We start from the raw sequence: 72,089 nt of genomic DNA, 5'->3' as shown, positions 1-72,089 counted from the left end.
GGTTAGGTTAGGTTGGGTTAGGTATTGTGAGGAAAGCACGTTTTGTATATATTTTTGCAATGTCAAATTCTTTAATTTCGGTGATGGTTAGGTTTAGATGGGTGAGGTTTGGTAGGATAAGAACTTTTTGTGGAAATTTTGGCAATGTCGAATTCTCTGACTTCGGTGATGGTAAGGTTAGGTTGGGTTAGGTATTGTGAGGTAGGCACGTTTTGTGGATATTTTATCAATGTCCATTTCTTTGATTTCGGTGATGGTTAGGTTCAGATGGGTGAGGTTTGGTAGGATAAGCACTTTTTGTGGATATTTTGGCAATGTCGAATTCTCTGACTTCGGTGATGGTAAGGTTAGGTTAGGTTAGGTATTGTGAAGTAAGCACGTTTTGTGGATATTTTATCAATGTCCAATTCTTTGATTTCGGTGATGGTTAGGTTCAGATGGGTGAGGTTTGGTAGGATAAGCACTTTTTGTGGATATTTTGGCAATGTCGAATTCTCTGACTTCGGTGATGGTAAGGTTAGGTTAGGTTAGGTATTGTGAAGTAAGCACGTTTTGTGGATATTTTATCAATGTCCAATTCTTTGATTTCGGTGATGGTTAGGTTAAGATGGGTGAGGTTTGGTAGGATAAGAACTTTTTGTGGAAATTTTGGCAATGTCGAATTCTCTGACTTCGGTGATGGTAAGGTTAGGTTAGGTTAGGTATTGTGAAGTAAGCACGTTTTGTGGATATTTTATTAATGTCTTATTCTTTGATTTCGGTGATGGTTAGGTTCAGATGGGTGAGGTTTGGTAGGATAAGCACTTTTTGTGGATATTTTGGCAATGTCGAATTTTCTGACTTCGGTGATGGTTAGGTTAGGTTGGGTTAGGTATTTTGAGGTAAGCACGTTTTGTGGATAATGTCGCAATGTCCAATTCTTTGATTTCGGTGATGGTTAGGTTCAGAAGGGTGAGGTTTGGTAGGATAAGAACTTTTTGTGGATATTTTGGCAATGTCGAATTTTCTGATTTCGGTGATGGGTAGGTTAGGTTGGGTTAGGTATTGTGAGGGAAGCACGTTTTGTGGATAGTTTCGCAATGTCAAATTCTTTGATTTCGGTGATGGTTAGGTTCAGATGGGTGAGGTTTGGTAGGATAAGAACTTTTTGTGGAAATTTTGGCAATGTCGAATTCTCTGACTTCGGTGATGGTTAGGTTAGGTTGGGTTAGGTATTGTGAGGTAAGCACGATTTGTGGATATTTTCGCAATGTCCAATTCTTTGATTTCGGTGATGGTTAAGTTCAGATGGGTGAGGTTTGGTAGGATAAGAACTTTTTCTGGATATTTTGGCAATGTCGAATTTTCTGATTTCGGTGATGGGTAGGTTAGGTTGGGTTAGGTATTGTGAGGTAAGCACAATTTGTGGATATTGTCGCAATGTCCAATTCTTTGATTTCGGTGATGGTTAGGTTCAGATGGGTGAGGTTTGGTAGGATAAGCACTTTTTGTGGATATTTGGCAATGTCGAATTTTCTGACTTCGGTGATGGTTAGGTTAGGTTGGGTTAGGTATTGTGAGGTAAGCACGTTTTGTGGATATTTTCGCAATGTCCAATTCTTTGATTTCGGTGATGGTTAGGTTCAGATGGGTGAGGTTTGGTAGGATAAGCACTTTTTGTGAATATTTTGGCAATGTCGAATTCTCTGACTTCGGTGATGGTTAGGTTAGGTTGGGTTAGGTATTGTGAGGTGAGCACGATTTGTGGATATTTTCGCAATGTCCAATTCTTTGATTTCGGTGATGGTTAAGTTCAGATGGGTGAGGTTTGGTAGGATAAGAACTTTTTGTGGATATTTTGGCAATGTCGAATTCTCTGATTTCGGTGATGGTTAGGTTAGGTTGGGTTAGGTATTGTGAGGTAAGCACGTCTTGTGGATATTTTTGCAATGTCCAATTCTTTGATTTCGGTGATGGTTAGGGTCAGATGGGTGAGGTTTGGTAGGATAAGCACTTTTTGTGGATATTTTGGCAATGTCGAATTTTCTAACTTCGGTGATTGTTAGGTTAGGTTGGGTTAGGTATTGTGAGGAAAGCACGTTTTGTATATATTTTTGCAATGTCAAATTCTTTAATTTCGGTGATGGTTAGGTTTAGATGGGTGAGGTTTGGTAGGATAAGAACTTTTTGTGGAAATTTTGGCAATGTCGAATTCTCTGACTTCGGTGATGGTAAGGTTAGGTTGGGTTAGGTATTGTGAGGTAGGCACGTTTTGTGGATATTTTTTTATTGTCCAATTCTTTGATTTCGGTGATGGTTAGGTTCAGATGGGTGAGGTTTGGTAGGATAAGCACTTTTTGTGGATATTTTGGCAATGTCGAATTTTCTGACTTCGGTGATGGTTAGGTTAGGTTATGTTAGGTATTGTGAGGAAGGCACGTTTTGTGGATATTTTTTTATTGTCCAATTCTTTGATTTCGGTGATGGTTAGGTTCAGATGGGTGAGGTTTGGTAGGATAAGCACTTTTTGTGGATATTTTGGCAATGTCGAATTTTCTGACTTCGGTGATGGTTAGGTTAGGTTGGGTTAGGTAATGTGAGGGAAGCACGTTTTGTGGATAGTTTCGCAATGTCAAATTCTTTGATTTCGGTGATGGTTAGGTTCAGATGGGTGAGGTTTTGTAGGATAAAAACTTTTTGTGGAAATTTTGGCAATGTCGAATTCTCTGACTTCGGTGATGGTTAGGTTAGGTTGGGTTAGGTATTGTGAGGGAAGCACGTTTTGTGGATAGTTTCGCAATGTCAAATTCTTTGATTTCGGTGATGGTTAGGTTCAGATGGGTGAGGTTTGGTAGGATAAGCACTTTTTGTGGATATTTTGGCAATGTCGAATTTTCTGACTTCGGTGATGGTTAGGTTAGGTTGGGTTAGGTAATGTGAGGGAAGCACGTTTTGTGGATAGTTTCGAAATGTCAAATTCTTTGATTTCGGTGATGGTTAGGTTCAGATGGGTGAGGTTTGGTAGGATAAAAACTTTTTGTGGAAATTTTGGCAATGTCGAATTCTCTGACTTCGGTGATGGTTAGCTTAGGTTGGGTTAGGTATTGTGAGGTAAGCACGTTTTGTGGATATTTTATCAATGTCTAATTCTTTGATTTCGGTGATGGTTAGGTTCAGATGGGTGAGGTTTGGTAGGATAAGCACTTTTTGTGGATATTTTGGCAATGTCGAATTTTCTGACTTCGGTGATGGTAAGGTTAGGTTGGGTTAGGTATTTTGAGGTAAGCACGTTTTGTGGATATTGTCGCAATGTCCAATTCTTTGATTTCGGTGATGGTTAGGTTCAGAAGGGTGAGGTTTGGTAGGATAAGAACTTTTTGTGGATATTTTGGCAATGTCGAATTTTCTGATTTCGGTGATGGGTAGGTTAGGTTGGGTTAGGTATTGTGAGGGAAGCACGTTTTGTGGATAGTTTCGCAATGTCAAATTCTTTGATTTCGGTGATGGTTAGGTTCAGATGGGTGAGGTTTGGTAGGATAAGAACTTTTTGTGGAAATTTTGGCAATGTCGAATTCTCTGACTTCGGTGATGGTTAGGTTAGGTTGGGTTAGGTATTGTGAGGTGAGCACGATTTGTGGATATTTTCGCAATGTCCAATTCTTTGATTTCGGTGATGGTTAAGTTCAGATGGGTGAGGTTTGGTAGGATAAGAACTTTTTCTGGATATTTTGGCAATGTCGAATTTTCTGATTTCGGTGATGGGTAGGTTAGGTTGGGTTAGGTATTGTGAGGTAAGCACGTTTTGTGGATATTGTCGCAATGTCCAATTCTTTGATTTCGGTGATGGTTAGGTTCAGATGGGTGAGGTTTGGTAGGATAAGCACTTTTTGTGGATATTTTGGCAATGTCGAATTTTCTGACTTCGGTGATGGTTAGGTTAGGTTGGGTTAGGTATTGTGAGGTAAGCACGTTTTGTGGATATTTTCGCAATGTCCAATTCTTTGATTTCGGTGATGGTTAGGTTCAGATGGGTGAGGTTTGGTAGGATAAGCACTTTTTGTGAATATTTTGGCAATGTCGAATTCTCTGACTTCGGTGATGGTTAGGTTAGGTTGGGTTAGGTATTGTGAGGTGAGCACGATTTGTGGATATTTTCGCAATGTCCAATTCTTTGATTTCGGTGATGGTTAAGTTCAGATGGGTGAGGTTTGGTAGGATAAGAACTTTTTGTGGATATTTTGGCAATGTCGAATTTTCTGATTTGGGTGATGGGTAGGTTAGGTTGGGTTAGGTATTGTGAGGTAAGCACGTTTTGTGGATATTGTCGCAATGTCAAATTCTTTAATTTCGGTGATGGTTAGGTTAAGATGGGTGAGGTTTGGTAGGATAAGAACTTTTTGTGGAAATTTTGGCAATGTCGAATTCTCTGACTTCGGTGATGGTAAGGTTAGGTTGGATAAAATATGGTGAGGTAAGCATGTCTTGTGGATATTTTGGCAAAGTCCAATTCTTTGATTTCGGTAATGGTTAGGTTCAGAAGGGTGAGGTTTGGTAGGATAAGAACTTTTTGTGGATATTTTGGCAATGTCGAATTCTCTGATTTCGGTGATGGTTAGGTTAGGTTGGATTAGGTATTGTGAGGTAAGCACGTCTTGTGGATATTTTGGCAATGTCCAATTCTTTGATTTCGGTGATGGTTAGGTTCAGATGGGTGAGGTTTGGTAGGATGAGCACTTTTTGTGGATATTTTGGCAATGTCGAATTTTCTGACTTCGGTGATGGTTAGGTTAGGTTGGGTTTGGTATTATGAGGTAAGCACGTTTTGTATATATTTTTGCAATGTCATATTCTTTAATTTCGGTGATGGTTAGGTTTAGATGGGTGAGGTTTGGTAGGATAAGAACTTTTTGTGGAAATTTTGGCAATGTCGAATTCTCTGACTTTGGTGATGGTTAGGTTAAGTTGGGTTAGGTATTGTGAGGTAGGCACGTTTTGTGGATATTTGATGAATGTCCAATTCTTTGATTTCGGTGATGGTTAGGTTCAGATGGGTGAGGTTTGGTAGGATAAGCACTTTTTGTGGATATTTTGGCAATGTCGAATTTTCTGACTTCGGTGATGGTTAGGTTAGGTTGGGTTAGGTATTGTGAGGGAAGCACGTTTTGTGGATAGTTTCGCAATGTCAAATTTCCTGATTTCGGTGATGGTTAGGTTCAGATGGGTGAGGTTTGGTAGGATAAGAACTTTTTGTGGAAATTTTGGCAATGTCGAATTCTCTGACTTCGGTGATGGTTAGGTTAGGTTGGGTTAGGTATTGTGAGGTGAGCACGATTTGTGGATATTTTCGCAATGTCCAATTCTTTGATTTCGGTGATGGTTAAGTTCAGATGGGTGAGGTTTGTAAGTCGGAATATATCGTATTGGGCCTGCCACGTCTGGCTACGAATCTTCTTAAACAATTTAAGAAATTTGAACTCGTTAAGTCTCCGACAAGTTCCAAGTGAACTGCCTTACTGGAAAAACACACAAAGACACAAACGTAACCCTTAATTATCTTAGAATTCTTATTGCAACCACTCTTCACAGGAAAAGGTCCTGCGAAGTCTATCCCCACATGACTGAAAGGAAAATTCGCAGTGGTACGTTCAAGCGGGAGTAATCCCATTAATCTATTGTGTGACAGTGGTTTATTTCTGAAACAAATGACACATGAACGCACCACTCCTTTGACAGTATTATGTCCGGCCAATGGCCAATAGGTCTGCCGCAATAACGACAGTAAGGCTTGAGTACCCAAGTGAATATATTTCAAGTGCGCATCTCGGACAATCATGTGTGTAAGTTTATGCTTATTTGACAAGATAATGGGTGACGTTGATAGAGTTGTTCCCAGAGGAAGTCTACTTCCAACACAAATTAAATTCTCGTGGAATAGAGGGGACAATTTAGCTAATTTACTGCTACTGGGAATTGGATGTCCCTTGCTCAGCAAACGATATTCCAATGGAAATGATTCCATTTGCGATAACCTTATCAAATTATTTAAAGCATCTTTTAATTCTAAAGCGGACGGTTCGTTATTTTCTTTAACGTTTAATTGTTTATTCCTTAGTGGCCGACGAACATATGATAAAACTCGAAGGAGTCTTGGAAGATGAGAATATTTATCTATCCAATTATTTTCCCTCACAAGGGTAGCGTTAGTGACTACCCTTCTCTCTGGAAGATCTATTGTGATCTCAGGAGGTCTTCGAGGCCATCGTGATTCGTCTAATTTCAACCAACTAGGGCCGTCCCACCATAACGAATTATGATTTAATTCTGATGGTTGAGTCCCTCGAGAAATTAAATCTGCTGGATTGTCTGTAGAGGAGACATGGTACCACTCAATGGGTTGAGATATTGATTGGATTTCGGCCACTCGATTGGCAACGAAGGTGGTCCATTTACATGACTCTCCTCTAATCCAATGCAATGCGACGGTTGAATCCGTCCAATAATATTTTTCATTAATATGAATTGTTAATTGGTCTATTGTTGACTTCATTAACTTTGATAATAACATAGCGGAGCACAGCTCTAAACGCGGAATAGTTACCAAACTGAGCGGAGCGACTCTCGAACGAGAACACACAAGATGACATTTGGAATTTCCCAATTGATCAGTACATTTTACATAAATACAAGCACCATAAGCTTTCTCGGATGCGTCACAAAATCCGTGTGCCTGTATATTAATGACATTATTTAGTATTATCAATCTAGGAATTTTATAAAGTTTCATGACTGTATTGGATAATTGACAATCTTTCCATTTTTTGAAGATTGTCTGAGGAATGAATTCATCCCAACCAATGGTTTGTTGCCAGACAGATTGCATTAATATCTTATAATTAATTAACAATGGAGATAATAGTCCTAATGGGTCGAAGATCTGACTAATTACTGATAAAAAGTTTCTTTTTGTTATATTTTCAGTCTCGACTTCGGTTTGAACCTTAAATACAAAAACGTCTTCCCGCGGTTTCCAAAATAAACCTAAAGTTTTGTGTGATTCGTTAGAGAAGTTAAAATCTGAACAATCGTCAGCTTTAACATCCGTGATTATATCGGAGTTGTTCGATGTCCATTTGCTTAAGGGCATACCGGCTGATAATAATATGGTTTCCAGTTGAACCTTTAATAATTTACCAGCTTCAATAGTATTAGTTCCCGTGAGCAAATCATCAACATAAAAATCACGTTCGATCACTTTACTAGCGATGGGATATTTGTTTCTATTCTCCTCTGCTAACTGATTTAGACATCTAGTAGCTAAAAATGGGGCTGAAGCAGTTCCGAATGTTACTGTATTAAGCTTGTAATGCTTGAATTTACTCTGGGGATCTGTTCGCCAAATGATTCGTTGTACATTTTTATTTTTCTTTGCTATTTGAATCTGTCGGTACATCTGCTTAATATCCGCAGTAATCACGTATTTATGGAGTCGAAAGTTGAGTAGTAAACTTAACAAATCTGATTGGACACTAGGTCCCACCATCAAAATATTATTTAGTGAGATATTAGACGTTGTCTTTGCGGACGCATCAAAAACTACACGATATTTAGTGGTAAGGCTAGACTCCTTAACCACGACGTGATGAGGTAAATAACAATGAACCTCATGTGCCTCCGGAGGTTCACACTCTGACATATGTCCTAAATTTATGTACTCTTCTAAAACTTTATTGTATTCCATTTTTAAATTATTATTGGCTAAAAAACGTCTTTCCAAAGTTTTGTGTCTTTTCTCCGCAATGTGCAATGAACTTCCTAATACTACCGGGGAATTTTTATATGGTAAAGCTACACAAAATCTACCGTTTTTATCTCGTGATGTGTGTGCTTGGAAATGTTCCTCACATCTTTTCTCCTCAAGAGATTGATGTTTTACCATAGGAACCTGGTCGATCATCCAAAAGTTTTGAATGTGACTGTCTAATTGACTTAAGCCTATGTGGCTCTTCCCTGGAGCATTATTTACTTCGGGATATGGACCAACTATTGTCCATCCGAATTCGGTATCCTTTAAGATAGGCATACCTTTTCCTAACTGGATGGTTCCTGCTTTCATAGCATGAACGCAAATCTCGGCGCCGAGCAATAAATCGATTGGCGTCGGTTTATTCCAAAGGGGATCTGATAACTTGATTCCCGCTGGTATTGAAATTAACTGTTGATCCAGTTTCACAGTTGGAATTTCGCCAGTAATTTCTGGTAATACCAAACACAACACTTTGGTTGAGTAATTAGTGGTTGAAGACCTTATGGTCACCTTGGTGATGTGACGAATGCTACTTTCTTGATTAGCGATACCTACAATTTTTTGAGAGATTTTCTCTAACTTGAAGTTATTCTTCTTAGCGAAAGATGTGGTAACATAGTTGACTTGTGAGCCGGAATCTAATAATGTGCGACCCTTAACGACCGTTCCATTGGACGTTATAATGTCTACTTGTACCGTCGGTAAAATTATCTCCCTTTGAGAGAAATGAGTAGAATGAGCATTAATTGACTTCCTTCCCGTATTATTGGAACTAAATGTATCGTCCTGATGCAACAAAGTGTGATGGTTTTGTTTGCACCTTAAGCAATTATAGTTAGACTTGCAATTTGTTATCTTATGCGATGAATTTAAACATTTAAAACACATGTTATTAGATTTAACGAATTCATTTCTTTCCATACTGGATTTTGCTTTGAATTTATCACATTTGCCTATGAAATGATTATTTCGACAGAATGCGCATGCGTTTACCTTACTTGATGGGTTTTTGTTCGCGACATGAGTTCTCATGATTCTTTGACGACTATGAGGGAATTCCTTCACCGTAGTTACAGATGCAGTAGATTGTAATACATTACATCTATTCTGCAAGAATGTCTCTAAACTTTCATATGGTGGCATTTCTCTGCTAACCAGCGATATTTCCCAGTCTCTTACTATATTAAAAGGTAATTTCCTTAGAACTAAACATGTTACCCATGGATCTAAAATTTCTCTCGCGTAACCCAACGATTCAATGTTTTTAATACACACTGTTACCTGATTCAATAGATTTCTCAATTCGATATGTGATTCTCTTGTGATTAATTTTAAGTCACAAAGTGAATTAATCCTAGTTTTGAGATTAAGTCTTGGTAAATTATATTGCTTGTCTAAAATACTCCAAGCTATTTCGTAATTGTCTGAGCTAATATCTAAACCTGATACAGCTGCCAAAGCGGGACCGATTAAGGATTGATGCAAATATTGCAATTTCGTGACATTCGAATATTCCGTTTTGTTTCCTATTATATTCTTAAAAGCTTGTTGAAACGATTGCCATTCAGATGGATCTCCCTGAAATGTGGGAATGGTTAACGTCGGTAACTTATCTCTAGCAAATTTAATTGTTGCTTGCTCTACCTTTAGTTTACTATCTTGAAAGGATTGGCAATCTAATGCTGCTTTAAGATTTTTAACTGTTATTGTAATTGCATCGTACTCTTCGTCTATTTTGGCCGCTTTCGGTATGTCTGTAAGGTTATCTAAATACTCGTAATGGAGTTTTCGGACATAATCGTATGCTTCTTTAATGGTTTGATACTGTCCTTCATCTAATTCGGAGGATTTATCTATTTTTCCTTTTAGTCTTTGTACCGCGCCTGAATACCTTAATTCTATTGACGTCATTATGACTTCTACTTTATTTTCCTTCGCTAATATTTCTATCGATTGAGTCTGACTTCGAGTCTGATGTATTCTAGAGCTTGACCTGTCTCTAATAGGTTCTACGTCCCTAGTTGGATTTCGACCTTTATGCGACTTGGAAGTCGAAGCTTCTATTTCCTCGTTTTCAGCACTTGACATTTGTTTCAGAAAGTTGCACTATTTCGTCTCATAAATACAGTTGTTCTCTACTATAGCTGTCAATTGAACTATTCGTAGAGATAAGGTAATAATATTCAATGATTAACCGTGAATCTTAATATTCTACTTTAACTATTATCACCAGAATCTATCCAACATATTTTGGAAGAAATTACAACCCTAAATTGGTGGGTGCTTGATTTAAACCACTTTGGGGCTACAAGTCTTGTGATTTATTTTAAATCACCACTGTTTCATCACACATTATGAAACAAAGAGATCTACCGATGTATGAATATGCCGGTATGTACTTGATTTAATCCACTTTGGGGCTACAAGTGTAATTCCACATTTATCGTGGAAGGGGGGGGGGGGGAGGGTGTTTCTACACACATTAAGAAACAAAGATCTACCGATATGCATATACCGGTATGTACTTGGTTTAAGCCACTTTGGGGCTACAAGTATAATTCCACATTTATCGTGGAAGGGGGGGGGGGGAGGGTGTTTCTACACACATTAAGAAACAAAGATCTACCGCTATGAATATACCGGTATGTACTTGGTTTAAGCCACTTTGGGGCTACAAGTATAATTCCACATTTATCGTGGAAGGGGGGGGGGGGAGGGTGTTTCTACACACATTAAGAAACAAAGATCTACCGATATGAATATACCGGTATGTACTTGATTTAATCCACTTTGGGGCTACAAGTATAATTCTCCACGTGCTTTGCTAATTTTACACTACATCTGATTTTACACTTTTAATACGAAATTCGATGCGACCGATGAAACATTCCTTCGTAGCGCGATATTATTTTATACAATCGCGTTAATTAATTGTTATACTTTAAAACATATTTTAAAACTGACCTACCCACATGATTGCCTTTTGAACAGATTGCCTGAGATTGAATACATTCACTTACTTGAATATCCTTTACGATGTTTATGTGATCGTTCCGATAATTTTGGATTACCTCTGTGTCCCATGCGTCTTTGTAGGTTATGTTTTTATTTATATATTTTCTGCGTCAATCACGCGGTCATGTACCTCTGTACATCAATCAATATATTGCTGAAATAGAAGCAAACATGTTATTAGTATTGGAAAGGTATGGATAGTAACAAAGGAACGATACCGATTTCTTAATTGACATCCATTTTTTCTCGACCACGTTTTTTCCTATTGGTTTGTCCGTTTGGTGTTGTGGCCTAGGTTACTGGTGTCCGGTTCGAAGTGACCATCATGGAAAAGACTTCGATAATGGTTTGATGTAGTTTATTGAAATGTAAAATTTGCACGTGGTGGTTCAGCGGAGCGTACGGAACACAAGTTGTCCGTACGCCGTCTGCTCGAACTCTGTCGACCGTCGCGTATTTCCGCTTGGGCCGACACTAATGCCAACTCGTCAATAATGCCAATCGACAATCAGTTAATAAGACTGTTTGCCACACGTCATTACAAAAGTCGGAACAGTTAGGTTCAGATGGGTGAGGTTTGGTAGGATAAGCACTTTTTGTGGATATTTTGGCAATGTCGAATTTTCTGACTTCGGTGATGGTTAGGTTAGGTTGGGTTAGGTAATGTGAGGGAAGCACGTTTTGTGGATAGTTTCGAAATGTCAAATTCTTTGATTTCGGTGATGGTTAGGTTCAGATGGGTGAGGTTTGGTAGGATAAAAACTTTTTGTGGAAATTTTGGCAATGTCGAATTCTCTGACTTCGGTGATGGTTAGCTTAGGTTGGGTTAGGTATTGTGAGGTAAGCACGTTTTGTGGATATTTTATCAATGTCTAATTCTTTGATTTCGGTGATGGTTAGGTTCAGATGGGTGAGGTTTGGTAGGATAAGCACTTTTTGTGGATATTTTGGCAATGTCGAATTTTCTGACTTCGGTGATGGTTAGGTTAGGTTGGGTTAGGTGTTTTGAGGTAAGCACGTTTTGTGGATATTGTCGCAATGTCCAATTCTTTGATTTCGGTGATGGTTAGGTTCAGAAGGGTGAGGTTTGGTAGGATAAGAACTTTTTGTGGATATTTTGGCAATGTCGAATTTTCTGATTTCGGTGATGGGTAGGTTAGGTTGGGTTAGGTATTGTGAGGGAAGCACGTTTTGTGGATAGTTTCGCAATGTCAAATTCTTTGATTTCGGTGATGGTTAGGTTCAGATGGGTGAGGTTTGGTAGGATAAGAACTTTTTGTGGAAATTTTGGCAATGTCGAATTCTTTGACTTCGGTGATGGTTAGGTTAGGTTGGGTTAGGTATTGTGAGGTGAGCACGATTTGTGGATATTTTCGCAATGTCCAATTCTTTGATTTCGGTGATGGTTAAGTTCAGATGGGTGAGGTTTGGTAGGATAAGAACTTTTTCTGGATATTTTGGCAATGTCGAATTTTCTGATTTCGGTGATGGGTAGGTTAGGTTGAGTTAGGTATTGTGAGGTAAGCACGTTTTGTGGATATTGTCGCAATGTCCAATTCTTTGATTTCGGTGATGGTTAGGTTCAGATGGGTGAGGTTTGGTAGAATAAGCACTTTTTGTGGATATTTTGGCAATGTCGAATTTTCTGACTTCGGTGATGGTTAGGTTAGGTTGGGTTAGGTATTGTGAGGTAAGCACGTTTTGTGGATATTTTCGCAATGTCCAATTCTTTGATTTCGGTGATGGTTAGGTTCAGATGGGTGAGGTTTGGTAGGATAAGCACTTTTTGTGAATATTTTGGCAATGTCGAATTCTCTGACTTCGGTGATGGTTAGGTTAGGTTGGGTTAGGTATTGTGAGGTGAGCACGATTTGTGGATATTTTCGCAATGTCCAATTCTTTGATTTCGGTGATGGTTAAGTTCAGATGGGTGAGGTTTGGTAGGATAAGAACTTTTTGTGGATATTTTGGCAATGTCGAATTTTCTGATTTCGGTGATGGGTAGGTTAGGTTGGGTTAGGTATTGTGAGGTAAGCACGTTTTGTGGATATTGTCGCAATGTCAAATTCTTTAATTTCGGTGATGGTTAGGTTAAGATGGGTGAGGTTTGGTAGGATAAGAACTTTTTGTGGAAATTTTGGCAATGTCGAATTCTCTGACTTCGGTGATGGTAAGGTTAGGTTGGATAAAATATGGTGAGGTAAGCATGTCTTGTGGATATTTTGGCAAAGTCCAATTCTTCGATTTCGGTAATGGTTAGGTTCAGAAGGGTGAGGTTTGGTAGGATAAGAACTTTTTGTGGATATTTTGGCAATGTCGAATTCTCTGATTTCGGTGATGGTTAGGTTAGGTTGGATTAGGTATTGTGAGGTAAGCACGTCTTGTGGATATTTTGGCAATGTCCAATTCTTTGATTTCGGTGATGGTTAGGTTCAGATGGGTGAGGTTTGGTAGGATGAGCACTTTTTGTGGATATTTTGGCAATGTCGAATTTTCTGACTTCGGTGATGGTTAGGTTAGGTTGGGTTTGGTATTGTGAGGTAAGCACGTTTTGTATATATTTTTGCAATGTCAAATTCTTTATTTTCGGTGATGGTTAGGTTTAGATGGGTGAGGTTTGGTAGGATAAGAACTTTTTGTGGAAATTTTGGCAATGTCGAATTCTCTGACTTTGGTGATGGTTAGGTTAAGTTGGGTTAGGTATTGTGAGGTAGGCACGTTTTGTGGATATTTTTTTATTGTCCAATTCTTTGATTTCGGTGATGGTTAGGTTCAGATGGGTGAGGTTTGGTAGGATAAACACTTTTTGTGGATATTTTGGCAATGTCGAATTTTCTGACTTCGGTGATGGTTAAGTTAGGTTGGGTTAGGTATTTTGAGGTAAGCACGTTTTGTGGATATTGTCGCAATGTCCAATTCTTTGATTTCGGTGATGGTTAGGTTCAGAAGGGTGAGGTTTGGTAGGATAAGAACTTTTTGTGGATATTTTGGCAATGTCGGATTCTCTGACTTCGGTGATGGTAAGGTTAGGTTGGGTTAGGTATTGTGAGGTAAGCACGTTTTGTGGATATTTTATCAATGTCCAATTCTTTGATTTCGGTGATGGTTAGGTTCAGATGGGTGAGGTTTGGTAGGATAAGCACTTTTTGTGGATATTTTGGCAATGTCGAATTTTCTGACTTCGGTGATGGTTAGGTTAGGTTGGGTTAGGTATTGTGAGGGAAGCACGTTTTGTGGATAGTTTCGCAATGTCAAATTCATTGATTTCGGTGATGGTTAAGTTCAGATGGTTGAGGTTTGGTAGGATAAGAACTTTTTGTGGATATTTTGGCAATGTCGAATTTTCTGATTTCGGTGATGGGTAGGTTAAGTTGGGTTAGGTATTGTGAGGTAAGCACGTTTTGTGGATATTGTCGCAATGTCCAATTCTTTGATTTCGGTGATGGTTAGGTTCAGATGGGTGAGGTTTGGTAGGATAAGCACTTTTTGTGGATATTTTGGCAATGTCGAATTTTCTGACTTCGGTGATGGTTAGGTTAGGTTAGGTTAGGTATTGTGAGGTAAGCACGTTTTGTGGATATTTTCGCAATGTCCAATTCTTTGATTTCGGTGATGGTTAGGTTCAGAAGGGTGAGGTTTGGTAGGATAAGAACTTTTTGTGGATATTTTGGCAATGTCGAATTCTCTGACTTCGGTGATGGTAAGGTTAGGTTGGGTTAGGTATTGTGAGGTAAGCACGTTTTGTGGATATTTTATCAATGTCCAATTCTTTGATTTCGGTGATGGTTAGGTTCAGATGGGTGAGGTTTGGTAGGAAAAGCACTTTTTGTGGATATTTTGGCAATGTCGAATTTTCTGATTTCGGTGATGGGTAGGTTAGGTTGGGTTAGGTAATGTGAGGTAAGCACGTTTTGTGGATATTGTCGCAATGTCCAATTCTTTGATTTCGGTGATGGTTAGGTTCAGAAGGGTGAGGTTTGGTAGGATAAGAACTTTTTGTGGATATTTTGGCAATGTCGAATTCTGTGACTTCGGTGATGGTTAGGTTAGGTTGGGTTAGGTATTGTGAGGTAGGCACGTTGTGTGGATATTTTTTTATTGTCCAATTCTTTGATTTCGGTGATGGTTAGGTTCAGATGGGTGAGGTTTGGTAGGATAAGCACTTTTTGTGGATATTGTGGCAATGTCGAATTTTCTGATTTCGGTGATGGTAAGGTTAGGTTGGGTTAGGTATTGTGAGGCAAGCACGTTTTGTGGATATTTTTTTAATGTCCAATTCTTTGATTTCGGTGATGGTTAGGTTCAGATGGGTGAGGTTTGGTAGGATAAGCACTTTTTGTGGATATTTTGGCAATGTCGAATTTTCTGACTTCGGTGATGGTTAGGTTAGGTTGGGATAGGTATTGTGAGGGAAGCACGTTTTGTGGATATTTTCGCAATGTCAAATTCTTTAATTTCGGTGATGGTTAGGTTCAGATGGCTGAGGTTTGGTAGGATAAGAACTTTTTGTGGAAATTTTGGCAATGTCGAATTCTCTGACTTCGGTGATGGTAAGGTTAGGTTAGGTAAGGTATTGTGAAGTAAGCACGTTTTGTGGATATTTTATCAATGTCCAATTCTTTGATTTCGGTGATGGTTAGGTTCAGATGGGTGAGGTTTGGTAGGATAAGCACTTTTTGTGGATATTTTGGCAATGTCGAATTTTCTAACTTCGGTGATGGTTAGGTTAGGTTGGGTTAGGTATTGTGAGGTAAGCACGTTTTGTAGATATTTTCGCAATGTCAAATTCTTTAATTTCGGTGATAGTTAGGTTCAGATGGGTGAGGTTTGGTAGGATAAGAACTTTTTGTGGAAATTTTGGCAATGTCGAATTCTCTGACTTCGGTGATAATAAGGTTAGGTTGGATAAAATATGGTGAGGTAAGCATGTCTTGTGGATATTTTGGCAAAGTCCAATTCTTCGATTTCGGTGATGGTTAGGTTCAGAAGGGTGAGGTTTGGTAGGATAAGAATTTTTTGTGGATATTTTGGCAAAGTCGAATTCTCTGATTTCGGTGATGGTAAGGTTAGGTTGGGTTAGGTATTGTTAGGTAAACACGTCTTGTGGATATTTTGGCAATGTCCAATTCTTTGATTTCGGTGATGGTTAGGTTCAGATGGGTGAGGTTTGGTAGGATAAGCACTTTTTGTGGATATTTTGGCAATGTCGAATTTTCTGACTTCGGTGATGGTTAGGTTAGGTTGGGTTAGGTATTGTGAGGGAGGCACGTTTTGTGGATATTTTTTTATTGTCCAATTCTTTGATTTCGGTGATGGTTAGGTTCAGATGGGTGAGGTTTGGTAGGATAAGCACTTTTTGTGGATATTTTGGCAATGTCGAATTTTCTGACTTCGGTGATGGTTAGGTTAGGTTGGGTTAGGTAATGTGAGGGAAGCACGTTTTTTGGATAGTTTCGCAATGTCAAATTCTTTGTTTTCGGTGATGGTTAGGTTCAGATGGGTGAGGTTTGGTAGGATAAAAACTTTTTGTGGAAATTTTGGCAATGTCGAATTCTCTGACTTCGGTGATGGTTAGGTTAGGTTGGGTTAGGTATTGTGAGGTGAGCACGATTTGTGGATATTTTTGCAATGTCCAATTCTTTGATTTCGGTGATGGTTAAGTTCAGATGGGTGAGGTTTGGTAGGATAAGAACTTTTTGTGGATATTTTGGCAATGTCGAATTTTCTGATTTCGGTGATGGGTAGGTTAGGTTGGGTTAGGTATTGTAAGGTAAGCACGTTTTGTGGATATTTTCGCAATGTCCAATTCTTTGATTTCGGTGATGGTTAGGTTCAGAGGGGTGAGGTTTGGTAGGATAAGAACTTTTTGTGGATATTTTGGCAATGTCGAACTCTCTGACTTCGGTGATGGTAAGGTAAGGTTGGGTTAGGTATTGTGAGGTAAGCACGTTTTGTGGATATTTTATCAATGTCCAATTCTTTGATTTCGGTGATGGTTAGGTTCAGATGGGTGAGGTTTGGTAGGATAAGCACTTTTTGTGGATATTGTGGCAATGTCGAATTTTCTGATTTCGGTGATGGTAAGGTTAGGTTGGGTTAGGTATTGTGAGGCAAGCACGTTTTGTGGATATTTTTTTAATGTCCAATTCTTTGATTTCGGTGATGGTTAGGTTCAGATGGGTGAGGTTTGGTAGGATAAGCACTTTTTGTGGATATTTTGGCAATGTCGAAATTTTCTGACTTCGGTGATGGTTAGGTTAGGTTGGGTTAGGTATTGTGAGGGAAGCACGTTTTGTGGATATTTTCGCAATGTCAAATTCTTTAATTTCGGTGATGGTTAGGTTCAGATGGCTGAGGTTTGGTAGGATAAGAACTTTTTGTGGATATTTTGGCAATGTCGAACTCTCTGACTTCGGTGATGGTAAGGTAAGGTTGGGTTAGGTATTGTGAGGTAAGCACGTTTTGTGGATATTTTATCAATGTCCAATTCTTTGATTTCGGTGATGGTTAGGTTCAGATGGGTGAGGTTTGGTAGGATAAGCACTTTTTGTGGATATTGTGGCAATGTCGAATTTTCTGATTTCGGTGATGGTTAGGTTAGGTTGGGTTAGGTATTGTGAGGAAGGCACGTTTTGTGGATATTTTTTTATTGTCCAATTCTTTGATTTCGGTGATGGTTAGGTTCAGATGGGTGAGGTTTGGTAGGATAAGCACTTTTTGTGGATATTTTGGCAATGTCGAATTTTCTGACTTCGGTGATGGTTAGGTTAGGTTGGGTTAGGTATTGTGAGGAAGGCACGTTTTGTGGATATTTTTTTATTGTCCAATTCTTTGATTTCGGTGATGGTTAGGTTCAGATGGGTGAGGTTTGGTAGGATAAGCACTTTTTGTGGATATTTTGGCAATGTTGAATTTTCTGATTTCGGTGATGGATAGGTTAGGTTGGGTTAGGTATTGTGAGGTAAACACGTTTTGTGGATATTTTTTTAATGTCCAATTCTTTGATTTCGGTGATAATAAGGTTCAGATGGGTGAGGTTTGGTAGGATAAGCACTTTTTGTGGATATTTTGGCAATGTCGAATTTTCTGACTTCGGTGATGGTTAGGTTAGGTTGGGTTAGGTATTGTGAGGAAAGCACGTTTTGTGGATATTTTCGCAATGTCCAATTCTTTGATTTCGGTGATGGTTAGGTTCAGATGGGTGAGGTTTGGTAGGATAAGCACTTTTTGTGGATATTTTGGCAATGTCGAATTTTTTGACTTCGGTGATGGTTAGGTTAGGTTGGGTTAGGTATTGTGAGGGAAGCACGTTTTGTGGATATTTTCGCAATGTCAAATTCTTTGATTTCGGTGATGGTTAGGTTCAGATGGGTGAGGTTTGGTAGGATAAGAACTTTTTGTGGAAATTTTGGCAATGTCGAATTCTCTGACTTCGGTGATGGTTAGGTTAGGTTGGGTTAGGTATTGTGAGGTAAGCACGTCTTGTAGATATTTTGGCAATGTCTAATTCTTTGATTTCGGTGATGGTTAGGTTCAGAAGGGTGAGGTTTGGTAGGATAAGAACTTTTTGTGGATATTTTGGCAATGTCGAATTCTCTGACTTCGGTGATGGAAAGGTTAGGTTAGGTTAGGTATTGTGAAGTAAGCACGTTTTATGGATATTTACTCAATGTCCAATTCTTTGATTTCGGTGATGGTTAGGTTCAGATGGGTTAGGTTTGGTAGGATAAGCACTTTTTGTGGATATTTTTGCAATGTCGAATTTTTTAACTTCGGTGATGGTTAGGTTAGGTTGGGTTAGGTATTGTGAGGTAAGCACGTTTTGTGGATATTTTCGCAATGTCAAATTCTTTAATTTCGGTGATGGTTAGGTTAAGATGGGTGAGGTTTGGTAGGATAAGAACTTTTTGTGGAAATTTTGGCAATGTCGAATTCTCTGACTTCGGTGATAATAAGGTTAGGTTGGATAAAATATGGTGAGGTAAGCATGTCTTGTGGATATTTTGGCAAAGTCCAATTCTTCGATTTCGGTGATGGTTAGGTTCAGAAGGGTGAGGTTTGGTAGGATAAGAACTTTTTGTGGATATTTTGGCAATGTCGAATTCTCTGATTTCGGTGATGGTAAGGTTAGGTTGGGTTAGGTAGTGTTAGGTAAGCACGTCTTGTGGATATTTTGGCAATGTCCAATTCTTTGATTTCGGTGATGGTTAGGTTCAGATGGGTGAGTTTTGGTAGGATAAGCACTTTTTGTGGATATTTTGGCAATGTCGAATTTTCTGACTTCGGTGATGGTAAGGTTAGGTTGATTTAGGTATTGTGAGGAAGGCACGTTTTGTGGATATTTTTTTTTTGTCCAATTCTTTGATTTCGGTGATGGTTAGGTTCAGAAGGGTGAGGTTTGGTAGGATAAGAACTTTTTGTGGATATTTTGGCAATGTCGAACTCTCTGACTTCGGTGATGGAAAGGTAAGGTTGGGTTAGGTATTGTGAGGTAAGCACGTTTTGTGGATATTTAATCAATGTCCAATTCTTTGATTTCGGTGATGGTTAGGTTCAGATGGGTGAGGTTTGGTAGGATAAGCACTTTTTGTGGATATTTTGGCAATGTCGAATTTTCTGATTTCGGTGATGGTTAGGTTAGGTTGGGTTAGGTATTGTGAGGCAAGCACGTTTTGTGGATATTTTTTTAATGTCCAATTCTTTGATTTCGGTGATGGTTAGGTTCAGATGGGTGAGGTTTGGTAGGATAAGCACTTTTTGTGGATATTTTGGCAATGTCGAATTTTCTGACTTCGGTGATGGTTAGGTTAGGTTGGGTTAGGTATTGTGAGGGAAGCACGTTTTGTGGATATTTTCGCAATGTCAAATTCTTTGATTTCGGTGATGGTTAGGTTCAGATGGGTGAGGTTTGGTAGGATAAAAACTTTTTGTGGAAATTTTGGCAATGTCGAATTCTCTGACTTCGGTGATGGTTAGGTTAGGTTGGGTTAGGTATTGTGAGGTGAGCACGATTTGTGGATATTTTCGCAATGTCAAATTCTTTGATTTCGGTGATGGTTAAGTTCAGATGGGTGAGGTTTGGTAGGATAAGAACTTTTTGTGGATATTTTGGCAATGTCGAATTTTCTGATTTCGGTGATGGGTAGGTTAGGTTGGGTAGGTATTGTGAGGTAAGCACGTTTTGTGGATATTTTCGCAATGTCAAATTCTTTAATTTCGGTGATGGTTAGGTTCAGATGGCTGAGGTTTGGTAGGATAAGAACTTTTTGTGGAAATTTTGGCAATGTCGAATTCTCTGACTTCGGTGATGGTAAGGTTAGGTTAGGTAAGGTATTGTGAAGTAAGCACGTTTTGTGGATATTTTATCAATGTCCAATTCTTTGATTTCGGTGATGGTTAGGTTCAGATGGGTGAGGTTTGGTAGGATAAGCACTTTTTGTGGATATTTTGGCAATGTCGAATTTTCTAATTTCGGTGATGGTTAGGTTAGGTTGGGTTAGGTATTGTGAGGTAAGCACGTTTTGTAGATATTTTCGCAATGTCAAATTCTTTAATTTCGGTGATGGTTAGGTTCAGATGGGTGAGGTTTGGTAGGATAAGAACTTTTTGTGGAAATTTTGGCAATGTCGAATTCTCTGACTTCGGTGATAATAAGGTTAGGTTGGATAAAATATGGTGAGGTAAGCATGTCTTGTGGATATTTTGGCAAAGTCCAATTCTTCGATTTCGGTGATGGTTAGGTTCAGAAGGGTGAGGTTTGGTAGGATAAGAATTTTTTGTGGATATTTTGGCAATGTCGAATTCTCTGATTTCGGTGATGGTTAGGTTAGGTTGGGTTAGGTATTGTTAGGTAAGCACGTCTTGTGGATATTTTGGCAATGTCCAATTCTTTGATTTCGGTGATGGTTAGGTTCAGATGGGTGAGGTTTGGTAGGATAAAAACTTTTTGTGGAAATTTTGGCAATGTCGAATTCTCTGACTTCGGTGATGGTTAGGTTAGGTTGGGTTAGGTATTGTGAGGTGAGCACGATTTGTGGATATTTTCGCAATGTCAAATTCTTTGATTTCGGTGATGGTTAAGTTCAGATGGGTGAGGTTTGGTAGGATAAGAACTTTTTGTGGATATTTTGGCAATGTCGAATTTTCTGATTTCGGTGATGGGTAGGTTAGGTTGGGTAGGTATTGTGAGGTAAGCACGTTTTGTGGATATTTTCGCAATGTCAAATTCTTTAATTTCGGTGATGGTTAGGTTCAGATGGCTGAGGTTTGGTAGGATAAGAACTTTTTGTGGAAATTTTGGCAATGTCGAATTCTCTGACTTCGGTGATGGTAAGGTTAGGTTAGGTAAGGTATTGTGAAGTAAGCACGTTTTGTGGATATTTGATCAATGTCCAATTCTTTGATTTCGGTGATGGTTAGGTTCAGATGGGTGAGGTTTGGTAGGATAAGCACTTTTTGTGGATATTTTGGCAATGTCGAATTTTCTAATTTCGGTGATGGTTAGGTTAGGTTGGGTTAGGTATTGTGAGGTAAGCACGTTTTGTAGATATTTTCGCAATGTCAAATTCTTTAATTTCGGTGATGGTTAGGTTCAGATGGGTGAGGTTTGGTAGGATAAGAACTTTTTGTGGAAATTTTGGCAATGTCGAATTCTCTGACTTCGGTGATAATAAGGTTAGGTTGGATAAAATATGGTGAGGTAAGCATGTCTTGTGGATATTTTGGCAAAGTCCAATTCTTCGATTTCGGTGATGGTTAGGTTCAGAAGGGTGAGGTTTGGTAGGATAAGAATTTTTTGTGGATATTTTGGCAATGTCGAATTCTCTGATTTCGGTGATGGTTAGGTTAGGTTGGGTTAGGTATTGTTAGGTAAACACGTCTTGTGGATATTTTGGCAATGTCCAATTCTTTGATTTCGGTGATGGTTAGGTTCAGATGGGTGAGGTTTGGTAGGATAAAAACTTTTTGTGGAAATTTTGGCAATGTCGAATTCTCTGACTTCGGTGATGGTTAGGTTAGGTTGGGTTAGGTATTGTGAGGTGAGCACGATTTGTGGATATTTTCGCAATGTCAAATTCTTTGATTTCGGTGATGGTTAAGTTCAGATGGGTGAGGTTTGGTAGGATAAGAACTTTTTGTGGATATTTTGGCAATGTCGAATTTTCTGATTTCGGTGATGGGTAGGTTAGGTTGGGTAGGTATTGTGAGGTAAGCACGTTTTGTGGATATTTTCGCAATGTCAAATTCTTTAATTTCGGTGATGGTTAGGTTCAGATGGCTGAGGTTTGGTAGGATAAGAACTTTTTGTGGAAATTTTGGCAATGTCGAATTCTCTGACTTCGGTGATGGTAAGGTTAGGTTAGGTAAGGTATTGTGAAGTAAGCACGTTTTGTGGATATTTTATCAATGTCCAATTCTTTGATTTCGGTGATGGTTAGGTTCAGATGGGTGAGGTTTGGTAGGATAAGCACTTTTTGTGGATATTTTGGCAATGTCGAATTTTCTAATTTCGGTGATGGTTAGGTTAGGTTGGGTTAGGTATTGTGAGGTAAGCACGTTTTGTAGATATTTTCGCAATGTCAAATTCTTTAATTTCGGTGATGGTTAGGTTCAGATGGGTGAGGTTTGGTAGGATAAGAACTTTTTGTGGAAATTTTGGCAATGTCGAATTCTCTGACTTCGGTGATAATAAGGTTAGGTTGGATAAAATATGGTGAGGTAAGCATGTCTTGTGGATATTTTGGCAAAGTCCAATTCTTCGATTTCGGTGATGGTTAGGTTCAGAAGGGTGAGGTTTGGTAGGATAAGAATTTTTTGTGGATATTTTGGCAATGTCGAATTCTCTGATTTCGGTGATGGTTAGGTTAGGTTGGGTTAGGTATTGTTAGGTAAGCACGTCTTGTGGATATTTTGGCAATGTCCAATTCTTTGATTTCGGTGATGGTTAGGTTCAGATGGGTGAGGTTTGGTAGGATAAGCACTTTTTGTGGATATTTTGGCAATGTCGAATTTTCTGACTTCGGTGATGGTTAGGTTAGGTTGGGTTAGGTAATGTGAGGGAAGCACGTTTTGTGGATAGTTTCGCAATGTCAAATTCTTTGATTTCGGTGATGGTTAGGTTCAGATGGGTGAGGTTTGGTAGGATAAAAACTTTTTGTGGAAATTTTGGCAATGTCGAATTCTCTGACTTCGGTGATGGTTAGCTTAGGTTGGGTTAGGTATTGTGAGGTAAGCACGTTTTGTGGATATTTTATCAATGTCCAATTCTTTGATTTCGGTGATGGTTAGGTTCAGATGGGTGAGGTTTGGTAGGATAAGCACTTTTTGTGGATATTTTGGCAATGTCGAATTTTCTGATTTCGGTGATGGTTAGGTTAGGTTGGGTTAGGTATTGTGAGGCAAGCACGTTTTGTGGATATTTTTTTAATGTCCAATTCTTTGATTTCGGTGATGGTTAGGTTCAGATGGGTGAGGTTTGGTAGGATAAGCACTTTTTGTGGATATTTTGGCAATGTCGAATTTTCTGACTTCGGTGATGGTTAGGTTAGGTTGGGTTAGGTATTGTGAGGGAAGCACGTTTTGTGGATATTTTCGCAATGTCAAATTCTTTGATTTCGGTGATGGTTAGGTTCAGATGGGTGAGGTTTGGTAGGATAAAAACTTTTTGTGGAAATTTTGGCAATGTCGAATTCTCTGACTTCGGTGATGGTTAGGTTAGGTTGGGTTAGGTATTGTGAGGTGAGCACGATTTGTGGATATTTTCGCAATGTCAAATTCTTTGATTTCGGTGATGGTTAGGTTCAGATGGGTGAGGTTTGGTAGGATAAGCACTTTTTGTGGATATTTTGGCAATGTCGAATTTTCTGATTTCGGTGATGGTTAGGTTAGGTTGGGTTAGGTATTGTGAGGCAAGCACGTTTTGTGGATATTTTTTTAATGTCTAATTCTTTGATTTCGGTGATGGTTAGGTTCAGATGGGTGAGGTTTGGTAGGATAAGCACTTTTTGTGGATATTTTGGCAATGTCGAATTTTCTGACTTCGGTGATGGTTAGGTTAGGTTGGGTTAGGTATTGTGAGGGAAGCACGTTTTGTGGATATTTTCGCAATGTCAAATTCTTTGATTTCGGTGATGGTTAGGTTCAGATGGGTGAGGTTTGGTAGGATAAAAACTTTTTGTGGAAATTTTGGCAATGTCGAATTCTCTGACTTCGGTGATGGTTAGGTTAGGTTGGGTTAGGTATTGTGAGGTGAGCACGTTTTGTGGATATTTTCGCAATGTCCAATTCTTTGATTTCGGTGATGGTTAGGTTCAGATGGGTGAGGTTTGGTAGGATAAGAACTTTTTGTGGAAATTTTGGCAATGTCGAATTCTCTGACTTCGGTGATAATAAGGTTAGGTTGGATAAAATATGGTGAGGTAAGCATGTCTTGTGGATATTTTGGCAAAGTCCAATTCTTCGATTTCGGTGATGGTTAGGTTCAGAAGGGTGAGGTTTGGTAGGATAAGAATTTTTTGTGGATATTTTGGCAATGTCGAATTCTCTGATTTCGGTGATGGTAAGGTTAGGTTGGGTTAGGTATTGTTAGGTAAGCACGTCTTGTGGATATTTTGGCAATGTCCAATTCTTTGATTTCGGTGATGGTTAGGTTCAGATGGGTGAGGTTTGGTAGGATAAGCACTTTTTGTGGATATTTTGGCAATGTCGAATTTTCTGACTTCGGTGATGGTTAGGTTAGGTTGGGTTAGGTATTGTGAGGAAGGCACGTTTTGTGGATATTTTTTTATAGTCCAATTCTTTGATTTCGGTGATGGTTAGGTTCAGATGGGTGAGGTTTGGTAGGATAAGCACTTTTTGTGGATATTTTGGCAATGTCGAATTTTCTGACTTCGGTGATGGTTAGGTTAGGTTGGGTTAGGTAATGTGAGGGAAGCACGTTTTGTGGATAGTTTCGCAATGTCAAATTCTTTGATTTCGGTGATGGTTAGGTTCAGATGGGTGAGGTTTGGTAGGATAAAAACTTTTTGTGGAAATTTTGGCAATGTCGAATTCTCTGACTTCGGTGATGGTTAGCTTAGGTTGGGTTAGGTATTGTGAGGTAAGCACATTTTGTGGATATTTTATCAATGTCCAATTCTTTGATTTCGGTGATGGTTAGGTTCAGATGGGTGAGGTTTGGTAGGATAAGCACTTTTTGTGGATATTTTGGCAATGTCGAATTTTCTGATTTCGGTGATGGATAGGTTAGGTTGGGTTAGGTATTGTGAGGTAAACACGTTTTGTGGATATTTTTTTGATGTCCAATTCTTTGATTTCGGTGATGGTTAGGTTCAGATGGGTGAGGTTTGGTAGGATAAGCACTTTTTGTGGATATTTTGGCAATGTCGAATTTTCTGACTTCGGTGATGGTTAGGTTAGGTTGGGTTAGGTATTGTGAGGAAAGCACGTTTTGTGGATATTTTCGCAATGTCCAATTCTTTGATTTCGGTGATGGTTAGGTTCAGATGGGTGAGGTTTGGTAGGATAAGAACTTTTTGTGGAAATTTTGGCAATGTCGAATTCTCTGACTTCGGTGATGGTTAGGTTAGGTTGGGTTAGGTATTGTGAGGTAATTACGTCTTGTAGATATTTTGGCAATGTCTAATTCTTTGATTTCAGTGATGGTTAGGTTCAGAAGGGTGAGGTTTGGTAGGATAAGAACTTTTTGTGGATATTTTGGCAATGTCGAATTCTCTGACTTCGGTGATGGTAAGGTTAGGTTAGGTTAGGTATTGTGAAGTAAGCACGTTTTTTGGATATTTACTCAATGTCCAATTCTTTTATTTCGGTGATGGTTAGGTTCAGATGGGTGAGGTTTGGTAGGATAAGCACTTTTTGTGGATATTTTGGCAATGTCGAATTCTCTGATTTCTGTGATGGTTAGGTTAGGTTGGGTTAGGTATTGTTAGGAAAGCACGTCTTGTGGATATTTTGGCAATGTCCAATTCTTTGATTTCGGTGATGGTTAGGTTCAGATGGGTGAGGTTTGGTAGGATAAGCACTTTTTGTGGATATTTTGGCAATGTCAAATTTTTTGACTTCGGTGATGGTTAGGTTAGGTTGGGTTAGGTATTGTGAGGGAAGCACGTTTTGTGGATATTTTCGCAATGTCGAATTCTTTGATTTCGGTGATGGTTAGGTTCAGATGGGTGAGGTTTGGAAGGATAAGAACTTTTTGTGGATATTTTGGCAATGTCGAATTCTCTGACTTCGGTGATGGTAAGGTTAGGTTAGATAAAATATGGTGAGGTAAGCATGTCTTGTGGATATTTTGTCAAAGTCCAATTCTTCGATTTCGGTGATGGTTAGGTTCAGAAGGGTGAGGTTTGGTAGGATAAGAACTTTTTGTGGATATTTTGGCAATGTCGAATTTTCTGATTTCGGTGATGGGTAGGTTAGGTTGGGTTAGGTATTGTGAGGTAAGCACGTTTTGTGGATATTTTTGCAATGTCCAATTCTTTGATTTCGGTGATGGTTAGGTTCAGAAGGTGAGGTTTGGTAGGATAAGCACTTTTGTGGATATTTTGGCAATGTCGAATTTTCTGACTTCGGTGATGGTTAGGTTAGGTTGGTTAGGTATTGTGAGGGAAGCACGTTTTGTGGATATTTTCGCAATGTCAAATTCTTTGATTTCGGTGATGGTTAGGTTCAGATGGGTGAGGTTTGGTAGGAAAAGAACTTTTTGTGAAATTTTGGCAATGTCGAATTCTCTGACTTCGGTGATGGTTAGGTTAGGTTGGTTAGGTATTGTGAGGTAAGCACGTCTTGTGGATATTTTGGCAATGTCCAATTCTTTGATTTCGGTGATGGTTAGGTTCAGAAGGGTGAGGTTTGGTAGGATAAGAACTTTTTGTGGATATTTTGGCAATGTCGAATTCTCTGACTTCGGTGATGGTAAGGTTAGGTTAGGTTAGGTATTGTGAAGTAAGCATGTTTTGTGGATATTTACTCAATGTCCAATTCTTTGATTTCGGTGATGGTTAGGTTCAGATGGGTGAGGTTTGGTAGGATAAGCACTTTTTGTGATATTTTGGCAATGTCGAATTTTTTAACTTCGGTGATGGTAAGGTTAGGTTGGGTTAGGTATTGTGAAGTAAGCACTTTTTGTGGATATTTCGCAATGTCAAATTCTTTAATTTCGGTGATGGTTAGGTTTAGATGGGTGAGGTTTGGTAGGATAAGAACTTTTTGTGGATATTTTGGCAATGTCGAATTCTCTGACTTCGGTGATGGTAAGGTTAGGTTAGGTTAGGTATTGTGAAGTAAGCACGTTTTGTGGATATTTACTCAATGTCCAATTCTTTGATTTCGGTGATGGTTAGGTTCAGATGGGTGAGGTTTGGTAGGATAAGCACTTTTTGTGGATATTTTGGCAATGTCGAATTTTTTAACTTCGGTGATGGTTAGGTTAGGTTGGGTTAGGTTTTGTGAAGTAAGCACTTTTTGTGGATATTTTCGCAATGTCAAATTCTTTAATTTCGGTGATGGTTAGGTTTAGATGGGTGAGGTTTGGTAGGATAAGAACTTTTTGTGGAAATTTTGGCAATGTCGAATTCTCTGACTTCGGTGATGATAAGGTTAGGTTAGATAAAATATGGTGAGGTAAGCATGTCTTGTGGATATTTTGGCAAAGTCTAATTCTTCGATTTCGGTGATGGTTAGGTTCAGATGGGTGAGGTTTGGTAGGATAAGCACTTTTTGTGGATATTTTGGCAATGTCGAATTTTCTGATTTCGGTGATGGTAAGGTTAGGTTCTGTTAGGTATTGTGAGCAAGCACGTTTTGTGGATATTTTTTTAATGTCCAATTCTTTGATTTCGGTGATGGTTAGGTTCAGATGGGTGAGGTTTGGTAGGATAAGCACTTTTTGTGGATATTTTGGCAATGTCGAACTTTCTGACTTCGGTGATGGTTAGGTTAGGTTGGATTAGGTATTGTGAGGGAAGCACGTTTTGTGGATATTTTCGCAATGTCAAATTCTTTGATTTCAGTGATGGTTAGGTTCAGATGGGTGAGGTTTGGTAGGATAAAAACTTTTTGTGGAAATTTCGGCAATGTCGAATTCTCTGACTTCGGTGATGGTTAGGTTAGGTTAGGTTAGGTATTGTGAGGTGAGCACGATTTGTGGATATTTTCGCAATGTCCAATTCTTTGATTTCGGTGATGGTTAAGTTCAGATGGGTGAGGTTTGGTAGGATAAGAACTTTTTGTGGATATTTTGGCAATGTCAAATTTCTGATTTCGGTGATGGGTAGGTTAGGTTGGGTTAGGTATTGTGAGGTAAGCACGTTTTGTGGATATTTTCGCAATGTCCAATTCTTTGATTTCGGTGATGGTTAGGTTCAGAGGGTGAGGTTTGGTAGGATAAGAACTTTTTGTGGATATTTTGGCAATGTCGAACTCTCTGACTTCGGTGATGGTAAGGTAAGGTTGGGTTAGGTATTGTGAGGTAAGCACGTTTTGTGGATATTTAATCAATGTCCAATTCTTTGATTTCGGTGATGGTTAGGTTCAGATGGGTGAGGTTTGGTAGGATAAGCACTTTTTGTGGATATTGTGGCAATGTCGAATTTTCTGATTTCGGTGATGGTTAGGTTAGGTTGGGTTAGGTATTGTGAGGCAAGCACGTTTTGTGGATATTTTTTTAATGTCCAATTCTTTGATTTCGGTGATGGTTAGGTTCAGATGGGTGAGGTTTGGTAGGATAAGCACTTTTTGTGGATATTTTGGCAATGTCGAATTTTCTGACTTCGGTGATGGTTAGGTTAGGTTGGGTTAGGTATTGTGAGGAAAGCACGTTTTGTGGATATTTTCGCAATGTCCAATTCTTTGATTTCGGTGATGGTTAGGTTCAGATGGGTGAGGTTTGGTAGGATAAGAACTTTTTGTGGAAATTTTGGCAATGTCGAATTCTCTGACTTCGGTGATGGTTAGGTTAGGTTGGGTTAGGTATTGTGAGGTAATTACGTCTTGTAGATATTTTGGCAATGTCTAATTCTTTGATTTCAGTGATGGTTAGGTTCAGAAGGGTGAGGTTTGGTAGGATAAGAACTTTTTGTGGATATTTTGGCAATGTCGAATTCTCTGACTTCGGTGATGGTAAGGTTAGGTTAGGTTAGGTATTGTGAAGTAAGCACGTTTTTTGGATATTTACTCAATGTCCAATTCTTTTATTTCGGTGATGGTTAGGTTCAGATGGGTGAGGTTTGGTAGGATAAGCACTTTTTGTGGATATTTTGGCAATGTCGAATTCTCTGATTTCTGTGATGGTTAGGTTAGGTTGGGTTAGGTATTGTTAGGAAAGCACGTCTTGTGGATATTTTGGCAATGTCCAATTCTTTGATTTCGGTGATGGTTAGGTTCAGAAGGGTGAGGTTTGGTAGGATAAGAACTTTTTGTGGATATTTTGGCAATGTCGAATTCTCTGACTTCGGTGATGGTAAGGTTAGGTTAGGTTAGGTATTGTGAAGTAAGCATGTTTTGTGGATATTTACTCAATGTCCAATTCTTTGATTTCGGTGATGGTTAGGTTCAGATGGGTGAGGTTTGGTAGGATAAGCACTTTTTGTGGATATTTTGGCAATGTCGAATTTTCTGACTTCGGTGATGGTTAGGTTAGGTTGGGTTAGGTATTGTGAGGAAAGCACGTTTTGTGGATATTTTCGCAATGTCCAATTCTTTGATTTCGGTGATGGTTAGGTTCAGATGGGTGAGGTTTGGTAGGATAAGAACTTTTTGTGGAAATTTTGGCAATGTCGAATTCTCTGACTTCGGTGATGGTTAGGTTAGGTTGGGTTAGGTATTGTGAGGTAATTACGTCTTGTAGATATTTTGGCAATGTCTAATTCTTTGATTTCAGTGATGGTTAGGTTCAGAAGGGTGAGGTTTGGTAGGATAAGAACTTTTTGTGGATATTTTGGCAATGTCGAATTCTCTGACTTCGGTGATGGTAAGGTTAGGTTAGGTTAGGTATTGTGAAGTAAGCACGTTTTTTGGATATTTACTCAATGTCCAATTCTTTTATTTCGGTGATGGTTAGGTTCAGATGGGTGAGGTTTGGTAGGATAAGCACTTTTTGTGGATATTTTGGCAATGTCGAATTCTCTGATTTCTGTGATGGTTAGGTTAGGTTGGGTTAGGTATTGTTAGGAAAGCACGTCTTGTGGATATTTTGGCAATGTCCAATTCTTTGATTTCGGTGATGGTTAGGTTCAGATGGGTGAGGTTTGGTAGGATAAGCACTTTTTGTGGATATTTTGGCAATGTCAAATTTTTTGACTTCGGTGATGGTTAGGTTAGGTTGGGTTAGGTATTGTGAGGGAAGCACGTTTTGTGGATATTTTCGCAATGTCGAATTCTTTGATTTCGGTGATGGTTAGGTTCAGATGGGTGAGGTTTGGAAGGATAAGAACTTTTTGTGGATATTTTGGCAATGTCGAATTCTCTGACTTCGGTGATGGTAAGGTTAGGTTAGATAAAATATGGTGAGGTAAGCATGTCTTGTGGATATTTTGTCAAAGTCCAATTCTTCGATTTCGGTGATGGTTAGGTTCAGAAGGGTGAGGTTTGGTAGGATAAGAACTTTTTGTGGATATTTTGGCAATGTCGAATTTTCTGATTTCGGTGATGGGTAGGTTAGGTTGGGTTAGGTATTGTGAGGTAAGCACGTTTTGTGGATATTTTCGCAATGTCCAATTCTTTGATTTCGGTGATGGTTAGGTTCAGAAGGGTGAGGTTTGGTAGGATAAGCACTTTTTGTGGATATTTTGGCAATGTCGAATTTTCTGACTTCGGTGATGGTTAGGTTAGGTTGGGTTAGGTATTGTGAGGGAAGCACGTTTTGTGGATATTTTCGCAATGTCAAATTCTTTGATTTCGGTGATGGTTAGGTTCAGATGGGTGAGGTTTGGTAGGAAAAGAACTTTTTGTGGAAATTTTGGCAATGTCGAATTCTCTGACTTCGGTGATGGTTAGGTTAGGTTGGGTTAGGTATTGTGAGGTAAGCACGTCTTGTGGATATTTTGGCAATGTCCAATTCTTTGATTTCGGTGATGGTTAGGTTCAGAAGGGTGAGGTTTGGTAGGATAAGAACTTTTTGTGGATATTTTGGCAATGTCGAATTCTCTGACTTCGGTGATGGTAAGGTTAGGTTAGGTTAGGTATTGTGAAGTAAGCATGTTTTGTGGATATTTACTCAATGTCCAATTCTTTGATTTCGGTGATGGTTAGGTTCAGATGGGTGAGGTTTGGTAGGATAAGCACTTTTTGTGGATATTTTGGCAATGTCGAATTTTTTAACTTCGGTGATGGTAAGGTTAGGTTGGGTTAGGTATTGTGAAGTAAGCACTTTTTGTGGATATTTTCGCAATGTCAAATTCTTTAATTTCGGTGATGGTTAGGTTTAGATGGGTGAGGTTTGGTAGGATAAGAACTTTTTGTGGATATTTTGGCAATGTCGAATTCTCTGACTTCGGTGATGGTAAGGTTAGGTTAGGTTAGGTATTGTGAAGTAAGCACGTTTTGTGGATATTTACTCAATGTCCAATTCTTTGATTTCGGTGATGGTTAGGTTCAGATGGGTGAGGTTTGGTAGGATAAGCACTTTTTGTGGATATTTTGGCAATGTCGAATTTTTTAACTTCGGTGATGGTTAGGTTAGGTTGGGTTAGGTTTTGTGAAGTAAGCACTTTTTGTGGATATTTTCGCAATGTCAAATTCTTTAATTTCGGTGATGGTTAGGTTTAGATGGGTGAGGTTTGGTAGGATAAGAACTTTTTGTGGAAATTTTGGCAATGTCGAATTCTCTGACTTCGGTGATGATAAGGTTAGGTTAGATAAAATATGGTGAGGTAAGCATGTCTTGTGGATATTTTGGCAAAGTCTAATTCTTCGATTTCGGTGATGGTTAGGTTCAGATGGGTGAGGTTTGGTAGGATAAGCACTTTTTGTGGATATTTTGGCAATGTCGAATTTTCTGATTTCGGTGATGGTAAGGTTAGGTTCTGTTAGGTATTGTGAGGCAAGCACGTTTTGTGGATATTTTTTTAATGTCCAATTCTTTGATTTCGGTGATGGTTAGGTTCAGATGGGTGAGGTTTGGTAGGATAAGCACTTTTTGTGGATATTTTGGCAATGTCGAACTTTCTGACTTCGGTGATGGTTAGGTTAGGTTGGATTAGGTATTGTGAGGGAAGCACGTTTTGTGGATATTTTCGCAATGTCAAATTCTTTGATTTCAGTGATGGTTAGGTTCAGATGGGTGAGGTTTGGTAGGATAAAAACTTTTTGTGGAAATTTCGGCAATGTCGAATTCTCTGACTTCGGTGATGGTTAGGTTAGGTTAGGTTAGGTATTGTGAGGTGAGCACGATTTGTGGATATTTTCGCAATGTCCAATTCTTTGATTTCGGTGATGGTTAAGTTCAGATGGGTGAGGTTTGGTAGGATAAGAACTTTTTGTGGATATTTTGGCAATGTCAAATTTTCTGATTTCGGTGATGGGTAGGTTAGGTTGGGTTAGGTATTGTGAGGTAAGCACGTTTTGTGGATATTTTCGCAATGTCCAATTCTTTGATTTCGGTGATGGTTAGGTTCAGAGGGTGAGGTTTGGTAGGATAAGAACTTTTTGTGGATATTTTGGCAATGTCGAACTCTCTGACTTCGGTGATGGTAAGGTAAGGTTGGGTTAGGTATTGTGAGGTAAGCACGTTTTGTGGATATTTAATCAATGTCCAATTCTTTGATTTCGGTGATGGTTAGGTTCAGATGGGTGAGGTTTGGTAGGATAAGCACTTTTTGTGGATATTGTGGCAATGTCGAATTTTCTGATTTCGGTGATGGTTAGGTTAGGTTGGGTTAGGTATTGTGAGGCAAGCACGTTTTGTGGATATTTTTTTAATGTCCAATTCTTTGATTTCGGTGATGGTTAGGTTCAGATGGGTGAGGTTTGGTAGGATAAGCACTTTTTGTGGATATTTTGGCAATGTCGAATTTTCTGACTTCGGTGATGGTTAGGTTAGGTTGGGTTAGGTATTGTGAGGGAAGCACGTTTTGTGGATATTTTCGCAATGTCAAATTCTTTAATTTCGGTGATGGTTAGGTTCAGATGGCTGAGGTTTGGTAGGATAAGAACTTTTTGTGGAAATTTTGGCAATGTCGAATTCTCTGACTTCGGTGATGGTAAGGTAAGGTTAGGTAAGGTATTGTGAAGTAAGCACGTTTTGTGGATATTTGATCAATGTCCAATTCTTTGATTTCGGTGATGGTTAGGTTCAGATGGGTGAGGTTTGGTAGGATAAGCACTTTTTGTGGATATTTTGGCAATGTCGAATTTTCTAACTTCATTGATGGTTAGGTTAGGTTGGGTTAGGTATTGTGAGGTAAGCACGTTTTGTAGATATTTTCGCAATGTCAAATTCTTTAATTTCGGTGATGGTTAGGTTCAGATGGGTGAGGTTTGGTAGGAAAAGAACTTTTTGTGGAAATTTTGGCAATGTCGAATTCTCTGACTTCGGTGATGGTTAGGTTAGGTTGGGTTAGGTATTGTGAGGTAAGCACGTCTTGTGGATATTTTGGCAATGTCCAATTCTTTGATTTCGGTGATGGTTAGTTACAGAAGGGTGAGGTTTGGTAGGATAAGAACTTTTTGTGGATATTTTGGCAATGTCGAATTCTCTGACTTCGGTGATGGTAAGGTTAGGTTAGGTTAGGTATTGTGAAGTAAGCATGTTTTGTGGATATTTACTCAATGTCCAATTCTTTGATTTCGGTGATGGTTAGGTTCAGATGGGTGAGGTTTTGTAGGATAAGCACTTTTTGTGGATATTTTGGCAATGTCGAATTTTTTAACTTCGGTGATGGTAAGGTTAGGTTGGGTTAGGTATTGTGAAGTAAGCACTTTTTGTGGATATTTTCGCAATGTCAAATTCTTTAATTTCGGTGATGGTTAGGTTTAGATGGGTGAGGTTTGGTAGGATAAGAACTTTTTGTGGATATTTTGGCAATGTCGAATTCTCTGACTTCGGTGATGGTTAGGTTAGGTTGGGTTAGGTATTATGAGGGAAGCACGTTTTGTGGATATTTTCGCAATGTCAAATTCTTTGATTTCGGTGATGGTTAGGTTCAGATGGGTGAGGTTTGGTAGGATAAGGACTTTTTGTGGAAATTTTGGCAATGTCAAATTCTCTGACTTCGGTGATGGTAAGGTTAGGTTGGGTTAGGTATTGTGAGGTGGAGTAGCGCGCGGACAGTGGGAGCGAGTGGACGTGTCTGTGCGCGCTCTCTCGGCCGAGCACCGACGCCGGCTGTCTACACAGTCCAGAACCGCTACCGCTACTAGAAGCCAGGAGTCGCAACTAGGAGTCAGGAGGGGCCATTGGCACTTCACTGCGTCTGTGCCAGTAGTATCAGACGTATCTGAAGGAGGTAGGAGAGGCTGTGTGTTTGCATGTAAAAAAAAAAAAAAAAACCAGGCCGCCACGTTGTTATAACTACCACACAACCCATAACACACCGACAGTTGACGAAACACCACGCACATAGCGATAATAATAATTGACACCTTGCAAATTGTCGTTATATCGCGTGTAACACAACATCGCTAATCATCTGACCACGCACGCCGGTTCCGATCGCTATACGAATACGACCAGCTGACTATCTGTCAAATCGCGCGACAACCATTGACATTTCTCGGGGGCGCGGGGAGCTGCCAGTCACTGTCAAAGGTGGCTACACTGTGAAAAAAGCCAGTGAAACGCCCGCAAATCGTCGTTATATCACGTGTAATACAATACAATACATCGCTTGAACAGCTGTACCACACCACGCCGGTTCCGATCGTGACACGAATACGATCAGCTGACTAGCTGTCAAATAGCGTGACAGCCAATTATATTTCACGCCTGCCTCAGGCAAAGGTGGCTACACTGTGAATAAAGCCAGTGAAACATCCGCAAATTGTTGTAATATTACGTGTAATACAATACAATACAATACATTCCTAGACCATCTGACTACACCACGCCGGTTTCGATCGCGACACGAACACGATCAGCTGACTAGCTGTCAAATCGTGGGGGCGCCGGCGAGCCGCTTGCCACAGACGATCGCTGCAAAGCACCCACTGTACAACACGGCATTCATACAAATAAATAAACAAATATAAATAATTATCTGCAAAACCAATTAAGATTAAAACTCTAATTAAATTATTTATTCACTAGCGACACCTATGGTCAATTTAGATTAAAACCGTAATTAAATTATTTACTCACTAGCGACACCTATGGTCAATTTAGATTAAAACCTTAATTAAATTATTTATACACTAGCGACATCTATGGTCAATTAAGATCAAAACCTTAAATTAAATTATTTATTCACTAGCGACATCTATGGTCACAATTAAAAATCTTTACCGCAAAAAATCGTAAGAAGTAAACGTCACCGGGAACGAACCGCCGACATACATAGTTCGCACTATGAACAGCTGACATACATGCGCGTGACTACCTGCCCCCATACGCGAGAGACGTAACATCATTACATGCACAGCTGATTCTTAGACCAGCTGACCACAACAAACGACACATCGTGGATTATCTGCTGATATGAATGTCCATTTACTTTATCTGTCATTATAAATGCTATTCTTCATGTTTATGTACGAATGTATTTATGTTTATGTTTAATTGGTATTTTGTTTTTTCTTTTTTGTGTTATATTTTTTTTTTTGACCAGTGTGGCACTTTAGGCTTTAGCGCTTCAGGAATTCCTGTTAAGCCACAATGGTCTGTTTAAAATAAATAAATAAATAAATGAATGACAATGAGCAACGAAAAGCCACAGCAACAAATTATGGATCCAATAAACAGAATAAAAGTGGAAATGGACATGCTCGTGGAGTTTGTGTCAAACGCCAAAAACACGAAGGAAAACATTAAAACCCAAATTAGCCTAGTACGCAGATTAGTGACAAGCCTAGCCGAGGAAGAGCAGAAAAAGAATAAAATCAACAAAACTGCATCTAAAGCTTCCGACGCGAGCACGGCGACAGAGACGACAGAGAAAAACACTCAGACCGAGACCGAAGAGTGGAAGACCCAACGGAAACAGCAGCGGAAGCAAAAGTGGAAGCCCCAGAAGCCGCTACAGAAGCAACAGGAACAGGAGCAAGCGCAACAGGAAGAAAAACAGCAGCAGCGCCCACAGCCGTATCCACAGCCGCAGACGCAGCAGCAACGACAACAACAAAACAAGGTCCAGCAGAAAAAACCCAAACTGACTATACCGCGCCCAAAAACCGAAGCGATAACACTGAAGCGAAGCGAAAGTAATAACAACACGTACGCGGATATTCTCAAAAAAATAAGAACCACCGTAGACATCGCTGCAACTGGATGCCAGGTGGACCGCATCAGAAAAACCCGGAACGGTATGATCCTAATGGAACTGGAAAGGAACGGCGGCAACCCCACAACGCTAGCAGACGCCATTAAAACAGCACTAGGTGACGACACAACGGTCAGGAGATTAACGACGATGGTGAAGATAGAGGTGCGGGACCTGGATGAAGGAGAAGAGCGCCAAGATGTGATGGACGCCCTCAAACCAGTACTGGGAACGCTTACAGTCGAGGAGGCTGAAGTGGTCAGCCTATTCAACACTTACAACGGAACAAGAGTCGCAGTTGTAAAGATGGCAAGCGACAAAGCACGTACAATCCTAAAAAAAGGTAAGCTTCGCGTAGGATGGGTAAACTGCCGCGTACGACAGCACATAGAAGCGGTCCGCTGTTACAAGTGCCAGGAGTACGGACACTTGGCAGCCACCTGCAGCGGAAGTGACAGGTCCCAACTGTGTCGCCGATGTGGTAAAGGAGGCCACATAGCGGCCAAATGCGAGAACAGTCTGTGCTGCATTGTCTGCAAAGACCGCGGCACGGACACACAGCACATGGCAGGGACACCCAAGTGTCCTGCATACAAAACCGAACTGGAGAGACAGAGGAAGGGGAGGACACAAACATAATGGCTGCAAATGGAAAAATAAGAGTCCTCCAGGTAAACCTTAACCATTGCAGGGTTGCGCAGGACCTCCTCCTGCAGACCATCTATGAGAAAAAAATTGACATCACAATAATAAGCGAACAACATCGCCCATTAAATGGAGATTGGTTCGCCGACACAACCCAGCGCTCGGCGATCTACATCTCACGCGGAAGCGGGATAATCACAGAGGCAGGAACACCACAGGTAGGTGCAGTCTGGGTTCGGGTGCGGGGCGTGCGGTTCTACAGCTGTTACTGTTCGCCGAACGCCTCGGTCTCGGACTTCGTACTGTTTTTGCACGAATTGGAGGCGAGCGTCAGCAGGAGCACAGGACGAGTGGTCGTTGCCGGAGACTTCAATGCAAAGTCTACAGAGTGGGAATCACCTATCACCGATGAGCGCGGTCGCCTACTAGCTGACACAATGGCCAGACTAAACCTGCATGTCCTGAACACCGGAAGTGCAAATACCTTCGTCAGAGGAAGCACTGGCTCCATAGTCGACGTCGCTTTCGCGGACGAGGACACCATTGGCCGCATTACCAACTGGGAGGTGCTCAGCGACACAACACTAAGCGACCACCAATACATCTCATACGAGCTAAGAGACACAAGAACGACCGATTCGACCCCGCATAAGACCGAGCCGACAAGGTGGGCCGTCGGCAAGCTAGACACTAAAACGTGCGAAGAGACGCTCAAGTTCGAGTGTGGCCGTATTCAAGATACCACAACTGGAACAGAACTTTGCAAAGAGACAACGGCAGCGATCACTCGGGCTTGCGAGGCCTCGATGCCGAAGAAGGGTGGAGTGGGACGGAAACCACAATATTGGTGGAACGACGAAATTGCAGAGCTGCGAAGAACCTGCACAAGAAAACGAAGAGAGCACTGTCGGACTGAACGAAGACACAGATCAGGCCACGAAGACGACCAAACGGCCATCGAAACCGCAAGCGAAGCCCACAAAGAAGCAAGAAGAGCAGTCACCTACGCAATCAGGAGGAGTAAAAAGTTGATGTGGGAACAACTCATAGCGACGGTGGACCTGGACCCATGGGGCCAAGCGTATCGTATGGTCCGTGGTAAGCTGTCCGGCCACCGCCAAATTCCCTTCTTAAACAGAGATGGAAATTTGGAAACGATAGTTTCACACCTTTTCCCTACACACAAAGAGACGACACCACAAGCGTGGATCATAGAGCCCGAAGACATCCCAGAGTTTACACTGGGTGAACTATACTCGGCAACAAAACGGCTGTCCACTGACAAATCACCTGGACCTGACGGAATACCGAATGAAATTCTCCGCATATCGGCTAAAGTCTGCCCGAAAACATTGCTGCGGACATTCAACAGCTGCCTCAAGAGCGGAGAATTCCCAAAAATATGGAAAAGGCAGAAACTCGTGCTCATACCCAAGGGCAACAAACCACCGGAGGAGCCGTCGTCATACCGGCCACTGTGCATGTTGGACGGATTGGGCAAACTCCTCGAGCGCCTCATATTACAGAGAGTAGCGAAGACGACGGAGACGGAAGGCGGGTTATGTTCGCAGCAATACGGGTTCAGACCCGGTCGGTCCACGGTAGACGCAATAGCCGAGGTCATAAAGACAATAAAAGACGCTCATAGTGGAACATTAAAAACGAGCAGTCACTGCATAATGGTGACACTGGACGTTAAAAATGCTTTCAATTCTGCCAGATGGGATAAAATAATGTCGGCTCTATCGGAGCTCGGTGGAATACCAGACTACCTTGTAAGAATAATAGGAAGTTACCTGTCGGAGAGGGTTCTGATCACAAGACTGGCAGAACGCAAGATCTCCTCTGGTGTTCCACAGGGCTCTGTCATGGGACCAACATTATGGAACATAATGTACGACTCACTTCTTAAATTAAGACTTCCAGGAGGAGCGAAGCTGGTGGGTTTTGCAGACGACGTAGCTATCATTGTTGTGGCTAGGAAAATAACGGACCTCGAGACCGCCACAAACGACACTCTCGACCTGGTGAACGACTGGATGACGGAAGCCGGACTACAGCTTGCACCACAAAAAACCGAGGCGGTTTTGTTCACCAGAAAAAGAAAAATCGAACCCCCGAAAATCACCATTTCGGGATACGACGTGAGACTAAAAAGGTATTTGACTTATCTTGGAATAATTCTAGATGACAAATTAACCTTTAAGAAACAAGCTGAGCATGCCGCGGAGAAAGCGGTAAGAGCTGTCAACAACATCGGACGACTAATGCCCAACATCGGAGGGCCCAAACCATGCCGAAGAAAACTACTCAACAGCGTAGTGCACTCGGTGATCCTATACGGTGCACCAATATGGGCGCCCAGCATGGCAGTGGAGAGAACCAGGAAATACCTCGCAAGAGTACAACGCAGGGGCGTACTGAGAATCGTATCGGCATATACAACAGTATCCGAGTGCGCAGTACTGGTTATTGCTGGAGTACCACCCATCGACCTACTGGCACATGAAAGAAAGAAGGTATACGAGGGAAGAAAGGAGGGAACGAAAAAAGTAAGAGCGACGGCACGGGCGGAGCTCATGACGGAATGGCAGGTCCGCTGGGACGGCGCAGACAAAGGTAGATGGACACATCGACTGATCCCATCAATCGCAGCCTGGACAAGGAGGAAAAGCGCAAAACCGGACTACCACACAACCCAGCTACTAACCAGCCATGGGTGTTTCGGAGCATTCCTCAACCGCATCGGAAAGGAAACGACAGCAGGATGTCACCACTGTGCATCAATCAGAGATGACGCAGAACATACACTCCTCGTATGCCCTGCATGGGAATCTGAAAGAGCGACACTCGAAGAAAGCACCCCGGTCAACACTGAAGACATAGCACAGAACATCACTAAAGACGTAGCCTCTTGGGAAGCATTCGCAGAGTTCGCAAGGAGCGTCATGAAGCAGAAGGAGGAGGCCGAACGGCTAAGGAAAGCGGAAAGACTTATAGAAGGAAATGAATAGATGTCAACCCATAGATATAGATATACTATTACCAGCCTATGATAAATACTGCAAATGAATGTTTTTCAGGAAACAGAAACCAAGCGGGTCAACTAGATGAACTGGAAAGGAGGGTTCCGCACAAAAAGGAGAAGCCAACAAGGACGAAATCAGCCCCTGCGGAAGCAATCCACCAACGAGTGGGGTCCCCAAAGGGGTGAGGTGAGTCGGGGGAGTTTTTTAGTCAGTAAAAATCTGACACTTCCCTCTAGTGCGGACTAGAGGGAGTCTTATTGAAGATTTTCTCCTCCCACGCATAGGAAAAAAAAAAAAAAAAAAAAAAAAAGGTATTGTGAGGTAAGCACGTCTTGTGGATATTTTGGCAATGTCCAATTCTTTGATTTCGGTGATGGTTAGGTTCAGATGGGTGAGGTTTGGTAGGATAAGAACTTTTTGTGGAAATTTTGGCAATGTCGAATTTTTTGACTTCGGTGATGGTTAGGTTAGGTTGGGTTAGGTATTGTGAGGGAAGCACGTTTTGTGGATATTTTTGCAATGTCCAATTCTTTGATTTCGGTAATGGTTAGTTTCAGATGAGTGTGGTTTGGTAGGATAAGAATTTTTTGTGGATATTTTGGCAATGTCAAATTTTCTGACTTACGTGATGGTTAGGTTAGGTTGGGTTAGGTATTTTAAGGAAGCACGTATTTGGGATATTTTATCAATGTCCAATTCTTTGATTTCGGTGATGGTTAGGTTCAGATGGGTGGGGTTTGGTAGGATAAGCACTTTTTGTGGATATTTTGGCAATGTCGAATTTTCTGATTTCGGTGATGGATAGGTTAGGTTGGGTTAGGTATTGTGAAGTAAACACGTTTTGTGGATATTTTTTTAATGTCCAATTCTTTTATTTCGGTGATGGTTAGGTTCAGATGGGTGAGGTTTGGTAGGATAAGCACTTTTTGTGGATATTTTGGCAATGTCGAATTTTCTGACTTCGGTGATGGTTAGGTTAGGTTGGGTTAGGTATTGTGAGGAAAGCACGTTTTGTGGATATTTTCGCAATGTCCAATTCTTTGATTTCGGTGATGGTTAGGTTCAGATGGGTGAGGTTTGGTAGGATAAGCACTTTTTGTGGATATTTTGGCAATGTCGAATTTTCTGATTTCGGTGATGGATAGGTTAGGTTGGGTTAGGTATTGTGAAGTAAACACGTTTTGTGGATATTTTTTTAATGTCCAATTCTTTTATTTCGGTGATGGTTAGGTTCAGATGGGTGAGGTTTGGTAGGATAAGCACTTTTTGTGGATATTTTGGCAATGTCGAATTTTCTGACTTCGGTGATGGTTAGGTTAGGTTGGGTTAGGTATTGTGAGGAAAGCACGTTTTGTGGATATTTTCGCAATGTCCAATTCTTTGATTTCGGTGATGGTTAGGTTCAGATGGGTGAGGTTTGGTAGGATAAGCACTTTTTGTGGATATTTTGGCAATGTCGAATTTTTTGACTTCGGTGATGGTTAGGTTAGCTTGGGTTAGGTATTGTGAGGGAAGCACGTTTTGTGGATATTTTCGCAATGTCAAATTCTTTGATTTCGGTGATGGTTAGGTTCAGATGGGTGAGGTTTGGTAGGATAAGAACTTTTTGTGGAAAATTTGGCAATGTCGAATTCTCTGACTTCGGTGATGGTTAGGTTAGGTTGGGTTAGGTATTGTGAGGTAAGCACGTCTTGTAGATATTTTGGCAATGTCTAATTCTTTGATTTCGGTGATGGTTAGGTTCAGAAGGGTGAAGTTTGGTAGGATAAGAACTTTTTGTGGATATTTTGGCAATGTCGAATTCTCTGACTTCGGTGATGGTAAGGTTAGGTTAGGTTAGGTATTGTGAAGTAAGCACGTTTTATGGATATTTACTCAATGTCCAATTCTTTGATTTCGGTGATGGTTAGGTTCAGATGGGTGAGGTTTGGTAGGATAAGCACTTTTTGTGGATATTTTTGCAATGTCGAATTTTTTAACTTCGGTGATGGTTAGGTTAGGTTGAGTTAGGTATTGTGAGGTAAGCACGTTTTGTGGATATTTTCGCAATGTCAAATTCTTTAATTTCGGTGATGGTTAGGTTTAGATGGGTGAGGTTTGGTAGGATAAGAACTTTTTGTGGAAATTTTGGCAATGTCGACTTTTCTGACTTCGGTGATAATAAGGTTAGGTTGGATAAAATATGGTGAGGTAAGCATGTCTTGTGGATATTTTGGCAAAGTCCAATTCTTCGATTTCGGTGATGGTTAGGTTCAGAAGGGTGAGGTTTGGTAGGATAAGAACTTTTTGTGGATATTTTGGCAATGTCGAATTCTCTGATTTCGGTGATGGTAAGGTTAGGTTGGGTTAGGTATTGTTAGGTAAGCACGTCTTGTGGATATTTTGGCAATGTCCAATTCTTTGATTTCGGTGATGGTTAGGTTCAGATGGGTGAGTTTTGGTAGGATAAGCACTTTTTGTGGATATTTTGGCAATGTCGAATTTTCTGACTTCGGTGATGGTAAGGTTAGGTTGAGTTAGGTATTGTGAGGAAGGCACGTTTTGTGGATATTTTTTTTTTGTCCAATTCTTTGATTTCGGTGATGGTTAGGTTCAGAAGGGTGAGGTTTGGTAGGATAAGAACTTTTTGTGGATATTTTGGCAATGTCGAACTCTCTGACTTCGGTGATGGAAAGGTAAGGTTGGGTTAGGTATTGTGAGGTAAGCACGTTTTGTGGATATTTAATCAATGTCCAATTCTTTGATTTCGGTGATGGTTAGGTTCAGATGGGTGAGGTTTGGTACGATAAGCACTTTTTGTGGATATTTTGGCAATGTCAAATTTTCTGATTTCGGTGATGGTTAGGTTAGGTTGGGTTAGGTATTGTGAGGCAAGCACGTTTTGTGGATATTTTTTTAATGTCCAATTCTTTGATTTCGGTGATGGTTAGGTTCAGATGGGTGAGGTTTGGTAGGATAAGCACTTTTTGTGGATATTTTAGCAATGTCGAATTTTCTGACTTCGGTGATGGTTAGGTTAGGTTGGGTTAGGTATTGTGAGGGAAGCACGTTTTGTGGATATTTTCGCAATGTCAAATTCTTTGATTTCGGTGATGGTTAGGTTCAGATGGGTGAGGTTTGGTAGGATAAAAACTTTTTGTGGAAATTTTGGCAATGTCGAATTCTCTGACTTCGGTGATGGTTAGGTTAGGTTGGGTTAGGTATTGTGAGGTGAGCACGATTTGTGGATATTTTCGCAATGTCCAATTCTTTGATTTCGGTGATGGTTAAGTTCAGATGGGTGAGGTTTGGTAGGATAAGAACTTTTTGTGGATATTTTGGCAATGTCGAATTTTCTGATTTCGGTGATGGGTAGGTTAGGTTGGGTTAGGTATTGTGAGGTAAGCACGTTTTGTGGATATTTTCGCAATGTCCAATTCTTTGATTTCGGTGATGGTTAGGTTCAGAAGGGTGAGGTTTGGTAGGATAAGAACTTTTTGTGGATATTTTGGCAATGTCGAACTCTCTGACTTCGGTGATGGTAAGGTAAGGTTGGGTTAGGTATTGTGAGGTAAGCACGTTTTGTGGATATTTTATTAATGTCCAATTCTTTGATTTCGGTGATGGTTAGGTTCAGATGGGTGAGGTTTGGTAGGATAAGCACTTTTTGTGGATATTGTGGCAATGTCGAATTTTCTGATTTCGGTGATGGTTAGGTTAGGTTGGGTTAGGTATTGTGAGGCAAGCACGTTTTGTGGATATTTTTTTAATGTCCAATTCTTTGATTTCGGTGATGGTTAGGTTCAGATGGGTGAGGTTTGGTAGGATAAGAACTTTTTGTGGATATTTTGGCAATGTCGAATTCTCTGATTTCGGTGATGGTTAGGTTAGGTTGGGTTAGGTATTGTTAGGTAAGCACGTCTTGTGGATATTTTAGAAATGTCCAATTCTTTGATTTCGGTGATGGTTAGGTTCAGATGGGTGAGGTTTGGTAGGATAAGCACTTTTTGTGGATATTTTGGCAATGTCGAATTTTCTAACTTCGGTGATGGTAAGGTTAGATTGGGTTAAGTATTATGAGGTAAGCACGTTTTGTAGATATTTTCGCAATGTCAAATTCTTTAATTTCGGTGATGGTTAGGTTCAGATGGGTGAGGTTTGGTAGGATAAGAACTTTTTGTGGAAATTTTGGCAATGTCGAATTCTCTGACTTCGGTGATAGTAAGGTTAGGTTGGATAAAATATGGTGAGGTAAGCTTGTCTTGTGGATATTTTGGCAAAGTCCAATTCTTCGATTTCGGTGATGGTTAGGTTCAGAAGGGTGAGGTTTGGTAGGATAAGAACTTTTTGTGGATATTTTGGCAATGTCGAATTCTCTGATTTCGGTGATGGTTAGGTTAGGTTGGGTTAGGTATTGTTAGGTAAGCACGTCTTGTGGATATTTTAGAAATGTCCAATTCTTTGATTTCGGTGATGGTTAGGTTCAGATGGGTGAGGTTTGGTAGGATAAGCACTTTTTGTGGATATTTTGGCAATGTCGAATTTTCTAACTTCGGTGATGGTAAGGTTAGATTGGGTTAAGTATTATGAGGTAAGCACGTTTTGTAGATATTTTCGCAATGTCAAATTCTTTAATTTCGGTGATGGTTAGGTTCAGATGGGTGAGGTTTGGTAGGATAAGAACTTTTTGTGGAAATTTTGGCAATGTCGAATTCTCTGACTTCGGTGATAGTAAGGTTAGGTTGGATAAAATATGGTGAGGTAAGCTTGTCTTGTGGATATTTTGGCAAAGTCCAATTCTTCGATTTCGGTGATGGTTAGGTTCAGAAGGGTGAGGTTTGGTAGGATAAGAACTTTTTGTGGATATTTTGGCAATGTCGAATTCTCTGATTTCGGTGATGGTTAGGTTAGGTTGGGTTAGGTATTGTTAGGTAAGCACGTCTTGTGGATATTTTGGCAATGTCCAATTCTTTGATTTCGGTGATGGTTAGGTTCAGATGGGTGAGGTTTGGTAGGATGAGCACTTTTTGTGGATATTTTGGCAATGTCGAATTTTCTGACTTCGGTGATGGTTAGGTTAGGTTGGGTTAGGTAATGTGAGGGAAGCACGTTTTGTGGATAGTTTCGCAATGTCAAATTCTTTGATTTCGGTGATGGTTAGGTTCAGATGGGTGAGGTTTGGTAGGATAAGAACTTTTCGTGGATATTTTGGCAATGTCGAATTTTCTAACTTCGGTGATGGTTAGGTTAGGTTGGGTTAGGTATTGTGAGGAAGGCACGTTTTGTGGATATTTTCGCAATGTCAAATTCTTTGATTTCGGTGATGGTTAGGTTCAGTTGGGTGAGGTTTGGTAGGATAAGAACTTTTTGTGGATATTTTGGGAATGTCGAATTCTCTGACTTCGGTGATGGTTAGGTTAGGTTGGGTTAGGTATTGTGAAGTAAGCACGTACTGTGAATATTTTCGCAACATCAAATTCTTTGAGTTCGGTGATGGTTAGGTTCAGATGAGTGTGGTTTGGTAGGATAAGAATTTTTTGTGGATATTTTGGCAATGTCGAATTCTCTGACTTACGTGATGGTTAGGTTAGGTTGGGTTAGGTATTGTGAGGAAGGCACGTTTTGTGGATATTTTCGCAATGTCAAATTCTTTGATTTCGGTGATGGTTAGGTTCAGATGGGTGAGGTTTGGTAGGATAAGAACTTTTTGTGGATATTTTGGGAATGTCGAATTCTCTGACTTCGGTTATGGTTAGGTTAGGTTGGGTTAGGTATTGTGAGGTAAGCACGTTTTGTGGATATTTTGCCAATGTCCAATTCTTTGATTTCGTTGATGGTTAGGTTCAGATGAGTGTGGTTTGGTAGGATAAGATCTTTTTGTGGATATTTTGGCAATGTCGAATTCTCTGACTTCGGTGATGGTTAGGTTAGGTTGGGTTAGGTATTGTGAGGAAAGCACGTTTTGTGGATATTTTAGCAATGTCCAATTCTTTGATTTCGGTAATGGTTAGGTTCAGATGGGTGAGGTTTGTAGGATAAGCACTTTTTGTGGATATTTTGGCAATGTCGAATTCTCTGACTTCGGTGATGGTTAGGTTAGGTTAGGTTAGGTATTGTGAGGTAAGCACGTTTTGTGGATATTTTATCAATGTCCAATTTTTTGATTTTGGTGGTGGTTAGGTTCAGATGGGTGAGGTTTGGTAGGATAAGCTCTTTTTGTGGATATTTTGGCAATGTCGAATTCTCTGACTTCGGTGATGGTTAGGTTAGGTTGGGTTAGGTATTGTGAGGGAGGCACGTTTTGTGGATATTTTCGCATTGTCAAATTCTTTGATTTCGGTGATGGTTAGGTTCAGATGGGTGAAGTTTGGTAGGATAAGAACTTTTTGTGGATATTTTGGGAATGTCGAATTCTCTGACTTCGGTGATGGTTAGGTTAGGTTGGGTTAGGTTTCGTGAAGTAAGCACGTTTTGTGGATATTTTTGCAATGTCCAATTCTTTGATTTCGGTAATGGTTAGGTTCAGATGAGTGTGGTTTGGTAGGATAAGAATTTTTTGTGGATATTTTGGCAATGTCGAATTCTCTGACTTACGTGATGGTTAGGTTAGGTTGGGTTAGGTATTGTGAGGGAAGCTCGTTTTGTAGATATTTTATCAATGTCAAATTCTTTGATTTCGGTGATGGTTAGGTTCAGATGGGTGAGGTTTGGTAGGATAAGCACTTTTTGTGGATATTTTGGCAATGTCGAATTTTCTGACTTCGGTGATGGTTAGGTTAGGTTGGGTTAGGTATTGTGAGGTAAGCACGTTTTGTGGATATTTTGGCAATGTCCAATTCTTTGATTTCGGTGATGGTTAGGTTCAGATGAGTGTGGTTTGGTAGGATAAGAACTTTTTGTGGATATTTTGGCAATGTCGAATTCTCTGACTTCGGTGATGGTTAGGTTAGGTTGGGTTAGGTATTTTAAGGAAGCACGTATTTGGGATATTTTATCAATGTCCAATTCTTTGATTTCGGTGATGGTTAGGTTCAGATGGGTGAGGTTTGGTAGGATTAGAACTTTTTGTGGAAATTTTGGCTATGTCGAATTCTCTGACTTCGGTGATGGTTAGGTTAGGTTGGGTTAGATATTGTGAGGTAAGCACGTTCTGTGGATATTTAATCAATGTCCAATTCTTTGATTTCGGTGATGGTTAGGTTCAGATGGGTGAGGTTTGGTAGGGCAAGCACTTTTTGTGGATATTTTGGGAATGTCGAATTCTCTGACTTCGGTTATGGTTAGGTTAGGTTGGGTTAGGTATTGTGAAGTAAGCACGTTTTGTGGATATTTTTGAAATGTCCAATTCTTTGATTTCGGTAATGGTTAGGTTCAGATGAGTGTGGTTTGGTAGGATAAGAATTTTTTGTGGATATTTTGGCAATGTCGAATTCTCTGACTTACGTGATGGTTAGGTTAGGTTGGGAAAGGTATCGTGAAGTAAGCACGTTTTGTGGATATTTTTGCAATGTCCAATTCTTTGATTTCGGTAATGGTTAGGTTCAGATGAGTGTGGTTTGGTAGGATAAGAATTTTTTGTGGATATTTTGGCAATGTCGAATTCTCTGACTTACGTGATGGTTAGGTTAGGTTGGGTTAGGTATTGTGAGGGAAGCACGTTATGTAGATATTTTATCAATGTCAAATTCTTTGATTTCGGTGATGGTTAGGTTCAGATGGGTGAGGTTTGGTAGGATAAGCACTTTTTGTGGATATTTTGGCAATGTCGAATTTTCTGACTTCGGTGATGGTTAGGTTAGGTTGGGTTAGGTATTGTGAGGTAAGCACGTTTTGTGGATTTTTTGGCAATGTCCAATTCTTTGATTTCGGTGATGGTTAGGTTCAGATGAGTGTGGTTTGGTAGGATAAGAACTTTTTGTGGATATTTTGGCAATGTCGAATTCTCTGACTTCGGTGATGGTTAGGTTAGGTTGGGTTAGGTATTTTAAGGAAGCACGTATTTGGGATATTTTATCAATGTCCAATTCTTTGATTTCGGTGATGGTTAGGTTCAGATGGGTGAGGTTTGGTAGGATTAGAACTTTTTGTGGAAATTTTGGCTATGTCGAATTCTCTGACTTCGGTGATGGTTAGGTTAGGTTGGGTTAGATTTTGTGAGGTAAGCACGTTCTGTGGATATTTAATCAATGTCCAATTCTTTGATTTCGGTGATGGTTAGGTTCAGATGGGTGAGGTTTGGTAGGGCAAGCACTTTTTGTGGATATTTTGGGAATGTCGAATTCTCTGACTTCGGTTATGGTTAGGTTAGGTTGGGTTAGGTATTGTGAAGTAAGCACGTTTTGTGGATATTTTTGCAATGTCCAATTCTTTGATTTCGGTAATGGTTAGGTTCAGATGAGTGTGGTTTGGTAGGATAAGAATTTTTTGTGGATATTTTGGCAATGTCGAATTCTCTGACTTACGTGATGGTTAGGTTAGGTTGGGAAAGGTATTGTGAGGGAAGCACGTTTTGTGGATATTTTATCAATGTCCAATTCTTTGATTTCAGTGATGGTTAGGTTCAGATGGGTGAGGTTTTGTAGGATAAGAACTTTTTGTGGATATTTTGGCAATGTCGAATTCTCTGACTTCGGTGACGGTTAAGTTAGGTTGGGTTAGGTATTGTGAGGTAAGCACGTTCTGTGGATATTTAATCAATGTCCAATTCTTTGATTTCGGTGATGGTTAGGTTCAGATGGGTGAGGTTTGGTAGGGCAAGCACTTTTTGTGGATATTTTGGGAATGTCGAATTCTCTGACTTCGGTTATGGTTAGGTTAGGTTGGGTTAGGTATTGTGAAGTAAGCACGTTTTGTGGATATTTTTGCAATGTCCAATTCTTTGATTTCGGTAATGGTTAGGTTCAGATGAGTGTGGTTTGGTAGGATAAGAATTTTTTGTGGATATTTTGGCAATGTCGAATTCTCTGACTTACGTGATGGTTAGGTTAGGTTGGGAAAGGTATTGTGAGGGAAGCACGTTTTGTGGATATTTTATCAATGTCCAATTCTTTGATTTCAGTGATGGTTAGGTTCAGATGGGTGAGGTTTGGTAGGATAAGCACTTTTTGTGGATATTTTGGCAATGTCGAATTTTCTGACTTCGGTGATGGTTAGGTTAGGTTGGGTTAGGTATTGTGAGGTAAGCACGTTTTGTGGATATTTTGGCAATGTCCAATTCTTTGATTTCGGTGATGGTTAGGTTCAGATGAGTGTGGTTTGGTAGGATAAGATCTTTTTGTGGATATTTTGGCAATGTCGAATTCTCTGACTTCGGTGATGGTTAGGTTAGGTTGGGAAAGGTATTGTGAGGGAAGCACGTTTTGTGGATATTTTATCAATGTCCAATTCTTTGATTTCGGTGATGGTAAGGTTCAGATGGGAGACGTTTGGTAGGATTAGAACTTTTTGTGGAAATTTTGGCTATGTCGAATTCTCTGACTTCGGTGATGGTTAGGTTAGGTTGGGTTAGGTATTGTGAGGAAAGCACGTTTTGTGGATATTTTTGCAATGTCAAATTCTTTGATTTCGGTGATGGTTAGGTTCAGATGGGTGAGGTTTGGTAGGATAAGAACTTTTTGTGGATATTTTGGCAATGTCGAATTCTCTGACTTCGGTGATGGTTAGGTTAGGTTGGGTTAGGTATTGTGAGGTAAGCACGTTTTGTGGATATTATCGCAATGTCCAATTCTTTGATTTCGGTATTGGTTAGGTTCAGATGAGTGTGGTTTGGTAGGATAAGAACTTTTTGTGGATATTTTGGCAATGTCGAATTCTCTGACTTCGGTGATGGTTAGGTTAGGTTGGGTTAGGTATTGTGAGGTAAGGACGTACTGTAAATATTTTCGCAACATCCAATTCTTTGAGTTCGGTGATGGTTAGGTTCAGATGAGTGTGGTTTGGTAGGATAAGAATTTTTTGTGGATATTTTGGCAATGTCGAATTCTCTGACTTACGTGATGGTTAGGTTAGGTTGGGTTAGGTATTGTGAGGAAGGCACGTTTTGTGGATATTTTCGCAATGTCAAATTCTTTGATTTCGGTGATGGTTAGGTTCAGATGGGTGAGGTTTGGTAGGATAAGAACTTTTTGTGGATATTTTGGCAATGTCGAATTCTCTGATTTCGGTGATGGTAAGGTTAGGTTGGGTTAGGTATTGTTAGGTAAGCACGTCTTGTGGATATTTTGGCAATGTCCAATTCTTTGATTTCGGTGATGGTTAGGTTCAGATGGGTGAGTTTTGGTAGGATAAGCACTTTTTGTGGATATTTTGGCAATGTCGAATTTTCTGACTTCGGTGATGGTAAGGTTAGGTTGAGTTAGGTATTGTGAGGAAGGCACGTTTTGTGGATATTTTTTTTTTGTCCAATTCTTTGATTTCGGTGATGGTTAGGTTCAGAAGGGTGAGGTTTGGTAGGATAAGAACTTTTTGTGGATATTTTGGCAATGTCGAACTCTCTGACTTCGGTGATGGAAAGGTAAGGTTGGGTTAGGTATTGTGAGGTAAGCACGTTTTGTGGATATTTAATCAATGTCCAATTCTTTGATTTCGGTGATGGTTAGGTTCAGATGGGTGAGGTTTGGTACGATAAGCACTTTTTGTGGATATTTTGGCAATGTCAAATTTTCTGATTTCGGTGATGGTTAGGTTAGGTTGGGTTAGGTATTGTGAGGCAAGCACGTTTTGTGGATATTTTTTTAATGTCCAATTCTTTGATTTCGGTGATGGTTAGGTTCAGATGGGTGAGGTTTGGTAGGATAAGCACTTTTTGTGGATATTTTGGCAATGTCGAATTTTCTGACTTCGGTGATGGTTAGGTTAGGTTGGGTTAGGTATTGTGAGGGAAGCACGTTTTGTGGATATTTTCGCAATGTCAAATTCTTTGATTTCGGTGATGGTTAGGTTCAGATGGGTGAGGTTTGGTAGGATAAAAACTTTTTGTGGAAATTTTGGCAATGTCGAATTCTCTGACTTCGGTGATGGTTAGGTTAGGTTGGGTTAGGTATTGTGAGGTGAGCACGATTTGTGGATATTTTCGCAATGTCCAATTCTTTGATTTCGGTGATGGTTAAGTTCAGATGGGTGAGGTTTGGTAGGATAAGAACTTTTTGTGGATATTTTGGCAATGTCGAATTTTCTGATTTCGGTGATGGGTAGGTTAGGTTGGGTTAGGTATTGTGAGGTAAGCACGTTTTGTGGATATTTTCGCAATGTCCAATTCTTTGATTTCGGTGATGGTTAGGTTCAGAAGGGTGAGGTTTGGTAGGATAAGAACTTTTTGTGGATATTTTGGCAATGTCGAACTCTCTGACTTCGGTGATGGTAAGGTAAGGTTGGGTTAGGTATTGTGAGGTAAGCACGTTTTGTGGATATTTTATTAATGTCCAATTCTTTGATTTCGGTGATGGTTAGGTTCAGATGGGTGAGGTTTGGTAGGATAAGCACTTTTTGTGGATATTGTGGCAATGTCGAATTTTCTGATTTCGGTGATGGTTAGGTTAGGTTGGGTTAGGTATTGTGAGGCAAGCACGTTTTGTGGATATTTTTTTAATGTCCAATTCTTTGATTTCGGTGATGGTTAGGTTCAGATGGGTGAGGTTTGGTAGGATAAGAACTTTTTGTGGATATTTTGGCAATGTCGAATTCTCTGATTTCGGTGATGGTTAGGTTAGGTTGGGTTAGGTATTGTTAGGTAAGCACGTCTTGTGGATATTTTAGAAATGTCCAATTCTTTGATTTCGGTGATGGTTAGGTTCAGATGGGTGAGGTTTGGTAGGATAAGCACTTTTTGTGGATATTTTGGCAATGTCGAATTTTCTAACTTCGGTGATGGTAAGGTTAGATTGGGTTAAGTATTATGAGGTAAGCACGTTTTGTAGATATTTTCGCAATGTCAAATTCTTTAATTTCGGTGATGGTTAGGTTCAGATGGGTGAGGTTTGGTAGGATAAGAACTTTTTGTGGAAATTTTGGCAATGTCGAATTCTCTGACTTCGGTGATAGTAAGGTTAGGTTGGATAAAATATGGTGAGGTAAGCTTGTCTTGTGGATATTTTGGCAAAGTCCAATTCTTCGATTTCGGTGATGGTTAGGTTCAGAAGGGTGAGGTTTGGTAGGATAAGAACTTTTTGTGGATATTTTGGCAATGTCGAATTCTCTGATTTCGGTGATGGTTAGGTTAGGTTGGGTTAGGTATTGTTAGGTAAGCACGTCTTGTGGATATTTTAGAAATGTCCAATTCTTTGATTTCGGTGATGGTTAGGTTCAGATGGGTGAGGTTTGGTAGGATAAGCACTTTTTGTGGATATTTTGGCAATGTCGAATTTTCTAACTTCGGTGATGGTAAGGTTAGATTGGGTTAAGTATTATGAGGTAAGCACGTTTTGTAGATATTTTCGCAATGTCAAATTCTTTAATTTCGGTGATGGTTAGGTTCAGATGGGTGAGGTTTGGTAGGATAAGAACTTTTTGTGGAAATTTTGGCAATGTCGAATTCTCTGACTTCGGTGATAGTAAGGTTAGGTTGGATAAAATATGGTGAGGTAAGCTTGTCTTGTGGATATTTTGGCAAAGTCCAATTCTTCGATTTCGGTGATGGTTAGGTTCAGAAGGGTGAGGTTTGGTAGGATAAGAACTTTTTGTGGATATTTTGGCAATGTCGAATTCTCTGATTTCGGTGATGGTTAGGTTAGGTTGGGTTAGGTATTGTTAGGTAAGCACGTCTTGTGGATATTTTGGCAATGTCCAATTCTTTGATTTCGGTGATGGTTAGGTTCAGATGGGTGAGGTTTGGTAGGATGAGCACTTTTTGTGGATATTTTGGCAATGTCGAATTTTCTGACTTCGGTGATGGTTAGGTTAGGTTGGGTTAGGTAATGTGAGGGAAGCACGTTTTGTGGATAGTTTCGCAATGTCAAATTCTTTGATTTCGGTGATGGTTAGGTTCAGATGGGTGAGGTTTGGTAGGATAAGAACTTTTCGTGGATATTTTGGCAATGTCGAATTTTCTAACTTCGGTGATGGTTAGGTTAGGTTGGGTTAGGTATTGTGAGGAAGGCACGTTTTGTGGATATTTTCGCAATGTCAAATTCTTTGATTTCGGTGATGGTTAGGTTCAGTTGGGTGAGGTTTGGTAGGATAAGAACTTTTTGTGGATATTTTGGGAATGTCGAATTCTCTGACTTCGGTGATGGTTAGGTTAGGTTGGGTTAGGTATTGTGAAGTAAGCACGTACTGTGAATATTTTCGCAACATCAAATTCTTTGAGTTCGGTGATGGTTAGGTTCAGATGAGTGTGGTTTGGTAGGATAAGAATTTTTTGTGGATATTTTGGCAATGTCGAATTCTCTGACTTACGTGATGGTTAGGTTAGGTTGGGTTAGGTATTGTGAGGAAGGCACGTTTTGTGGATATTTTCGCAATGTCAAATTCTTTGATTTCGGTGATGGTTAGGTTCAGATGGGTGAGGTTTGGTAGGATAAGAACTTTTTGTGGATATTTTGGGAATGTCGAATTCTCTGACTTCGGTTATGGTTAGGTTAGGTTGGGTTAGGTATTGTGAGGTAAGCACGTTTTGTGGATATTTTGCCAATGTCCAATTCTTTGATTTCGTTGATGGTTAGGTTCAGATGAGTGTGGTTTGGTAGGATAAGATCTTTTTGTGGATATTTTGGCAATGTCGAATTCTCTGACTTCGGTGATGGTTAGGTTAGGTTGGGTTAGGTATTGTGAGGAAAGCACGTTTTGTGGATATTTTAGCAATGTCCAATTCTTTGATTTCGGTAATGGTTAGGTTCAGATGGGTGAGGTTTGTAGGATAAGCACTTTTTGTGGATATTTTGGCAATGTCGAATTCTCTGACTTCGGTGATGGTTAGGTTAGGTTAGGTTAGGTATTGTGAGGTAAGCACGTTTTGTGGATATTTTATCAATGTCCAATTTTTTGATTTTGGTGGTGGTTAGGTTCAGATGGGTGAGGTTTGGTAGGATAAGCTCTTTTTGTGGATATTTTGGCAATGTCGAATTCTCTGACTTCGGTGATGGTTAGGTTAGGTTGGGTTAGGTATTGTGAGGGAGGCACGTTTTGTGGATATTTTCGCATTGTCAAATTCTTTGATTTCGGTGATGGTTAGGTTCAGATGGGTGAAGTTTGGTAGGATAAGAACTTTTTGTGGATATTTTGGGAATGTCGAATTCTCTGACTTCGGTGATGGTTAGGTTAGGTTGGGTTAGGTTTCGTGAAGTAAGCACGTTTTGTGGATATTTTTGCAATGTCCAATTCTTTGATTTCGGTAATGGTTAGGTTCAGATGAGTGTGGTTTGGTAGGATAAGAATTTTTTGTGGATATTTTGGCAATGTCGAATTCTCTGACTTACGTGATGGTTAGGTTAGGTTGGGTTAGGTATTGTGAGGGAAGCTCGTTTTGTAGATATTTTATCAATGTCAAATTCTTTGATTTCGGTGATGGTTAGGTTCAGATGGGTGAGGTTTGGTAGGATAAGCACTTTTTGTGGATATTTTGGCAATGTCGAATTTTCTGACTTCGGTGATGGTTAGGTTAGGTTGGGTTAGGTATTGTGAGGTAAGCACGTTTTGTGGATATTTTGGCAATGTCCAATTCTTTGATTTCGGTGATGGTTAGGTTCAGATGAGTGTGGTTTGGTAGGATAAGAACTTTTTGTGGATATTTTGGCAATGTCGAATTCTCTGACTTCGGTGATGGTTAGGTTAGGTTGGGTTAGGTATTTTAAGGAAGCACGTATTTGGGATATTTTATCAATGTCCAATTCTTTGATTTCGGTGATGGTTAGGTTCAGATGGGTGAGGTTTGGTAGGATTAGAACTTTTTGTGGAAATTTTGGCTATGTCGAATTCTCTGACTTCGGTGATGGTTAGGTTAGGTTGGGTTAGATATTGTGAGGTAAGCACGTTCTGTGGATATTTAATCAATGTCCAATTCTTTGATTTCGGTGATGGTTAGGTTCAGATGGGTGAGGTTTGGTAGGGCAAGCACTTTTTGTGGATATTTTGGGAATGTCGAATTCTCTGACTTCGGTTATGGTTAGGTTAGGTTGGGTTAGGTATTGTGAAGTAAGCACGTTTTGTGGATATTTTTGAAATGTCCAATTCTTTGATTTCGGTAATGGTTAGGTTCAGATGAGTGTGGTTTGGTAGGATAAGAATTTTTTGTGGATATTTTGGCAATGTCGAATTCTCTGACTTACGTGATGGTTAGGTTAGGTTGGGAAAGGTATCGTGAAGTAAGCACGTTTTGTGGATATTTTTGCAATGTCCAATTCTTTGATTTCGGTAATGGTTAGGTTCAGATGAGTGTGGTTTGGTAGGATAAGAATTTTTTGTGGATATTTTGGCAATGTCGAATTCTCTGACTTACGTGATGGTTAGGTTAGGTTGGGTTAGGTATTGTGAGGGAAGCACGTTATGTAGATATTTTATCAATGTCAAATTCTTTGATTTCGGTGATGGTTAGGTTCAGATGGGTGAGGTTTGGTAGGATAAGCACTTTTTGTGGATATTTTGGCAATGTCGAATTTTCTGACTTCGGTGATGGTTAGGTTAGGTTGGGTTAGGTATTGTGAGGTAAGCACGTTTTGTGGATTTTTTGGCAATGTCCAATTCTTTGATTTCGGTGATGGTTAGGTTCAGATGAGTGTGGTTTGGTAGGATAAGAACTTTTTGTGGATATTTTGGCAATGTCGAATTCTCTGACTTCGGTGATGGTTAGGTTAGGTTGGGTTAGGTATTTTAAGGAAGCACGTATTTGGGATATTTTATCAATGTCCAATTCTTTGATTTCGGTGATGGTTAGGTTCAGATGGGTGAGGTTTGGTAGGATTAGAACTTTTTGTGGAAATTTTGGCTATGTCGAATTCTCTGACTTCGGTGATGGTTAGGTTAGGTTGGGTTAGATTTTGTGAGGTAAGCACGTTCTGTGGATATTTAATCAATGTCCAATTCTTTGATTTCGGTGATGGTTAGGTTCAGATGGGTGAGGTTTGGTAGGGCAAGCACTTTTTGTGGATATTTTGGGAATGTCGAATTCTCTGACTTCGGTTATGGTTAGGTTAGGTTGGGTTAGGTATTGTGAAGTAAGCACGTTTTGTGGATATTTTTGCAATGTCCAATTCTTTGATTTCGGTAATGGTTAGGTTCAGATGAGTGTGGTTTGGTAGGATAAGAATTTTTTGTGGATATTTTGGCAATGTCGAATTCTCTGACTTACGTGATGGTTAGGTTAGGTTGGGAAAGGTATTGTGAGGGAAGCACGTTTTGTGGATATTTTATCAATGTCCAATTCTTTGATTTCAGTGATGGTTAGGTTCAGATGGGTGAGGTTTTGTAGGATAAGAACTTTTTGTGGATATTTTGGCAATGTCGAATTCTCTGACTTCGGTGACGGTTAAGTTAGGTTGGGTTAGGTATTGTGAGGTAAGCACGTTCTGTGGATATTTAATCAATGTCCAATTCTTTGATTTCGGTGATGGTTAGGTTCAGATGGGTGAGGTTTGGTAGGGCAAGCACTTTTTGTGGATATTTTGGGAATGTCGAATTCTCTGACTTCGGTTATGGTTAGGTTAGGTTGGGTTAGGTATTGTGAAGTAAGCACGTTTTGTGGATATTTTTGCAATGTCCAATTCTTTGATTTCGGTAATGGTTAGGTTCAGATGAGTGTGGTTTGGTAGGATAAGAATTTTTTGTGGATATTTTGGCAATGTCGAATTCTCTGACTTACGTGATGGTTAGGTTAGGTTGGGAAAGGTATTGTGAGGGAAGCACGTTTTGTGGATATTTTATCAATGTCCAATTCTTTGATTTCAGTGATGGTTAGGTTCAGATGGGTGAGGTTTGGTAGGATAAGCACTTTTTGTGGATATTTTGGCAATGTCGAATTTTCTGACTTCGGTGATGGTTAGGTTAGGTTGGGTTAGGTATTGTGAGGTAAGCACGTTTTGTGGATATTTTGGCAATGTCCAATTCTTTGATTTCGGTGATGGTTAGGTTCAGATGAGTGTGGTTTGGTAGGATAAGATCTTTTTGTGGATATTTTGGCAATGTCGAATTCTCTGACTTCGGTGATGGTTAGGTTAGGTTGGGGTAGGTATTTTAAGGAAGCACGTACTTGGGATATTTTATCAATGTCCAATTCTTTGATTTCGGTGATGGTAAGGTTCAGATGGGAGACGTTTGGTAGGATTAGAACTTTTTGTGGAAATTTTGGCTATGTCGAATTCTCTGACTTCGGTGATGGTTAGGTTAGGTTGGGTTAGGTATTGTGAGGAAAGCACGTTTTGTGGATATTTTTGCAATGTCAAATTCTTTGATTTCGGTGATGGTTAGGTTCAGATGGGTGAGGTTTGGTAGGATAAGAACTTTTTGTGGATATTTTGGCAATGTCGAATTCTCTGACTTCGGTGATGGTTAGGTTAGGTTGGGTTAGGTATTGTGAGGTAAGCACGTTTTGTGGATATTATCGCAATGTCCAATTCTTTGATTTCGGTATTGGTTAGGTTCAGATGAGTGTGGTTTGGTAGGATAAGAACTTTTTGTGGATATTTTGGCAATGTCGAATTCTCTGACTTCGGTGATGGTTAGGTTAGGTTGGGTTAGGTATTGTGAGGTAAGGACGTACTGTGAATATTTTCGCAACATCCAATTCTTTGAGTTCGGTGATGGTTAGGTTCAGATGAGTGTGGTTTGGTAGGATAAGAATTTTTTGTGGATATTTTGGCAATGTCGAATTCTCTGACTTACGTGATGGTTAGGTTAGGTTGGGTTAGGTATTGTGAGGAAGGCACGTTTTGTGGATATTTTCGCAATGTCAAATTCTTTGATTTCGGTGATGGTTAGGTTCAGATGGGTGAGGTTTGGTAGGATAAGAACTTTTTGTGGATATTTTGGGAATGTCGAATTCTCTGACTTCGGTTATGGTTAGGTTAGGTTGGGTTAGGTATTGTGAGGTAAGCACGTTTTGTGGATATTTTGCCAATGTCCAATTCTTTGATTTCGTTGATGGTTAGGTTCAGATGAGTGTGGTTTGGTAGGATAAGATCTTTTTGTGGATATTTTGGCAATGTCGAATTCTCTGACTTCGGTGATGGTTAGGTTAGGTTAAGGTAGGTATTTTAAGGAAGCACGTATTTGGGATATTTTATCAATGTCCAATTCTTTGATTTCGGTGATGGTTAGGTTCAGATGGGTGAGGTTTGGTAGGATTAGAACTTTTTGTGGAAATTTTGGCTATGTCGAATTCTCTGACTTCGGTGATGGTTAGGTTAGGTTGGGTTAGGTATTGTAAGGAAAGCACGTTTTGTGGATATTTTTGCAATGTCTAATTCTTTGATTTCGGTAATGGTTAGGTTCAGATGGGTGAGGTTTATAGGATAAGCACTTTTTGTGGATATTTTGGCAATGTCGAATTCTCTGACTTCGGTGATGGTTAGGTTAGGTTAGGTTAGGTATTGTGAGGTAAGCACGTTTTGTGGATATTTTATCAATGTCCAATTTTTTGATTTTGGTGGTGGTTAGGTTCAGATGGGTGAGGTTTGGTAGGATAAGCACTTTTTGTGGATATTTTGGCAATGTCGAATTCTCTGACTTCGGTGATGGTTAGGTTTGGTTGGGTTAAGTATTGTGAGGTAAGCACGTTTTGTGGATATTTTATTAATGTCCAATTCTTTGATTTCGGTGATGGTTAGGTTCAGATGGGTGAGGTTTGGTAGGATAAGAACTTTTCGTGGATATTTTGGCAATGTCGAATTTTCTAACTTCGGTGATGGTTAGGTTAGGTTGGGTTAGGTATTGTGAGGAAGGCACGTTTTGTGGATATTTTCGCAATGTCAAATTCTTTGATTTCGGTGATGGTTAGGTTCAGATGGGTGAGGTTTGGTAGGATAAGAACTTTTTGTGGATATTTTGGGAATGTCGAATTCTCTGACTTCGGTTATGGTTAGGTTAGGTTGGGTTAGGTATTGTGAAGTAAGCACGTTTTGTGGATATTTTTGCAATGTCAAATTCTTTGATTTCGGTGATGGTTAGGTTCAGATGGGTGAGGTTTGGTAGGATAAGAACTTTTTGTGGATATTTTGGGAATGTCGAATTCTCTGACTTCGGTGATGGAAAGGTTAGGTTGGGTTAGGTATTGTGAGGGAAGCACGTTTTGTGGATATTTTTGCAATGTCAAATTCTTTGATTTCGGTGATGGTTAGGTTCAGATGGGTGAGGTTTGGTAGGATAAAAACTTTTTGTGGATATTTTGGCAATGTCGAATTCTCTGACTTCGGTGATGGTTAGGTTAGTTTGGGTTAGGTATTGTGAGGTAAGCACGTTTTGTGGATATTTTTGCAATGTCCAATTCTTTGATATCGGTAATGGTTAGGTTCAGATGAGTGTGGTTTGGTAGGATAAGAACTTTTTGTGGATATTTTGGCCATGTCGAATTCTCTGACTTCGGTGATGGTTAGGTTAGGTTGGGTTAGGTATTGTGAGGGAGGCACGTTTTGTGGATATTTTCGCAATGTTAAATTCTTTGATTTCGGTGATCGTTAGGTTCAGATGGGTGAGGTTTGTAGGATAAGAACTTTTTGTGGATATTTTCGGAATGTCGAATTCTCTGATTTCGGTGATGGTTAAGTTAGGTTGGGTTAGGTATTGTGAAGTAAGCACGTTTTGTGGATATTTTTGCAATGTACAATTCTTTGATTTCGGTAATGGTTAGGTTCAGATGAGTGTGGTTTGGTAGGATAAGAATTTTTTGTGGATATTTTGACAATTTCGAATTCTCTGACTTACGTGATGGTTAGGTTAGGTTGGGTTAGGTATTGTGAGGTAAGCACGTTTTGTGGATATTTTATCAATGTCCAATTCTTTGATTTCGGTGATGGTTAGGTTCAGATGGGTGAGGTTTGTAGGATAAGCACTTTTTGTGGATATTTTGGCAATGTCGAATTCTCTGACTTCGGTGATGGTTAGGTTAGGTTGGGTTAGGTATTGTGAGGTAAGCACGTTCTGTGGATATTTTCGCAACGTCCAATTCTTTGAATTCGGTGATGGTTAGGTTCAGATGGGTGAGGTTAGGTAGAATAAGAACTTTTCGTGGATATTTTGGCAATGTCGAATTCTCTGACTTCGGTGATGGTTAGGTGAGGTTGGGTTAGGTATTGTGAGGTAAGCACGTTTTGTGGATTTTTTCGTAATGTCCAATTCTTTGATTTCGGTGATGGTTAGGTTCAGATGGGTGAGGTTTGGTAGGATAAGAACTTTTCGTGGATATTTTGGCAATGTCGAATTCTCTGACTTCGGTGATGGTTAGGTGAGGTTGGGTTAGGTATTGTGAGGTAAGCACGTTCTGTGGATATTTTCGCAACGTCCAATTCTTTGATTTCGGTGATGGTTAGGTTCAGATGGGTGAGGTTAGGTAGGATAAGAAATTTTCGTGGATATTTTGGCAATGTCGAATTCTCTGACTTCGGTGATGGTTAGGTGAGGTTAAGTTAGGTTTTGTGAGGTAAGCACGTTTTGTGGATATTTTCGCAATGTCCAATTCTTTGATTTCGGTGATGGTTAGGTTCAGATGGGTGAGGTTTGGTAGGATAAGAACTTTTTGTGGATATTTTGGCAATGTCGAATTCTCTGACTTCGGTGATGGTTAGGTTAGCTTGGGTTAGGTATTGTGAGGTAAGCACGTTTTGTGGATATTTTCGCAATGTCCAATTCTTTGATTTCGGTGATGGTTAGGTTCAGATGGGTGAGGTTTGGTAGGATAAGAACTTTTCGTGGATATTTTGGCAATGTCGAATTCTCTGACTTCGGTGATGGTTAGGTGAGGTTGGGTTAGGTATTGTGAGGTAAGCACGTTTTGTGGATATTTTTGCAATGTACAATTCTTTGATTTCGGTAATGGTTAGGTTCAGATGAGTGTGGTTTGGTAGGATAAGAATTTTTTGTGGATATTTTGACAATGTCGAATTCTCTGACTTACGTGATGGTTAGGTTAGGTTGGGTTAGGTATTGTGAGGTAAGCACGTTTTGTGGATATTTTATCAATGTCCAATTCTTTGATTTCGGTGATGGTTAGGTTCAGATGGGTGAGGTTTGTAGGATAAGCACTTTTTGTGGATATTTTGGCAATGTCGAATTCTCTGACTTCGGTAATGGTTAGGTTCAGATGAGTGTGGTCTGGTAGGATAAAAACTTTTTGTGGATATTTGGGCAATGTCGAATTCTCTGACTTCGGTGATGGTTAGGTTAGGTTGGGTTAGGTATTATAAGGAAGCACGTATTTGGGATATTTTATCAATGTCCAATTCTTTGATTTCGGTGATGGTTAGGTTCAGATGGGTGAGGTTAGGTAGGATAAGAACTTTTCGTGGATATTTTGGCAATGTCGAATTCTCTGACTTCGGTGATGGTTAGGTGAGGTTGGGTTAGGTATTGTGAGGTAAGCACGTTTTGTGGATATTTTCGCAATGTCCAATTCTTTGATTTCGGTGATGGTTAGGTTCAGATGGGTGAGGTTTGGTAGGATAAGAACTTTTCGTGGATATTTTGGCAATGTCGAATTCTCTGACTTCGGTGATGGTTAGGTGAGGTTGGGTTAGGTATTGTGAGGTAAGCACGTTTTGTGGATGTTTTCGCAATGTCCAATTCTTTGATATCGGTAATGGTTAGGTTCAGATGAGTGTGGTTTGGTAGGATAAGAACTTTTTGTGGATATTTTGGCAATGTCGAATTCTCTGACATCGGTGATGGTTAGGTTAGGTTGGGTTAGGTATTGTGAGGGAGGCACGTTTTGTGGATATTTTCGCAATGTTAAATTCTTTGATTTCGGTGATCGTTAGGTTCAGATGGGTGAGGTTTGTAGGATAAGAACTTTTTGTGGATATTTTCTGAATGTCGAATTCTCTGATTTCGGTGATGGTTAGGGTAGGTTGGGTTAGGTATTGTGAAGTAAGCACGTTTTGTGCATATTTTTGCAATGTACAATTCTTTGATTTCGGTAATGGCTAGGTTCAGATGAGTGTGGTTTGGTAGGATAAGAATTTTTTGTGGATATTTTGACAATGTCGAATTCTCTGACTTACGTGATGGTTAGGTTAGGTTGGGTTAGGTATTGTGAGGAAAGCACGTTTTGTGGATATTTTATCAATGTCCAATTCTTTGATTTCGGTGATGGTTAGGTTCAGATGGGTGAGGTTAGGTAGGATAAGAACTTTTCGTGGATATTTTGGCAATGTCGAATTCTCTGACTTCGGTGATGGTTAGGTGAGGTTGGGTTAGGTATTGTGAGGTAAGCACGTTTTGTGGATATTTTCGCAATGTCCAATTCTTTGATTTCGGTGATGGTTAGGTTCAGATGGGTGAGGTTTTGTAGGATAAGAACTTTTTGTGGATATTTTGCAAATGTCGAATTCTCTGACTTCGGTGATGGTTAGGTTAGGTTGGGTTAGGTATTGTGAGGTAAGCACGTTTTGTGGATATTTTCGCAATGTCCAATTCTTTGATTTCGGTGATGGTTAGGTTCAGATGGGTGAGGTTTGGTAGGATAAGAACTTTTCGTGGATATTTTGGCAATGTCGAATTCTCTGACTTCGGTGATGGTTAGGTGAGGTTGGGTTAGGTATTGTGAGGTAAGCACGTTTTGTGGATGTTTTCGCAATGTCCAATTCTTTGATATCGGTAATGGTTAGGTTCAGATGAGTGTGGTTTGGTAGGATAAGAACTTTTTGTGGATATTTTGGCAATGTCGAATTCTCTGACTTCGGTGATGGTTAGGTTAGGTTGGGTTAGGTATTGTGAGGGAGGCACGTTTTGTGGATATTTTCGCAATGTTAAATTTTTTGATTTCGGTGATCGTTAGGTTCAGATGGGTGAGGTTTGTAGGATAAGAACTTTTTGTGGATATTTTCGGAATGTCGAATTCTCTGATTTCGGTGATGGTTAGGGTAGGTTGGGTTAGGTATTGTGAAGTAAGCACGTTTTGTGGATATTTTTGCAATGTACAATTCTTTGATTTCGGTAATGGCTAGGTTCAGATGAGTGTGGTTTGGTAGGATAAGAATTTTTTGTGGATATTTTGACAATGTCGAACTCTCTGACTTACGTGATGGTTAGGTTAGGTTGGGTTAGGTATTGTGAGGAAAGCACGTTTTGTGGATATTTTATCAATGTCCAATTCTTTGATTTCGGTGATGGTTAGGTTCAGATGGGTGAGGTTTGTAGGATAAGCACTTTTTGTGGATATTTTGGCAATGTCGAATTCTCTGACTTCGGTGATGGTTAGGTTAGGTTGGGTTAGGTATTGTGAGGTAAGCACGTTCTGTGGATATTTTCGCAACGTCCAATTCTTTGATTTCGGTGATGGTTAGGTTCAGATAGGTGAGGTTAGGTAGGATAAGAACTTTTCGTGGATATTTTGGCAATGTCGAATTCTCTGACTTCGGTGATGGTTAGGTTAGGTTAGGTTAGGTTTGGTTAGGTTAGGTTAGGTTAGGTTAGGTTAGGTGAGGTTAGGTTGATGGTTAGGTGATGGTTAGGTTAGGTTGGGTTAGGTATCGTGAAGTAAGCACGTTTTGGGGATATTTCTGCAATGTCCAATTCTTTGATTTCGGTAATGGTTAGGTTCAGATGAGTGTGGTTTGGTAGGATAAGAATTTTTTGTGGATATTTTGGCAATGTCGAATTCTCTGACTTACGTGATGGTTAGGTTAGGTTGGGTTAGGTATTGTGAGGTAAACACGTTTTGTGGATATTTTCGCAATGTCCAATTCTTTGATTTCGTTGATGGTTAGGTTCAGATGGGTGAGGTTTGGTAGGATAAGATCTTTTCGTGGATATTTTGGCAATGTCGAATTCTCTAACTTCGGTGATGGTAAGGTTAGGTTGGGTTAGGTATTGTGAGGAAGGCGCGTTTTGTGGATATTTTCGCAATGTCAAATTCTTTGATTTCGGTGATGGTTAGGTTCAGATGGGTGAGGTTTGGTAGGATAAGAACTTTTTGTGGATATTTTGGGAATGTCGAATTCTCTGACTTCGGTAATGGTTAGGTTAGGTTGGGTTAGGTATTGTGAAGTAAGCACGTTTTGTGGATATTTTTGCAATGTCCAATTCTTTGATTTCGGTAATGGTTAGGTTCAGATGAGTGTGGTTTGGTAGGATAAGAATTTTTTGTGGATATTTTGGCAATGTCGAATTCTCTGACTTACGTGATGGTTAGGTTAGGTTGAGTTAGGTATTGTGAGGGAAGCACGTTTTGTGGATATTTTATCAATGTCCAATTCTTTGATTTCGGTGATGGTTAGGTTCAGATGGGTGAGGTTTGGTAGGATAAGCACACTTTGTGGATATTTTGGCAATGTCGAATTTTCTGACTTCGGTGATGGTTAGGTTAGGTTGGGTTAGGTATTGTGAAGTAAGCACGTTTTGTGGATATTTTCGCAATGTCCAATTCTTTGATTTCGGTGATGGTTAGGTTCAGATGGGTGAGGCTTGGTAGGATAAGCACTTTTTGTGGATATTTTGGCAATGTCGACTTTTCTGAGTTCGGTGATGGTTAGGTTAGGTTGGGTTAGGTATTGTGAGGTAAGCACGTTTTGTGGATATTTTATTATTGTCCAATTCTTTGATTTCGGTGATGGTTAGGTTCAGTTGGGAGAGGTTTGGTAGGATAAGCACTTTTTGTGGATATTTTGGCAATGTCGAATTTTCTGACTTCGGTGATGGTTAGGTTATGTTGGGTTAGGTATTGTGAGGTAAGCACGTTTTGTGGATATTTTGGCAATGTCCAATTCTTTGATTTCGGTGATGGTTAGGTTCAAATAAGTGTGGTTTGGTAGGATAAGAACTTTTTGTGGATATTTTGGCAATGTCGAATTCTCTGACTTCGGTGATGGTTAGGTTAGGTTGGGTTAGGTATTTTAAGGAAGCACGTATTTGGGATATTTTATCAATGTCCATTTCTTTGATTTCGGTGATGGTTAGGTTCAGATGGGTGAGGTTTGTAGGATAAGCACTTTTTGTGGATATTTTGGCAATGTCGAATTCTCTGACTTCGGTGATGGTTAGGTTAGGTTGGGTTAGGTATTGTGAGGTAAGCACGTTCTGTGGATATTTTCGCAACGTCCAATTCTTTGATTTCGGTGATGGTTAGGTTCAGATGGGTGAGGTTAGGTAGGATAAGAACTTTTCGTGGATATTTTGGCAATGTCGAATTCTCTGACTTCGGTGATGGTTAGGTGAGGTTGGGTTAGGTATTGTGAGGTAAGCACGTTTTGTGGATATTTTCGCAATGTCCAATTCTTTGATTTCGGTGATGGTTAGGTTCAGATGGGTGAGGTTTGGTAGGATAAGAACTTTTTGTGGATATTTTGGCAATGTCGAATTCTCTGACTTCGGTGATGGTTAGGTTAGGTTAGGTTAGGTTTGGTTAGGTTAGGTTAGGTTAGGTTAGGTTAGGTTGATGGTTAGGTGATGGTTAGGTGAGGTTGGGTTAGGTATTGTGAGGTAAGCACGTTTTGTGGATATTTTCGCAATGTCCAATTCTTTGATTTCGGTAATGGTTAGGTTCAGATGAGTGTGGTTTGGTAGGATAAGAATTTTTTGTGGATATTTTGGCAATGTCGAATTCTCTGACTTACGTGATGGTTAGGTTAGGTTGGGTTAGGTATTGTGAGGTAAACACGTTTTGTGGATATTTTCGCAATGTCCAATTCTTTGATTTCGGTGATGGTTAGGTTCAGATGGGTGAGGTTTTGTAGGATAAGAACTTTTTGTGGATATTTTGGCAATGTCGAATTCTCTGACTTCGTTGACGGTTAGGTTAGGTTGGGTTAGGTATTGTGGATAAGCACGTTCTGTGGATATTTTCGCAACGTCCAATTCTTTGATTTCGGTGATGGTTAGGTTCAGATGGGTGAGGTTTGGTAGGATAAGAAATTTTCGTGGATATTTTGGCAATGTCGAATTCTCTGACTTCGGTGATGGTTAGGTGAGGTTGGGTTAGGTATTGTGAGGTAAGCACGTTTTGTGGATATTTTCGCAATGTCCAATTCTTTGATTTCGGTGATGGTTAGGTTCAGAAGGGTGAGGTTTGGTAGGATAAGAACTTTTTGTGGATATTTTGGCAATGTCGAATTCTCTAACTTCGGTGATGGTTAGGTTAGGTTGGGTTAGGTATTGTGAGGTAAGCACGTTTTGTGGATATTTTCGCAATGTCCAATTCTTTGATTTCGGTGATGGTGAGGTTCAGATGGGTGAGGTTTGGTAGGATAAGAACTTTTTGTGGATATTTTGGCAATGTCAAATTCTCTGACTTCGGTGATGGTTAGGTTAGGTTGGGTTAGGTATTGTGAGGTAAGCACGTTTTGTGGACATTTAATCAATGTCCATTTCTTTGATTTCGGTGATGGTTAGGTTCAGATGGGTGAGGTTTGGTAGGATAAGAAATTTTCGTGGATATTTTGGCAATGTCGAATTCTCTGACTTCGGTGATGGTTAGGTTAGGTTGGGTTAGGTATTGTGAGGTAAGCACGTTTTGTGGATATTTTCGCAATGTCCAATTCTTTGATTTCGGTGATGGTGAGGTTCAGATGGGTGAGGTTTGGTAGGATAAGAACTTTTTGTGGATATTTTGGCAATGTCGAATTCTCTGACTTCGGTGATGGTTAGGTTAGGTTGGGTTAGGTATTGTTAGGTAAGCACGTTTTGTGGATGCTTTATTAATGTCCAATTCTTTGATTTCGGTGATGGTTAGGTTCAGATGGGTGAGGTTTGGTAGGGCAAGCACTTTTTGTGGATATTTTGGCAATGTCGAATTCTCTGACTTCGGTGATGGTTAGGTTAGGAAAGGTTAGGTATTGTGAGGTAAGCACGTTTTGTGGATATTTTTGCAATGTCCAATTCTTTGATTTCGGTGATGGTTAGGTTCAGATGAGTGTGATTTGGTAGGATAAGAATTTTTTGTGGATATTTTGGCAATGTCGAATTCTCTGACTTACGTGATGGTTAGGTTAGGTTGGGTTAGGTATTGTGAGGTAAACACGTTTTGTGGATATTTTCGCAATGTCCATTTCTTTGATTTCGGTGATGGTTAGGTTTAGATGGGTGAGGTTTGTTAGGATAAGAACTTTTCGTGGATATTTTGGCAATGTCGAATTTTCTAACTTCGGTGATGGTGAGGTTAGGTTGGGTTAGGTATTGTGAGGAAAGCACGTTTTGTGGATATTTTCGCAATGTCAAATTCTTTGATTTCGGTGATGGTTAGGTTCAGATGGGTGAGGTTTGGTAGGATAAGAACTTTTTGTGGATATTTTGGCAATGTCGAATTCTCTGACTTCGGTGATGGTTAGGTTAGGTTAAGGTAGGTATTTTAAGGAAGCACGTATTTGGGATATTTTATCAATGTCCAATTCTTTGATTTCGGTGATGGTTAGGTTCAGATGGGTGAGGTTTGGTAGGATTAGAACTTTTTGTGGAAATTTTGGCAATGTCGAATTCTCTGACTTACGTGATGGTTAGGTTAGGTTGGGTTAGGTATTGTGAGGTAAACACGTTTTGTGGATATTTTCGCAATGTCCATTTCTTTGATTTCGGTGATGGTTAGGTTTAGATGGGTGAGGTTTGTTAGGATAAGAACTTTTCGTGGATATTTTGGCAATGTCGAATTCTCTGACTTCGGTGATGGTTAGGTTAGGTTGGGTTAGGTATTGTAAGGAAAGCACGTTTTGTGGATATTTTTGCAATGTCTAATTCTTTGATTTCGGTAATGGTTAGGTTCAGATGGGTGAGGTTTATAGGATAAGCACTTTTTGTGGATATTTTGGCAATGTCGAATTCTCTGACTTCGGTGATGGTTAGGTTAGGTTAGGTTAGGTATTGTGAGGTAAGCACGTTTTGTGGATATTTTATCAATGTCCAATTTTTTGATTTTGGTGGTGGTTAGGTTCAGATGGGTGAGGTTTGGTAGGATAAGCACTTTTTGTGGATATTTTGGCAATGTCGAATTCTCTGACTTCGGTGATGGTTAGGTTTGGTTGGGTTAAGTATTGTGAGGTAAGCACGTTTTGTGGATATTTTATTAATGTCCAATTCTTTGATTTCGGTGATGGTTAGGTTCAGATGGGTGAGGTTTGGTAGGATAAGAACTTTTCGTGGATATTTTGGCAATGTCGAATTTTCTAACTTCGGTGATGGTTAGGTTAGGTTGGGTTAGGTATTGTGAGGAAGGCACGTTTTGTGGATATTTTCGCAATGTCAAATTCTTTGATTTCGGTGATGGTTAGGTTCAGATGGGTGAGGTTTGGTAGGATAAGAACTTTTTGTGGATATTTTGGGAATGTCGAATTCTCTGACTTCGGTTATGGTTAGGTTAGGTTGGGTTAGGTATTGTGAAGTAAGCACGTTTTGTGGATATTTTTGCAATGTCAAATTCTTTGATTTCGGTGATGGTTAGGTTCAGATGGGTGAGGTTTGGTAGGATAAGAACTTTTTGTGGATATTTTGGGAATGTCGAATTCTCTGACTTCGGTGATGGAAAGGTTAGGTTGGGTTAGGTATTGTGAGGGAAGCACGTTTTGTGGATATTTTTGCAATGTCAAATTCTTTGATTTCGGTGATGGTTAGGTTCAGATGGGTGAGGTTTGGTAGGATAAAAACTTTTTGTGGATATTTTGGCAATGTCGAATTCTCTGACTTCGGTGATGGTTAGGTTAGTTTGGGTTAGGTATTGTGAGGTAAGCACGTTTTGTGGATATTTTTGCAATGTCCAATTCTTTGATATCGGTAATGGTTAGGTTCAGATGAGTGTGGTTTGGTAGGATAAGAACTTTTTGTGGATATTTTGGCAATGTCGAATTCTCTGACTTCGGTGATGGTTAGGTTAGGTTGGGTTAGGTATTGTGAGGGAGGCACGTTTTGTGGATATTTTCGCAATGTTAAATTCTTTGATTTCGGTGATCGTTAGGTTCAGATGGGTGAGGTTTGTAGGATAAGAACTTTTTGTGGATATTTTCGGAATGTCGAATTCTCTGATTTCGGTGATGGTTAAGTTAGGTTGGGTTAGGTATTGTGAAGTAAGCACGTTTTGTGGATATTTTTGCAATGTACAATTCTTTGATTTCGGTAATGGTTAGGTTCAGATGAGTGTGGTTTGGTAGGATAAGAATTTTTTGTGGATATTTTGACAATGTCGAATTCTCTGACTTACGTGATGGTTAGGTTAGGTTGGGTTAGGTATTGTGAGGTAAGCACGTTTTGTGGATATTTTATCAATGTCCAATTCTTTGATTTCGGTGATGGTTAGGTTCAGATGGGTGAGGTTTGTAGGATAAGCACTTTTTGTGGATATTTTGGCAATGTCGAATTCTCTGACTTCGGTGATGGTTAGGTTAGGTTGGAATAGGTATTGTGAGGTAAGCACGTTCTGTGGATATTTTTGCAACGTCCAATTCTTTGATTTCGGTGATGGTTAGGTTCAGATGGGTGAGGTTAGGTAGAATAAGAACTTTTCGTGGATATTTTGGCAATGTCGAATTCTCTGACTTCGGTGATGGTTAGGTGAGGTTGGGTTAGGTATTGTGAGGTAAGCACGTTCTGTGGATATTTTCGCAACGTCCAATTCTTTGATTTCGGTGATGGTTAGGTTCAGATGGGTGAGGTTAGGTAGGATAAGAACTTTTCGTGGATATTTTGGCAATGTCGAATTCTCTGACTTCGGTGATGGTTAGGTGAGGTTGGGTTAGGTTTTGTGAGGTAAGCACGTTTTGTGGATATTTTCGCAATGTCCAATTCTTTGATTTCGGTGATGGTTAGGTTCAGATGGGTGAGGTTTGGTAGGATAAGAACTTTTTGTGGATATTTTGGCAATGTCGAATTCTCTGACTTCGGTGATGGTTAGGTTAGCTTGGGTTAGGTATTGTGAGGTAAGCACGTTTTGTGGATATTTTCGCAATGTCCAATTCTTTGATTTCGGTGATGGTTAGGTTCAGATGGGTGAGGTTTGGTAGGATAAGAACTTTTCGTGGATATTTTGGCAATGTCGAATTCTCTGACTTCGGTGATGGTTAGGTGAGGTTGGGTTAGGTATTGTGAGGTAAGCACGTTTTGTGGATATTTTTGCAATGTACAATTCTTTGATTTCGGTAATGGTTAGGTTCAGATGAGTGTGGTTTGGTAGGATAAGAATTTTTTGTGGATATTTTGACAATGTCGAATTCTCTGACTTACGTGATGGTTAGGTTAGGTTGGGTTAGGTATTGTGAGGTAAGCACGTTTTGTGGATATTTTATCAATGTCCAATTCTTTGATTTCGGTGATGGTTAGGTTCAGATGGGTGAGGTTTGTAGGATAAGCACTTTTTGTGGATATTTTGGCAATGTCGAATTCTCTGACTTCGGTAATGGTTAGGTTCAGATGAGTGTGGTCTGGTAGGATAAAAACTTTTTGTGGATATTTGGGCAATGTCGAATTCTCTGACTTCGGTGATGGTTAGGTTAGGTTGGGTTAGGTATTATAAGGAAGCACGTATTTGGGATATTTTATCAATGTCCAATTCTTTGATTTCGGTGATGGTTAGGTTCAGATGGGTGAGGTTTGGTAGGATTAGAACTTTTTGTGGAAATTTTGGCTATGTCGAATTCTCTGTCTTCGGTGATGGAAAGGTTAGGTTGGGTTAGGTATTGTGAGGGAAGCACGTTTTGTGGATATTTTTGCAATGTCAAATTCTTTGATTTCGGTGATGGTTAGGTTCAGATGGGTGAGGTTTGGTAGGATAAAAACTTTTTGTGGATATTTTGGCAATGTCGAATTCTCTGACTTCGGTGATGGTAAGGTTAGGTTGGGTTAGGTATTGTGAGGTAAGCACGTTTTGTGGATATTTTCGCAATGTCCAATTCTTTGATATCGGTAATGGTTAGGTTCAGATGAGTGTGGTTTGGTAGGATAAGAACTTTTTGTGGATATTTTGGCAATGTCGAATTCTCTGACTTCGGTGATGGTTAGGTTAGGTTGGGTTAGGTATTGTGAGGGAGGCACGTTTTGTGGATATTTTCGCAATGTTAAATTCTTTGATTTCGGTGATCGTTAGGTTCAGATGGGTGAGGTTTGTAGGATAAGAACTTTGTGTGGATATTTTCGGAATGTCGAATTCTCTGATTTCGGTGATGGTTAGGTTAGGTTGGGCTAGGTATTGTGAAGTAAGCACGTTTTGTGGATATTTTTGCAATGTACAATTCTTTGATTTCGGTAATGGTTAGGTTCAGATGAGTGTGGTTTGGTAGGATAAGAATTTTTTGTGGATATTTTGACAATGTCGAATTCTCTGAGTTACGTGATGGTTAGGTTAGGTTGGGTTAGGTATTGTGAGGTAAGCACGTTTTGTGGATATTTTATCAATGTCCAATTCTTTGATTTCGGTGATGGTTAGGTACAGATGGGTGAGGTTTGTAGGATAAGCACTTTTTGTGGATATTTTGGCAATGTCGAATTCTCTGACTTCGGTGATGGTTAGGTTAGGTTGGGTTAGGTATTGTGAGGTAAGCACGTTCTGTGGATATTTTCGCAACGTCCAATTCTTTGATTTCGGTGATGGTTAGGTTCAGATGGTTGAGGTTAGGTAGGATAAGAACTTTTCGTGGATATTTTGGCAATGTCGAATTCTCTGACTTCGGTGATGGTTAGGTGAGGTTGGGTTAGGTATTGTGAGGTAAGCACGTTTTGTGGATATTTTCGCAATGTCCAATTCTTTGATTTCGGTGATGGTTAGGTTCAGATGGGTGAGGTTTGGTAGGATAAGAACTTTTCGTGGATATTTTGGCAATGTCGAATTCTCTGACTTCGGTGATGGTAAGGTGAGGTTGGGTTAGGTATTGTGAGGTAAGCACGTTTTGTGGATGTTTTCGCAATGTCCAATTCTTTGATATCGGTAATGGTTAGGTTCAGATGAGTGTGGTTTGGTAGGATAAGAACTTTTTGTGGATATTTTGGCAATGTCGAATTCTCTGACATCGGTGATGGTTAGGTTAGGTTGGGTTAGGTATTGTGAGGGAGGCACGTTTTGTGGATATTTTCGCAATGTTAAATTCTTTGATTTCGGTGATCGTTAGGTTCAGATGGGTGAGATTTGTAGGATAAGAACTTTTTGTGGATATTTTCTGAATGTCG

The sequence above is a fragment of the Arctopsyche grandis genome, chromosome 10 (assembly GCF_051622035.1).
Source record: "Arctopsyche grandis isolate Sample6627 chromosome 10, ASM5162203v2, whole genome shotgun sequence".
Classification (NCBI taxonomy): Eukaryota; Metazoa; Arthropoda; class Insecta; order Trichoptera; family Hydropsychidae; genus Arctopsyche; species Arctopsyche grandis.
Note: the sequence above shows the minus strand (reverse complement) of the source record.